The 70,892-nt window shown below is 47.1% G+C and overlaps 2 protein-coding genes and 1 long non-coding RNA gene across 3 annotated transcripts in view; 1 reads left to right on the top strand and 2 right to left on the bottom strand.

Moving 5' to 3' along the window:
* The window catches only part of LOC118088948 (ADAMTS-like protein 2), a 39,012-nt gene extending 8,699 nt beyond the window's left edge, over window positions 1–30,313 (top strand). Inside the window, exons 3-18 of the mRNA XM_035123192.3 lie at window positions 1–37; window positions 2,699–2,801; window positions 4,197–4,342; window positions 5,556–5,679; window positions 11,076–11,156; window positions 12,099–12,274; window positions 15,191–15,614; window positions 16,860–17,283; window positions 18,228–18,334; window positions 19,951–20,077; window positions 21,529–21,742; window positions 23,390–23,545; window positions 24,482–24,652; window positions 27,161–27,337; window positions 28,312–28,456; window positions 29,016–30,313. The exon at window positions 1–37 is cut by the window's left edge and continues 39 nt beyond it. Coding sequence (XP_034979083.3) covers window positions 1–37; window positions 2,699–2,801; window positions 4,197–4,342; window positions 5,556–5,679; window positions 11,076–11,156; window positions 12,099–12,274; window positions 15,191–15,614; window positions 16,860–17,283; window positions 18,228–18,334; window positions 19,951–20,077; window positions 21,529–21,742; window positions 23,390–23,545; window positions 24,482–24,652; window positions 27,161–27,337; window positions 28,312–28,456; window positions 29,016–29,134 — 2,731 coding nt within the window. The 3' untranslated portion in view covers window positions 29,135–30,313. The remainder of the gene's footprint in view (window positions 38–2,698; window positions 2,802–4,196; window positions 4,343–5,555; window positions 5,680–11,075; window positions 11,157–12,098; window positions 12,275–15,190; window positions 15,615–16,859; window positions 17,284–18,227; window positions 18,335–19,950; window positions 20,078–21,528; window positions 21,743–23,389; window positions 23,546–24,481; window positions 24,653–27,160; window positions 27,338–28,311; window positions 28,457–29,015) is intronic.
* A 9,475-nt stretch (window positions 30,314–39,788) lies between these two features.
* LOC118089553 (protein FAM163A) lies at window positions 39,789–43,655 on the bottom strand. The gene is made up of 2 exons (XM_035124350.3): window positions 43,446–43,655; window positions 39,789–41,244 (listed from the first exon to the last, which is right to left on the bottom strand). The coding sequence occupies exons 1-2, from the start codon at window positions 43,536–43,538 to the stop codon at window positions 40,834–40,836; spliced, it is 504 nt and encodes a 167-aa protein (XP_034980241.2). The 5' UTR covers window positions 43,539–43,655; the 3' UTR covers window positions 39,789–40,833.
* Window positions 43,656–47,541: 3,886 nt separating this feature from the next.
* Window positions 47,542–68,034, bottom strand: LOC148684973 (uncharacterized). The gene is made up of 3 exons (XR_015950943.1): window positions 67,957–68,034; window positions 67,211–67,330; window positions 47,542–49,208 (listed from the first exon to the last, which is right to left on the bottom strand). It is a non-coding gene; the product is annotated as an uncharacterized LOC148684973 (long non-coding RNA).
* Between the last annotated feature and the right edge of the window lie 2,858 nt (window positions 68,035–70,892).

The raw sequence follows: 70,892 nt of genomic DNA, 5'->3' as shown, positions 1-70,892 counted from the left end.
GGGTCAGTCCAAGCACTACCAACTGTGCCAGCAGCAGGTAAGATCAAGTCTTCTGGATACTTATTTAGACATGGATTCTTTCTGTGGGCTGCTGGGGAGACGTGGCACTACCTGCTCCGGCACCCGGAGTGGCGCACATGCTGTGCACCTGGGGGCGGAACCATGGGGGCGGGATGAACATCCCAGGGGGCGAGACGCCCATGGGGGGGGTGGAGCAAGCTGCCCATGGCGGGCCGCTTCCTTGGCGTGGGGGGGGGGAGGGAGCATAGCTGCCAAGTCTCCCATTTTCCCCGGGAAACCCCCGTTTTTACTTATCTTTTCCCGGTGGTCCCCCGTATCACTTCGTCTCCCGTTTTTCTCCGTTATTATATGCGGCTTCAAAAGTCGCATCTACGCATCACCGGAAGTGCGTAGATGCGACTTCCGGTTTCGGCGGCGGCCATTTTGGTGCCCATAGATGGGCGGGGCGACACCGGAAGTTGCGTCAACGCACTTTCGGTCATGCGTAGAAGCTACTTTTGAAGCCGGCGGTGGCCATTTTTTGTGCCCATAGAAGAGCAAAGCGACACCGGAAGTTACGCCGACGCAACTTCCGGTGTCACACGGCTTCCGGTCCCGGATTCTGCAGTCCGGGACTTGGAAGGTAAGGGAGGGAGCTGCACCGCTTTGCTAGCAGCCTTCCTCCCTTCCCTCTTCCTTTTGACAGCTCAGGGGAGCCCCCCCCGAAGCAGCCCAGGAGCGGGGTGCAACGGTGCGCCACCTGCCCACGACTCCCAAGCCTCCCCCGAGCTGTCAAAATGAAGGGGGGAAGGCCGCCGGCAAGGAGACACAGCTCCGCCCCTTCCCCCGACGGCTTGAGGGAAGGCTTGGGAGTCGCGGGTGGGCGGCGCGCCGAATGTCACCCCCCCTCAGTGATGACACCCAGGGCGGACCGCCCCCACCGCCCCCTTCCTCCGCCCCTGCTGGTATGAGCATGAAATCACATAGAATTCAACTAGCAAGTGGTTGGTTACTACTATCTATATCTAGGCATCAATATGTATGGAACTTGAGAACGTGTTATTGGGCTAGCCAGGCTGCAAACTGTAGCTCGGTCCTATAGGCATCTACTCAAAAGTGAGCGCCATTGAGTTCCTGTGAGTTTAGTGGGGCCAGGGGCGAAGGAAGACCTTGTGACGGATGTCGCTATGTAGGGCGTATGTGTGGTGTCGCGATATACAGCGCATGCGTGTGACGCTGCACATGCGTTGTACTTAGTGATTTGCCACCAGCCGTGCGATCCTCTGTTCGCGGCTGCAGCTGCAAACGGAGTATCCTCCACGTGGCTGCGGCTGCGCGATGGCTGCTCGCGCCGTCACAAGCCTCTGCGGAGTGACTTCTTGTCACCCCCGCAGACATGGAACCCGGGACTTACCGCCTCCCATTGCAACGCCACTGAGTGGGGCTTGTTCCCAGGATTGCAGCCTCAGAAGGTTACTCAGGTCTGCTCAAAGATTACTCTTCGGAAGATCTGGCAGTAATTCCCTCCCCCCCCCAATATTCTGGGTGTGTGTGTGTGGGATATAAAGGAATAGTGAGGTTAGATCCTCCTAGACTACGTGGGCAAAATCTTCAACCTGAGGGCCACATGCCCACCCCTAAACTGAGATAGACACAGAGAGAGAACATGAATGAATGAATGGGTAGTGGATGAATGAAGGGGAGCGAGAGGGTGGGTGATCATGTACTTGTGTCTCATTCTGGCTGGTCTGCCCCACTCGCTTACAGAGATAAGCTCTTTTCCACCAGCCCTCTGTTCAGAAGGAAAGGGTGGGTGGTGGTCTGATCCTGCTACCCAGTGAAACATGGGCATGTTTCAGGAGGTATGTTCAGCACGGATGATGCAGATCTGGTCAAACTTAGCTTAGCGGGAAGAAGGAACAGTCTCAAGCGTTTTGGGTTTTTGAGGGGTTGTTTACAGAGACCTTCCACAGGTGCTATAGGAAGCATTTGTGAGTGCCCTGACACCCATACAGTAGGCTCTAGGGCAGGCATCCCCAAACTGCGGCCCTCCAGATGTTTTGGCCTACAACTCCCATGATCCCTAGCTAAGAGGACCAGTGGTTGGGGAAGATGGGAATTGTAGTCCAAAACATCTGGAGGGCCGAAGTTTGGGGACGCCTGCTCTAGGGAGTTCAGAAAGAAAGGAATTTGTTTAATTTTTATCCCACCCTTCTTCTAAGAAGCCATGTGGGGCCCACATGGTCCTCTGTTATCTACATTAACAACTCTGTAAGGTAATTTAGCATAGCAGAGAGAGAGAAAACCTGACCCACCCCTTTGGTACATATGGAAACTGCTTCTCAATGGAGGGTACCATCTGGATCAAGGCCACAGTGGGCCTCCTTGCCAGCTGGGATCCAAAACGATCCACCCCCTTCACAACAATGGCTTGCTTTTTAAAAAGCTGATTGTGCAATTGCATTGCTGGCCCTGAATTACTTTGGCCCTGAATCATTTCTTTTTTGGCCCTGAATCTTTTTGGCCCTGAATCTTTTTCTTTTTATCTGGAGATCTTAGAACCCCCGAACTGCTTGAAATCTTAAGGTTCAGAGCCTTTGCAAATACAGTGAGAAGAGAACCACCCAAAACTCTGTGCCTGCCTTTTGTTGAGAGGAAAGGGGATTCTGTGATGAGTTGAGTTTCTCTCCCCCTCCAGCTTTGCCCCGCCAACACCGCCAGCTTCAAGCAGTATCAATGCGCCAGTTTCAACGCCAAGGCCTTTGGGAAGCAGCACTATCAGTGGATGCCTCTCTACCCAGGTTTGCCTTTCCTAAGTTACTCAGCAGAAGCTTTGGGATGAAGTTGCTGCACTTATAAGGCTTAAAAGGTAAAGGGACCCCTGACCATTAGGTCCAGTCGCGGACGACTCTGGGGTTGCGGCGCTCATCTCACTTTACTGGCCGAGGGAGCCGGCGTACAACTTCCGGGTCATGTGGCCAGCATGACTAAGCTGCTTCTGGCGAACCAGAGCAGCACACGGAAATGCTGGAGCGGTACCTATTTATCTACTTGCACTGATGTGCTTTTGAACTGCTAGGTTGGCAGGAGCTGGGACTGAGCAATGGGAGCTCACCCCGCCGCGGGGATTCAAACTGCCGACCTTCTGATCAACAAGCCCTAGGCTCTGTGGTTTAAATCCGTAAGACTCTTGGCCCAAAACACCAGAAGTCCCCGGATACTTTAAAGACAAGAGATTCATTGTGACCTAACTTTTTGCAGACTAGAAACTGCAGCACGCAACGACACATGGGGTTAGATATATGGATTAGACAGAAAGTGTTAATGGTGGGGCCAAAACGGTACGAAATGCAAGAGAAACAGTGGTAGGCTGAAGCTCAGATGGAATTCTTGAACAAGATTGTGACCATTTCCAACATCAGTCACTGGGGATAACACAGTCTTCTTAGCTTGCTTAAAAGGTAAAGGTAAAGGGACCCCTGACCATTAGGTCCAGTCGTGACCGACTCTGGGGTTCCGCGCTCATCTCGCATTATTGGCCGAGGGAGCCGGCGTATAGCTTCCAGGTCATGTGGCCAGCATGACAAAGCCGCTTCTGGTGAACCAGAGCAGCGCACGGAAACACCGTTTACCTTCCCGTTTACCTACTTGCATTTTGACGTGCTTTCGAACTGCTAGGTTGGCAGGAGCTGGGACCAAGCGATGGGAGCTCACTCCGTCCTAGGGATTCGAACCGGTGACCTTCTGATCAGCAAGCCCTAGGCTCAGTGGTTTAACCCACAGCGCCACCTGGGTCCCTTCTTAGCTTGCTTACGCTTCTTTAATTCAGGCAATGGGAGAGGGTTTCAAAGCTTGAAGAATGTGTTACCATCATGGTAATCACTGTTCTGAGTAAAGTAGCTCTAGTCTGTGAAAAAGCCATTCCTGGGTTGCGGCGGGAGCGATGGCGACATCTGTTTGCGTCGGTAGCGTAAATTCAGCCGCAAGGTTTCCTCGCCCAGAATCGCCCAGTGTCTCAGTTGGGTGGCAGTGGGTGTTAAAATCATTGAACTGACCTTAGCACCCAGCTTGCACAAAGCTCCACCAGAGTCAGCATGATCCCTTTGGTCCTTAGAGGAGAGCATCTTCTGCCTCTCTTCTCCTGGACCGCTGCATGTCACCCTGTGTTCCAGTTTTCGCCTGTGTTTTTGCTCTAGATGATTACACCAGCATCTCTAACAAGCCATGCGATCTCCAGTGCACCACCAGGAACGGAGAGAGGCAGCTGATGGCACGGGCCCAGGATGGCACATCGTGCAAGGACAGGGCCTACCAAGGGGTCTGCATCAGTGGGAAGTGCGAGGTAAAACACTGCAAGGAGGACCCACCTCCTGGACTCAGGAATGACCCACAATGGCTGTGTTCTTCCTCCACTGTTGGAGGTAGTATGCCTCTGAATATCAGTTGCATGGAATCACAAGGGCTGAGGGGAGCGCTGCTGTACCTATGCCCTGCTTGCGAGCTTCCCACAGGCATTGTCAGGGACATTGTCAGTTTAGAATTACAACAGGGGTTTGAGGGAGGTCACAGCTCGGAGGCAGATGAGGGGAAAAGCTGGGAAATTAAGGGAGAGGAGGAGGAGGAAGCACCAGGGGGGCAACAGCTGACGGACACGGTGTATTTAGAAAGCATTCCAGACCCTCCATCTCCCAGAACCCGGCAAGCCTTGAAAGTAGGAGAGCAAAGAGCTCAAAGACAGAGGGCACATAGCAGCACCCATAGAGGACATGAATGAGGAAGTGGGAGAGACAGGGTGGAGATTCACTCGGGACAATGCCATTATCCAATAGAGTGGGTTATAAAGCCTCTCTCTGTAAATACTAAATAAAAAGTTGACGGTAAGAACATTCCTTGTCTTTGTACATTCCTGTACATTCTTTGTACATTCCGGCCGTGGCAGTCACTGTTTGGCCACAGTGAGAGCAGCATGCTGGATGAGATGGGCCTTTGGTGTGAGCCATCACAACTCTTCTTACAGTCTTTTGTACAAAGGATAGAACGTGAGCAAATGTACAGCAATCCATGTGTTTCGATTTGGAAAGTGATCAAAGGGGTTCAGAAGAGATGGCTTGTATAACTGAAGGAGCATCTCCGCCTCCATCGCTCTGCCCGGACACTGAGGTCCAGCTCCGAGGGCCTTCTGGTGGTTCCCTCAATGCGAGGAGTGAAGTTACAGGGAACCAGGCAGAGGGCCTTCTCGGTAGTGGCACCCGCCCCGTGGAACGCCCTCCCACCAGATGTCAAAAAGAAAAACAACTACCAGACTTTTAGAGGACATCTGAAGGCATCCCTGTTTAGGGAAGCTTTTAATCTTTAAGAAATTTGTCTATTTTAATATTTCTGTTGGAAGCCGCCCAGAGTGGCTGGGGAAACCCAGCCAGATGGGCAGGGTATAAATTGTTGTTGTTGTTGTTGTTGTTGTTGTTGTTGTTGTTGTTGTTGTCTGGGGTATGGATTAGGTTCACAGGGAAGGTTTTCACACTCTCAAGTCTGCCTCCACTTTTCTCTCTCTCCAGCCAATAGGGTGTGATGGAAGCCTCTACTCTTCCCAGGTGATGGATCGGTGTCAAGTATGCGGAGGAGATGGAACTACTTGCTACCGTGTCTCGGGTAGCTTCCGAAAGGGGATCTCACATTTAGGTACACTTTGCGAACAGCACTGAGCTATTTCCTACGCTGCTTCTTGGTACCCCTCTTGCTTCCCCTCAGGAAGTTGGCAGAAGAGCCGCTTAAGCTAGAGCAGGTGCCCCCCCCCAAACCCCATGCCTGAAGCCAAAGCGACAACCAAGAAGGAGCTTAAAGAATTAACATAAAAGATATTTGGGTGCTACTGAGCCCATTTGCTGCCTTTGTGCTAGAAGGTGTGGGACAGAACTGAGAAATCACGTTAGCTTAAGAGCAGAACTACACATTACATACAAAAGCGGACAACAAAACCCCCCCAAAGGCAACTTCTGGTAAGGAAAAGCAGTTTCAGAACGGGGCCATTTAAAGCAAAGGAATGGGATGCGTTGGTTAATCCTTCACCTGCCTGGTTTCTTCTACGGAAAGTTAGGGGGTTGTCACCATTTCCCACCCTAAGGGGTTCCAGTTGCATGCTTACCTGGCAAGCACACACCTACAGTCCTGTGAAGGGGGGGAAGCAGCTAGAGCGTGGTAGATATTTTCAGCAGAAAAGCAGGAGGCAGAGGAAGGGTTATACACCCCTTTCCCACCTCTGCACTGCTCCAGATTGTTTCTTTCCAAAGCTGCTTTGGGATGGCGTTTGTTAAATGTGTTTATACGTGATTGCAATTCTGCCTTAGGAGAGACCTCAATTTCAGGATCTGAATATCTGACGCCCTGCAATCTATGGCTGCAGGGTGGTATACTAATTTAATAAATGAATGTTGATGACGTCAACAAACCTTCAGATTCTGTTTTTAAAACAATTCGATAAGATCTTTTTGCAAACACACAGACTTTACTCTCCACTTCGTGTTTGTGCTTTTGCCAAACGTGAGATTTTTGTGTAAGTTTGAACGAGTTTATGGGAATCGGCGGGAAAGGAAGTAAAGGACAATTTGGAGACTTTCAGAGGATGTCCTGGGTGCTGTGGCTTTTCCAGTCACCAAGGCCATGTTAAAAACTAGGCTGTGGGACATAGAGTGCCAGGAACTAATTTCAGCTGCAGAAAAAACATGTCCCCCTCTTTATTTTCGACTCTCTTGGGCGCAGGAATTTAACCTCAATTACCTACAATTACTTAGGTAAAGGGTAAAGGGGAGCCCTGACTATTAGGTCCAGTCGTGACCGACTCTGGGGTTGCGGCGCTAATCTCGCTTTATTGGCCGAGGGAGCCGGCGTACAGCTTCCAGGTCATGTGGCCAGCATGACAAAGCTGCTTCTGGCGAACCAGAGCAGCACACAGAAATGCCGTTTACCTTCCTGCTGTAGCGGTACCTATTGATCTACTTGCACTTTGACATGCTTTCAAACTGCTAGGTTGGCAGGAGCTGGGACCGAACAACAGGAGCTCACCCCGTCGCGGGGATTCGAACCGCCAACCTTCTGATCGGCAAGCCCTAGGCTCTGTGGTTTAACCCACAGAGGCACCCGCGTCCCTTACAATTACCTACAAATACACAAGAAAGAAGAGCTTTTTCGCTGGCTAGGTTCAATTCTAATCCTTCTAACCTCCTCTGGGGTAGGTTCGCGGGTATGGCAGAAGGAGATAGGATCTGCCCATGTGATGCTCACCTGGTGGAAACTCTAGCTCACAGGGTCCTTAAATGTAAAATGTATGATGATCTCCACCAACAATTTCTAGACCAACTATGTAACCCAATATGGAAACCAGAGACAGAGGTCATACGCTTCTTATTACAGGGGAGAGACCAGGAGCTCACCAAGACAGTAGCTAAGTTCCTCTGTTTGATTTTTTTGCCACCAAAGTTACAGGACCCTGCCCTTGCTGGAGACCCACAGAGGTGAAATAGATTGCTTGCCTCCTCTTGCCTTTGGCAAGTGACCACTGTTGAAATGGCGACAAGATCGCGCTGGCCTATTTATTTTGAATGCTTGTAAGTGACGCCAATAAAGGCTTGATGATGATGACAATTTGGAGCGGAGGGATAGGATAGCCAGAAGGCTGGTTAGAAAGCACTGCGTGGAAATGAAGCAATGCTGCGTGAGCACGATATCCTACCTGTGTTTTTCTTTCCCTCTGAGTGGACTGGGAAACATTAGGGACAGGTGAAATGGAGGACTCCAGATTCTTCAGGAGATAGTGACCTCTGCAGAAGTGGAATCACAGAAACCGGGAAACACCCCCCCCTTCCCTGTCCTTTAAACACAGATAGCTGGGACTCTTTGTCCAGTCAGGCTCACAAATCGGTCATTCTTCCAATGATCATCACAACACTAGATGGGGCTAGAGTCCTGTTCCTTGTGCACAGTGACATTTATTTCCGTGTTAAAATAAAGCAGCAGATCCAAATCGTTTTGCCTTTTATATTTAAATGAAGGCACGCAAAACTGATACCAACACAGAAGCCATAAAAATAAAACCACACCTCCCAACAATCTATATTTAGGGCAGGGGTGTCAAACTCAAATTCATCGGGGGCCGCATCAGCAGTTTGGTCACCCTCAAAGGGCCGGTTGTATCTGTAGGACTATGTGTCCACTCTTTATTATCATAAATTATTGTCACTGCATTCAATTATTACTGTTTTATGTAATAATGTAAGTAATAACTAGCTCTGAAAGCAGAAACATAGTCAGAATAATGGCAAGTAGATATTCAAATGTACAATTATTGTACAATTTATTGAAAAATGATTTTTGGTAACTGCACTGGGTGGTGGAGGCTCGCTAGGGTTTCATGCAGGACCTTTGCAGTGCTACTAGTACCTGGAGATGCTGGGGTCCTTCTGCATGCAGGACAGATGTTCCGCCAGTGAGCCACCACCCTTCACCAAAGGGACTGGCTGAGGTTGACTCACTGGAGCTGCTCTCCTGGTTCCAGGGTTTAAGGGCCAGAAGTCCTATGTTTCTGAGGAGAGGGAGAGGGAGAGGGAGAGGGAGAGGGAGAGGGAGAGGGAGAGGGAGAGGGAGAGGGAGGGGAGGGAGAGAGGGAGGAAGGAAGGAAGGAAGGAAGAAAAGAGGGAGTGGGAGGGAGAGAGGAAGGAAGGAAGGAAGGAAAGAGGGGAGAGAAAGAAGAGTAGTAAATAAGGAAGAGAATAAAGAAGGAAAGAAAAAGAAAGAGGGAGAGAAGACGGAAAGGGAGAAAGAAGGAAGGAAGTAGAGGGAAAGAAAGAATAAGAACGAGAGAGAGGAAGAAAGAAAGGGAAGGGGGGGTCGCCACCTTGATTCAGCGCCAGAAAAGAGCGCGAAGGGACCCAGGGGCAAAAAGCATTTCCCCGACCCCAGCTGTTTGTCGGCGCTTTGTTGGCGCGGCGCTTCAGCAGCAAGGTCCCACTGCTGGGTCCCGCTGGCTGGGGCGCTCGGCGGGCCACATGACGAGGTCTGGCGGGCCGGATTTGGCCCCCGGGCCTTGTGTTTGACACCCGTGATTTAGGGCATATCGCCCCATTTCCAGGTTGGAATCCCTCTTTCCACATCCTCAGTCTGCTTGCACTTGTTCTGAAAGCTCAGGAAGGCATGGTGCCTCAAGAAGACCCAAAGTGCTGTGTTGTTTCTGGGCTCTTGGTAGGATTTCTCCAGCTGCAGGCAGTGGTATCTTGTGGGCTATTGAAGGACAAGTATTTACTTGTTTTCAAATCCCTGCATCCCGGATCCTGCAATAAGCGAGGTCTCTGGGCTGCATGTTGGATGCCAGGAAACATTCCACAGGAAAAAGAGGAAGGGGCAAATTGGGAATCGGGATCCTAGGGAGACGTGCAATGAAGAATAGATATGTTGCTGCCCTCTGTTATGTTGAGCCAGTCACCCATCCGGCACAGTGCATATTATCCACTCTGGCTGGCAGAGGCTCTCCATGAAGTCAAGCAAAGGTCTTTCCCAGGCTTGCAAGCTGCAGGTGCCTGGGATCTTATGCATGCAAAACACCTGCTCTCTCACTGAGAGGCGTTCAAATGTGTGCAATGGTTTGAGCTCCCGTTGCTTTGTTCCAGCTTCTGCCAACCTAGCAGTTCAAAAGCGTACCGACACGAGCAGATAAATAGGTACTGCTGCGGCAGGAAGCTAAATGGTGTTTCCGTGAGCACTCATCGTGGTTTAGTCATGCTGGCCATATGACCCGGAAAGCTGACCACGGTCAAACGCTGGCTCCCTCGGCCTGAAAGCAGAGATGAGCGCCTCACCCCATAGTCAAATTTGTCTGGTGACCTTTACCTTTACCTTTTTATTATCTGCACTTTGCAAGCCTCCTCAAAAGACGTGTGTTTCACATATGCACGTTCTAGAAGGCTCATGAATTAGAATCCTTCGAATAGAAATCCTTGGCAGATTTACCCGGTAACTTAGGCTCAGCCCAGTTCATACATTATGTTGGACCCTCTCATGGTGGAGAAATGCCCCCCCCCCAATTCTCTTTCACCATGCAGATGATAATAATAATAATAATAATAATAATAATAATAATAATAATAATATTTATACCCCACCCATCTGGCTGGGTTTCCCTAGCCACTCTGGGCGGCTTACAGCACATAATAAATTGTAAAATGTTAGACATTAAAAATTTCCCGATACAGGGTTGCCTTCAGGTGTCTTCCAAAAGTCAGATAGTTGTTTATTTCATTGACATCTGATGGGATGGTGTTCCACAGGGTGGGTGCCACTACTGAGAAGGCCCTCTGCCTGGTTCCCTGTAGCTTTGCTTCTCGCAGTGAGGGAATTGCCAGAAGGCCCTCGGCTCTGGACCTCAGTGTCTGGGCTGAACGATGGGGGTGAGGCCGTTTAGGGCCCAGGGGTCAGCAAACTTTTTCAGCAGGGGGCCGATCCACTGTCCCTCAGACCTTGTGGGGAGCCGGACTATATTTTTAGGGGGGGGGAGAGCGAATTCCTATGCCCCACAAATAACCCAGAGATGCATTTTTTAAAAAGGACACATTCTACTCATGTAAAAACACCAGGCAGGCCCCACAAATAACCCAGAGATGCATTTTAAATAAAAGGACACATTCTATTCATGTAAAAACATGCTGATTCCTGGACCGTCCACGGGCCGGATTTAGAAGGCGATTGGGCCGCATCCGGCCCGCAGGCCTTAGTTTGGGGATCCCGGTTTAGGCAGACATATACCTCAGAAGGTCTAAATATACAGCTAAACTAAACATACAACTAAAAAATGAATGCATGAAAAATGTATATCCTACAGGTACCACTATTTAATCACTGGTTGCAGTACCTTATTGAGCATCTAGTCTTTGGCAAACCTGGGTTGCCTCTGTGCGATGTGTGAAATGGTCCAGACACACTCAACTCAATGAACACCTGTGACCTAGTGGAAACAGAGAAACTGCTTCATGGAGCAATGCCAGTTCCCCTGATTGCGGTTTTCTGATTTGTCTTTGGTTCCTGTTTCCTAGGCTATGTGTTCATCACCAACATCCCCGCTGGTGCTACAGACATCCTCATTATAGAGCGGAGGAAAACAGAGAACATCCTTGGTAAGCGATGGACAGAAATGCTCCACTGGCGTACATTTGTCCCGCAGCACAGCAAGGAGAGTGCTTAACTGACTTAATTACTGCATGCAAGCCTTAAAGAGCATTCACGAGAGGGCTTTTTTGTTCTTGACCAATCTATTTGAGAGCAAATGTTATCCCTTGATTTCAGCTTCAGTGGCATCAAAGAAGAGGAAAGCCATAAAATTACAGTGCCTTTTATCAAGAACTTTTAAACAAATGAATTGGTTCTGACCAAGCATGTTTTTAGTTAGAGGGGCATCTTAATAAAACTCTCTCAATGCATGCATTGTTGTTGTTTTCTTAAATGTCCCTTGCCTATTTAACCTAGATTATGTCTAGGGGAAGGAGGAGGGAAATAATATAAGATACATTTGTGGAGTACACCCAACCCCTCTACTCTGATGGTTCCCGCTCCTGGACACATGGCAGATATAACCAATATTGGTACAATATTTTAACAAAAGTAGTAGGGCACATGCCCCAAAATACTACCACTGAGTTACACTTTTTGTAATCTCTAGCACATCCAGGGCTTGTCCTGAGATCTGAAAACTTGGGAGAGCCTCTATCCAGTGGCGTAGCGTGGAGGGAGGGGGGCTGAGGGGGCCGTCGCCCCGGGGCACAGGCTTTTTTGGGGGGAGCACATCACAGCACCCTGGTGCGTCCTTCTCGGCACCCTGCATCTGGAGGGCAGCTGAGAAGGATGCAATAGACTTGTGCCCTGGCCCCTGGGAGCCCAGCACTGCTTTTGCGAGTGGTGCTGGTTGCAGGGAGGGCGTTGTGAGCTGTTGCTTCCTTCTCACCGTACCCTCCAGGTGGGGGGCAGCTGAGAAGGATGCAACAGGCACGCACCCTAGCCCCTGCAAGGGCCTGCAAAGAAGATGCCTTTTTCTTTCATCTCCACTCTGTCTCCTTGCTTAGCGCTAGCGGATGAAACGGGGCGCTTCTTCTTCAATGGGAATTCGGCTATCGACAACCCACAGAACTTCCGAGTAGCTGGCACTGTGTTCAAATACCGCCGGCCTTCCAGCCTGCACTCCGACGGCCTCGAGTACATTATTGCACAGGGGCCTACCAACCAGTCTCTCAACGCCATGGTAAGTGATGGAGGCTACAAAAAGATTGCTTTCTTCTTCCTTGTGTGTGCCCCAAGAATAGGAGCGCAGTTAAAGGGAGCCTGATCCGCAACAGTGGGTTCTCAAATCACATTAGATGTCAGGAGCAAGGTGGCAGTTAATCACACTGTGCAAGTTGGAATTAACTCCTCATTAGCAAGAACACGATCTGCACAGGCTTGGTGGAGTGCCTTTGCCCCATAGATCAGTTGCTGAGACTGAAAGTCCTCGGCTCATCTAAGTCCCCTCCTCTGTAGAGCTTTTTCCAAGCAATCAGAGACTGCACCTGCATGCAGCTTGTTGCTGCTCCGCCCGTTTCAGCCCGCTTCTGGTTCTGTGAGACAGGTGGGGCGGGGAGCTGGTGGCAGCAGGAAGGGGAGACACTTGTGACTCTTCACCAGGCTGACTCATCTCTGCCTCCTGGCCTCCCTTCTCCTGCTTCTGGACTTCTCTCTGCCATAGACTCTCCCTGCTCACTGAGCCCTGTTACCCCTTCAGCTTCCAACACCTCCTCTTCCCAGTCTTCTCCCTCTGACCACTCACTGTTGTCCCACCACCAATCCCTGGGCTCTGAGCCTTCTTCCCTTGGTGGTTCCCCAGCCAATTCCTCCCACCATTCCTCTACACCCAATCGGCCCATGACATCAGCTTCACGTTGACTGAATCTGTTAAAACCCCAAGCTCGGTTGGCTTTTGGGTCAGATTGCAAACTATGGAAGACCAGTTTTATACCTGATGAGATTGTCTTCGTTGTTTTCAGAGAATGAATGGATGGTTTTATTGTTCTAGAGTTTGTTGAGTTGCATTGTTCTTAGAGCTTGTGTTTCTACGTTTCATTCTATTTTGACCACACTCACTGCTTTGATAGCTTTATGCTGTGAAGTGGTTTATTAATGACAATAACAGTAATAGTTTTAATTATAGATTAATTGACACCGAGTGTAACAATGAAAGGATGTGCAAGAAGATGTTGTTGCCATGAACTGGTAATATTTCAGACTGCAGATGGAGAAGGAGGCAATGGGAATCACATGTTTGAATGCTCCCCCTACATAAGAATTGCAATTCTTGGATAGACTATTAGATAGAATTTATGACATGCAATGAATCTTGCAATAAGCACCCAGTCACACAATAGCCTCTTTTCCTGGTCTGTACGCCTAGTATACCTGCAAAGGAAGACCCATTGTCAGGATGCTATCAGCAGCTCCCGGCTGGTTGCCAGGAACATACAAAGACAAGGAATGTTCTTACCACCCACTTTTTATTTAGTATTTACAGAGAGAGGCTATAGAACCCAGCCTCTTGGATAATGGCGGGTCCCAAGTGAATCTGCACCCCGTCTCTCCCACTTCCTCATTCATCACTTCTATAAGTGCTGCTACATGCCCTGTCTTTGAGCTCTTTGCTCTCCTACTTTTAAGGCTTGCTGGGTTCTGGGAGATGGAGGGTCTGGGATGTTTTCTAATAACAACATGTCAGCCAGGCATTGTTCTGGCTTTCCCATGATTTCCCAGCTTTCCCCCTCACCTGCCTCTGAGCCGCTACCTCCCTCAAACCCCTGTTGTACATCTATACCAGGGGTCGGCAACCTAAGGCCCATGGGCCACAACCGGCCCATGGCAGTCATTTGACCAGCCCACGAGCTGCCCCCGAACCAAGCCGCCCGTTTGGCGAGTCCCCGCATGCTGCACTAAACCGGCACAGCGGGGACTCGCTTCTGCGGTGCTGGAAATCGCGTCTGCGCATGTGCAGATGCTGGAAATTGCATCAGCGCAGACGCAGATGCTGGAAATCTCATCTGCACAGACGCCAGAAATCATCCGGCCCACAGGGGGGATCTCCGCTGGAGTGAACCAGCCCAGGCGAGGTAAACCTCCTTGCCGACCCCTGATCTATACTGTCTTCCTCTTCCTCCTCCCTGGAAGGGTCAGGATTGGGAGGCGGTCTCCACCATTTCTCCTCTGCCCAGTCCCTGACACCCAGAGAGGAATGACCTCCATTTATCCAGCAATGGAATTAGGTTGCAGGCACAGGTTCCATGTATAAGAGGTCAGGGAGTTAACTTTCTTAGGAGAGGCTCCTAAGTAAGGCAGTTCCTGGTCTAAGTCCCACATATGACTGAACCATCATATTCTAGTGCAGTCCATTGACCGCCAGATCCTCACCAATGAAGCAAGTTGTAGGGTGCTTGCTATTCATTCTCCACTGAGCATAGCTGCCAAGTACCCCGTTTTCCACGGGAAACCCCCGTTTTTACTTACCTTTTCCCGGTGGTCCCCCGTATCACTTTGTCTCCCATTTTTCTCCGTTATTTTCTCCTGCCGGCGGCCATTTTTTCCCCCTGATTTGCCCTTCTATGGGCACCAAAAATGGCCGCCGCCAGCTTCAAAGTTGCATCTACGCATGCCCGGAAGTGCATAGACGCGACTTCCGGTGTCGGCGGCCGCCATTTTTGGTGCCCATAGATGGGCAGAGCGACACCGGAAGTTGCGACGACGCACTTCCTGACATGCATAGAAGTGACTTTCGAAGCCGCCGGCGGCCATATTTGGTGCCCATAGAAGGGCAAAGCGACACCGGAAGTTACGTCGGCGCAACTTCCGGTGTCACAGGGCTGCTGGTCCCAGATTCTGCAGTCCGGGACTTGGAAGGTAAGCCACTGAGCAAGAGAGCAAATGACTTGGGGTTGTGGGTGGAGTGTGGGACTCTAGAGAAGTCTTGGGGGAGTTTCCCTCCAGACCTGAGGCTGAGCTCAAGGTTGTTTTTGGGGTAGGGGGTCTTTTTCAGGGGGTTCCAGATCACAGTACAATGATGTGCTTGCCTCATGCCCAAGTGCTGGTGCCGATGGACTAATTTTGTTTCCCTTTGATTTCCCCTTTTCCTTGTTGAACCCAGTACTATAACTTCAATGGGAAAGTGCCCCACGTGACATATGACTACACAGTGCCCAGGACTCTGTCGCCAGCTCTTCAAACCGTTCCCCCCGCCATCAAGATGCCAACGCTGTACCTTCACCTGCCGGAGCCCAGCCACAATCGCCAGGACGCCGTCCCGCCCATTGCCCAAGATTTCAACGCCACTTGGTTATCTCTTGCGCCGGATGACGTAGGGGAACCTTTCCCACGGGGGGAGGAGCACGGAGGGGTGGCCTTCAAAAGCCAGGGCTTCTTCCCATTTAACTCAACTGCGCAAGGCAAGGACTGGGGCTGGAAACATGGGGCAGAGGATGAAAAGTTTGGTTTCCAAGTCCAACGCGTCTACCACACCAATGGAGCAGGTGATGACGAAAAGATGGCAGTGGGCAGAGAAACCGATCTGGGTTGGTATATTTTCTTGCAACTTTGCTTTCCTCAAGCATGTGCAATGTTAGGTTCCTTCTGCTCCCACATGTAGCGTGGGGTGGGGTGGGGGAGGGTAGCCATGTCCGCCCAATGCTCCCTACTGAAAACCTGTGCTTTTTTTTTTTTGCATTGCTGTTCTTAGTTATGTAATGCCTTATTCCTGTCCCATATATCCCAAGCCTTCTGTGGGGGGTTGGGAGGAAGTAAATAATTGTTGTGGGTTTGTTTGGTTTCTGTATCAACCTACCTGGACCCTGAGATCATTTTCTGAGGCCCTTCTTCATGTGTCTCCTCCTCAAGAGGTCTGTTGGGGGGCAACACAAGAGCAGGGACTTCTCTGCAGTGCTCCCTGTCTGTGGAATGCTCTCCCCAGGGAAGTTTGCCTGGCACCTTCATTATACACCTTTAGGGGCCTGGCAAAAACATTCCTTTTTAACCAGGCTTTGGGTTGATTTGTTTGACATCATATGCCCTTTTAAAATGTGGGGTTTTTTTGGGGGGGGGGTTGGGTGTTGTTTTTATTTTGATTATTTATTTTGTGGTTTTATATTTTAATTTTTTTCTGTGAACCGCCTCGAGACCTTTGGGTATAGGGTGGCATATAAATTCAATAATTAATAATAATAATAATAATAATAATAATAATAATATGCAGCAAAAGCAGTGTTATGGTAAGGGGACAACTGTGGTTTGATGAAGGGCTGTAAGGGACAATGTGCAAAGCCGGAATAGCTAATAGCTATGATGAGAATTTAATTTTTTTTGGAAATTCAAATACCGAGATTTAGGGTTGCCATATTTTGAAGAGCAAAAAATGGGAGGGGACACATTTGCCAACTTTTAACTATGGATCGCTATGACGACTCTCATTTTACGTGCCCAGGAAAGGAAGGGCGTGTCTTGGAAAAAGGACATATGGCAACCCTATACACATACACACACCTGCTTGCCAAAATCTGAAATCATCCCTAAACCCTGAACATTAAAATTCTGTAATTGTGACAACTCTGAAATTATGAGGGCTGGAAACTCTCTTTTTTTAAAGCATCGAGAGTGTGTCCTGTTTAAACTTTCTACCAGACGCTGGCTTGCACTGCCCACATGCCAAATTACACCAGAAGATTTGTCTTGTGAGCATAACAGGGGAATCAAGCTTTGTCCCATGCCTCTTGAGGAACGAATGCCTTAAACTGGATTTGTTGCTATCCTGTGTTTTCTTTAAGCTCTCAGACTCAATCATCTCACAATCAGTACAGCCATTCCCCACGGTGCAGTGAGGCCTGAGCTCCAAGAGGCCAGCAGGATGGGGCCCTCCAGGCTACGTCTCTTCAGGAAACTGTGTCTCCAGGACCCACAGAACGCTGCTTTTTGCAGGGAATTGCATTACCTAGCGGTCAAGCTGGGGAGGAAGAACTCGACGATGGGCTTTTGGGGCGAACCTTTGGTCGAGTGGTCCGAAGGGCTGCACAAGCCACCTGCAAAAAAGAACTTTCTGGAGGATGTGAATGCTGAAGCACATGCGGTGGACGGCGCAGGGAATGATACGCTCGGTGCGATGCCTTCCAAGCCTAGTTCCAGCTCCAGCGTTCAGGCTGGTTTGGGGAGCAAACTCCCGTCAGAACCTCTTCAGGCTCCTGGCACTGAAAGGCAAGTAGGATGAGCGTTTCCTGGAGCAAAGGACCAGATGTCCTCTTAGGGTGAAGCTAGATGTCATGCAAACTCCCAGCCGAGCACCTCCGCCATGGAGGCATAGCTGCCAAGTTCTGGCCTGAGAAATAAGGGACTGGACCGGAAGTAGCAGACCGGAAGTAGCGCTGCCGCCATTTTGGAACTGGGCGGAGCATGCTCAGAAGCTACTTTTGATGCTGCTCTGCCCTGTTCCAAAATGGCCACCGCACCAGAAGTCACGCTGCAGCCATTTTGGAACTGGACAAAGCAGCATCAAAAGTCGCTTCTGAGCATGCTCCGCCCAGTTCCAAAATGGCCGCCGCGCCAGAATAAACCGGGAAAAAACAAAAAATCCGTTTTTTCAGCTGGGAACAGCTGGAAAAACGGGGGTTTCCCGGGGAATACGGGAGACTTGGCAGCTATGCATGGAGGGGAGGCTGGTTTCCTCTCAGCTTCGCCATCTGAATGGCTGACAAACACACCAGCATGTTAACTTCAGTCTTACCCCAAACCCCAGGATTCAGATGGACTATCCACCCACCCATGATAGTTCTGTGGGTCACAGTGAAGGCCGATGGGAAGGCCGCAAAGCCAGAGCAGGGACCCACCTAGGGGCACAGTGGGCAGCCTCTTCTGCGAGGCCCCACTGAAGCTTTCCCCTCCTTAATTTATGGCATGCTAAGGTGTCCCGAGTCCATGATTTGGGAATTACTGGCCTAAAGAATGGAATCCTTGACAGGCCCACCAGCACTTGAGTTTCGAAATGCATCAGATTTGGTATGCACCAGACTCTGGGGGAGCAAGGATTGCATTCACACCTGGGCTCCTTTCCTAGTCCCCTCAGAATCCCAGAATGGATGGCCTTTCCTTCCCAGAGTAGACAATTCACCTGTGAGTTCATGCAAGCTCCTTTCCCCCTACAGCAACGACTTTGAGCTGAATCCCCTCGGCCACGACGACATCAGCCTGGCTGACATGTATCGCTGGAAAGTATCGGCCTACGCCCCTTGCAGCTCGACGTGCACGTCAGGTAGCTTTGCTGTGAAGCTGATGGTTTTTGAGAGCAATTCTCTTGAGGGACCAAACCTTTTGCTTGAATGTGCCTTGTTCTCTAGCACCCAGAGAGATCTTTTCTAGAAATAAGCATGAAAGTCTGGTATTGTAGGTGACGGCAATGCATCTGCTATTGATTCAGGTATCTGTTGACTGTTTGCTTCGCCTCTGCGTTCTCAACTCTTCAACCACAAATTCTGCATGGAGCGCCCCCCCCCCCAGTTGGTGCCCCTCTAGCTGTCTTGGACTACAACTCCCATCAGCCCTTCCTAGCACAGCCAATTGGTCCATTTAGCCTAATGTTGCTTGCATGGACAGGCAGTGCTGCCTAATGTGTTGTCCTCCCTGCTGCCCTGTCCCTGGGGCTGGTGGGGGCTGAACTTGGACCTTCCTACATGGGATCTGTTGTCCTTCCCCATTCTAAGCCACTCTGTGCATCCGTATGGCGCAATGACTGACTTTTTAGCACATTTGTTCTCTAGCTGCCCTGGAGCATTTAACCCACTACAGTGCACATGGGCAATAAATTATCGTATTTTTTAATTAATTCATACCAATAAAATTTAATAACATAATTATTCACTGCACAACCTTGATTCTTCATTCATATCCCAGCATTAACTGTGCAGCTTTAAGATGCTGTCCAGCTCGGCTGCTCAGAGCCCCTTCAGGTCTCCCAAGGAAGAGATGGGAAAGGAAACGCGAGTAGCTTGCCCTCCCGTGCTCAGGGCCGGCGCGTCCATTTAGGCGAACTAGGCCATCGCCTAGGGCGCCAAAATGGAGGGGGCGCTGGTCAGCCTGCCCCCAACCCCCCCGAGCCACCGCCCATCACCACCGCCCTCGCCTGTGGCTTGCTTTCTTATTTTTTTCTTCTCCCAACATTGTTGGGCGAGGGGCGGGCTAGCGAGGCACCACGCTAGTGGCTGACTGGCGTGACGCCCCTCCTCGCTGGCCCGCCCCTCGCCCGGCAACGTTGGGAGAAGAAGTTAAAAAGGAAGCTGCCAGCCGAGCGAGGCTGCTGGCTGCAGCTTCCTTTCTTATTTTTTCTCCTCCCGATGTTGCTGGGCGAAGAGCGGGCTAGCGAGCAGCCAATCAGAAGCTGCGGGCACCTCTGGGCCGAGCGGGAGGAAGCGGCCAGAAGCGGCCGAGAGCAGGAAGGAAGCGGCGCCGGCAGCGGCCCGGAGACAGCGTCCGCTGCTCAGGCCAGCAACGTGGGCTCTGTGCCCCTTTTCATCCCTCCTGCCATTTACACTGGGGGGGCGGGGCGGGGCGCCAGAAGGTGACCTTGCCTAGGGCACCAAAAACCCTAGCACCGGCCCTGCCCCTGCTTCTGGATCTTCCCTGGAAGGCAGAGCTCTACAAAGTCCCTCTGGGTAGATGGGCCTTGTTGCATTGTGGGGACAAGATGCAAGTCTCCCTGGGGAGGCAAGGCCATCTTCTCTCATCAGATGAGATCTGGAAAAGTGGTGGTTGCAGCAGTGGGGAAATGTGAGTCACTTAGGCTGCTTAGCAGCCGCCAGGGAAGCCCCTCTGCCGCTAGGGGCCATTTAATGAACAGGGACTAAAAAGAAACACTTTTGGTTGTCCACGCAGGGATCAGCAGCTCCTACGCCATGTGCGTCCGCTATGATGGTGTGGAAGTGGAAGAAGCGTATTGTGATGCCCTGACACGCCCAGAGCCCACCCACGAGTTTTGCACAGGCAGAGACTGCCAGCCCAGGTGAGTGAAAGGAGCCAGTTCCCAGAAAGGGACTGGGATGGAGTGTAGGTGTGCAATCTTAATCCTGAACCAGAATATGAAATCTGTAGTTTGAGGTTGGTGGAAGGTGGTTAACTGTAATGTTCTTCCATCTTCCTTTACAGGTTTTTGCAAAATGCTGGGGAAATTATAAACAACAGCAGGACTCGCAATAATGGGCCTGCTTTGCGGTTGCTTACTTAATAGGCAAACCAAAATAATCCTGCAGAGTTTATATATAGAGAGAGAGAGAGAAAGAGAGAGAGAGAGTTTTTTTTATACTTTTCAAATTTATACATTCCATTAGCTGTACAACCAATTTAACATTTCAAAGCTCGAACTTCCTTCCCCCTCTTTCTGCAGTTCCTTAAATTTATTTTTTAATGCCTTCTGCATATCCAAATTCATTTAATTTGCTCTTTTAATTATCTACTTTAAATATATACTCTTATGATACTGCAGGTTATTACAAGAATCCTGCCAATGCTTTTATCTGTTTGCAATTTATCTGTAAATATTCAATAAACCATTTCCATTCTGTTATAAAAAGTTTCTTTTCTTGATTTCTTGTTCTTCCGGTAAGTTTTCCCATTTCTGCATATTCCATAAGTTTTTGTATCCCTTCTTCCTTTGCTGGGATTTCTCCTTTTTCCACTTTGGGGTGAGTAGCATTCTTGCTGCTGTAGTCGCATACATGAATAAATTTCTATACAATTTGGGTAGTTCTGTCCCTATGAGTCCCAAAAGAATACAAATGTTATTTTGAATATCCTTTTCAATTCATTATATAAAATGAAGGTTCATTTTATCATATGTGGTGGTCTTGTAGTAAGGTAACCTTACTGGGAAATGATATAAAATGAATTGCAGAGTTGATATTTTTAGTGGGAAGTGCATTTCACTCTTGTGTGGTTATAGGTCAGGGGTTGGCAACCTAAGGCCCACGAGCCGGAAGCGGCCCATGGGGGCCATTTAACCGGCCCCTAAGCCACCCCCAAACCGAGCCAACGGCCCGGCGAGTCCCGTGCGCTGCGCTAAATCGGCACGGCACAGGGACTCTCTTCTGCGCCTCTGGAAATCGCTTCTGCGCATGCCCAGATGCCGGAAATCCCTTCTGTGCAGGCGTGATTTTCAGCATCTGGGCATGTGCAGAAGCGATTTCCGGCGCTGTGGACATGCGCAGATGCAATTTCTGGCATCGCACTGCACTGGTCTGGCTCACAGAGGATCATCGCAGGAGTGAGTGGCCCACCCCCTGCCTGGTAAGCCTTGCCGACCCCTGTTACAGAGCCTCATGTAGTTAGGAAGCTTGGAAGGCTCTTCTGTTTTCTCCCTCTTGACTCAGATAATTCTACTGCTCTGACCTTCCAAGTTCCCTCAGACTAAGCCATGGTTGCTCTCTCTTCTCTCTCACCATTGGCGCCTGCGTGGAGGTGGGAGACCAGCCGGTGGAGCGAGTGTTCCAGGACCTGCGGTGAAGGCTACCAGTACCGAACGGTGCGCTGCTGGAAGATGCTGGCTCCAGGCTTTGACAGCTCTGTTTACGACGATATGTGCGAGTCGGCTGGGCTAGCCAGGCCCATGGAGCGGAAATCTTGCAAGAACAAAGCTTGTGGGCCACAGTGGGAGCTGTCAGAGTGGTCTGAGGTATGTAGAAGAAGAAGAGTTTGGATTTGATATCCCGCTTTATCACTACCCGAAGGAGTCTCAAAGCAGCTAACAATCTCCTTTCCCCTCCCCCCCCACAACAGATGTGGTTCTTTGGCAATTTCAGCAAAAGAAGAGTTTACAGCATGGGCTGTACCGGGGAAATACCGGGGAAATACGGTAGCTAAGTCAGCCTCTCTGCAAGTGCAAAGACAAATTTCCTTTTTAGGCACTTGAGGAGCAAAAGAAGGGATTTGTGATGTTTTAACCCTGATTTTTTTCATCTTCCATGATAGAATCATGGGGATGAAATCCGTTTTCAGGAAAATATGCCTTAGCATATTATTATCATTTGAAGTGGGTTTCCCTTATCCAGGATAAGCTGCAAGTGTGAGGGTCAAACTGGTGTTACCTGTTTTCATTTATTTTTATTTCCGTCAGTAAATTTCGTAGCCCAACAGCACAAACTCTCGGGAAAGGGTAAAACGCTCCTTGCATTTCTGCTTCTCTTTCAACCATGTCCCACAGCCCCCTATGGCACCTTTTCTATACTTCTCCACCCAGGGACTGCTCCTTGCACATAATTGCACAGCAAGCAATTCATAAATCAGTGATGGTAATAACCTAATGTCTCATTTCACTCGGAATGAGCGCTCAGTGGCTCCACAATTCAACGCTGCAAGTCGTTAGCACAAGTATTCAGAAAGCCATCATCCACCTGTACTACCTGCCCCCCCCCAATCTAAGGAAAAAAAGATAGACATGTTGAGCCCCTTTCTGCTTTTTCTGAGTAATTTGAAAACTAGACCATAATTTCCAATATAATCCTGCCAAGGTGGCTAGAACTGTGATATCTTAGACTACACAGTGGCTATTATTTACGTAGAGTATTGGGCTTTGGCCTAGCTCCCTAAACGGCCTCAGTCTTGTATACTTGAAGGAGCGCCTCCGCCACCATCATTCAACCTGGACACTGAGGTCCAGCTCCAAGGGCCTTCTGGGAGTTCCCTTACTGCGAGAAGCGAAGTTACAGGGAACCAGGCAGAGGGCCTTCTCAGTAGTGGCACCCGCCCTGTGAAATGCCCTCCCATCAGATGTCAATGAAATAAACAACTATCTGACATTTAGAAGACATCTGAAGGCAGCCCTGTTTAGGGAAGCTTTTAATGACAATGTTTTAATTTATTTTTAACCTTCTGTTGGAAGCCGCCCAGAGTGGCTGGGGAACCCAGGTAGATGGGCTGGGTAGAAATCATTATTTATTATTATTATTATTATTATTATTATTATTATTATTATTATTATTATTTCGACATCTGAGACAAAAAAAAACACAACTTTCCCTCCCCACAATAAACTATACAGTGAATAGTTGCCATTTGCTTTATTAAACCGTGCTTAAATTCTGCTGCCCGGGGCAGATGGCTCTGTTAGGAAGGCATACATGTTGACCTTGAGCTAACATACGGTGAATTGTTTGCAATATTGGGAATATTAGGTCGCTTTCCTGAGTGGAAAGGGTGATCCCATACTGTTTATGAAGGAACAAGCTTGTCCACAGAAGAATAATTGCCTCCTCGTGGCTTGCATCTTTCACAGCGTTTTTCATTTCCCCTGTCCCATATCATCCTGTTCCCATCTTTATAGTGTTCTGCTCGATGCGGTGGCCCAGGGACAATGAAGAGGGAGGTGCGCTGCTCTGTAGAGCCCAATCTGTGCAGTGAGTCATTGAGGCCTGTCGGTGAGCGGGAATGCTCAGGCCCCCCCTGCGACTGGCATTGGACCGCCTCTGACTGGGGGCCGGTGAGTCGCAGAACATTCTTTCTGTTTTCTCCTCCTCTCCCCTCCCCATCTTAGAGGATCCGGTTAAGAGGGCATGGAGGTGGCAGGTTTGTCATCCGTGGGGAGCCTGTGGGTTTTGAAGTGGGCAGCAGGCGACTCATACCAGTTCCTGTCTCTTTGCTGCATGCTTTCATAACCAAGAAATAGGCTGGCGAAGGATCCCAGCGTGTCACAAACTCAGCTCCCCGTCAGACTTGCTGCCTCCCTGGAATGAGAGGATGCTCTCATCTTTTTTCTGTATACGTTTTGGGACAAGGTTGGCAGAAGCAGAACAACTGTCTTTCTGGGAAGCTTGCCATTCTAGATCTCCTTAGCCTGGGATTCCTGTACAGTGGAACCTTGGTTTATGAACACCTCGGTTTACGAATTTTCGGTTTACGAACGCCGCAGACCCATCTGGAACGGATTAATTCACTTTCCATTACTTTCAATGGGAAAGTTCGCTTCAGTTTATGAACGCTTCAGTTTATGAACAGACTTCTGGAACCAATTACACCCATGCTTCGGGTTAAGTACGCTTCAGGTTGAGTACTCCGTGGACCCGTCTGGAACGGATTAATCTACTTTCCATTACTTTCAATGGGAAAGTTCGCTTCAGTTTATGAATGCTTCAGTTTAAGTACTCCGCGGACCGTCTGGAACAGATTAATCCACTTTCCATTACTTTCAATGGGAAAGTTCGCTTCAGTTTATGAACGCTTCAGTTTATTAACAGACTTCCGGAACCGATTGTGTTCATAAACCGAGGTACCACTGTACCTGGGTCAGACCCTGCATGCATATTTTTAGACCGTATTTCTTGTGGCTGCATGGAATACAACATGAACCAAACACCTTCCTGATTAGAGACTGATTCTCAGGCGCTGTTACCTTGAAAGGCCTCTTTGTTTCTCCAAGTGCTCAGGTTTGTGTGGCGAGGGACGAATGAACCGCTTTGTCACCTGTCGCAATTTGGAGGGGAAGGTGATCTCAGACTCCCTGTGCAACCCCAACACCAAGCCTCTAGCAATCTATCCCTGTGGAGATAAGAACTGCCCTGCGCATTGGGTTAAGCAGGAATGGGACCAGGTGAGTCCACGCTTGGTCACACCCTTCATACGAACAGGATGCTCTTGCCAACACCACCCCCAAAAGGTTTGCCGCCTACTGTTGGGTGTATTTCTTGACTAACCATTAACTCAGTTCTGTGCATTGCCATTGCCTTCTGCTTCTGATCTCCCCCGAGCTTTCTCTTTGTAGGGTATCAGAGGTGTTGAAGCAGAGGGTTCATTGTTTCTGTTATAACCCCACCCCCCAATTTCTATAAAAGGACACAGGGCAGCTTGCATAAAATCAGCACATTGCAAAATAAGATCTAGGGGGAGAAATAGCAACCTTAAAAATAAACCACCTTTTAATAAGCAGACTAGCTGGCCCGGCCACACGTTGCTGTGGCTTATCCCTGTGATGGCCCCCACCTTGTCCTGACCCATGACCTATCCCGCCCCCTCGACCCTGTCTGCAAAGCCGAGCCGAGCTGTTGTGGAGAGGGAAACTTTCCTAGCTGCAGTACCAGCGTAGAGGGCGCTGTTTTGCAACCTCTCCTGTGCTCCCAGCATCCCCGGCTGTCGTTGTGTTCGGGAACGGTGGGTTTTACCTGCTTTACCTGCCATAGGTGTGACATCTATCTACGCAAATTGTATATGGTCACTTGCATATTCGCTTGGGACGTTTTGTCCAAATTTGAACGCAATCGGTCAAACGGTTTCGGAGAAAAGTGGAGACACACCCACATGGCCAGTTTACATTTTTATATACTGTATATAGAGGGCACAACCAAAGACAGGGAGCCATGGGATTGCATAATTATTCCCTCCCCTGGCCGCCAATTCACCAACCTCAACTAGGGTTCCCTCTTAACCAAGATTTGAAACCAGGATTTGAGGTAGCTTCCATAGTTAAGGAGAAACCTCACTAGCATCAATATGGCTTTGGCTCCAAGCACCACCACCACCACAACAACAACTGCAGGTGGCCAGAAGGCAGATCACCACAGCTCTCAGTCCACCTGCAGTCAGTAGTATCCCATTTGGCACTGTACAGCTACTGATGCTGACCTTGTTCCTCAGTTTCTGCTGGTCATAGGCTACTTTTCTGCTAAACCATATGCCTACCTCCAAGCTAAAGGTGAGGAGCTTCCCCCACCTTTCAAGGGCTGCATCGCTTTGGGAGTAAACTATTGCGGGTAGCTGCACACCAGAGCAAAAACTAGATTTCTTTCTGGACAGATCGACACCTTAAATTTAAAGCACATCCAACACACATTTTAAGCACATTAGGTAAATGTAAAGGGACCCCTGAACATTAGGTCCAGTCGTGACCGACTCTGGGGTTGCGGCACTCATCTCGTTCTATTGGCTGAGGGAGCCAGTGTACAGCTTCCAGGTCATGTGGCCAGCATGACAAAGCCGCTTCTGGCAAACCAGAGCAGCACATGGAAACGCCGTTTACCTTCCCACTGTAGCGGTTCCTATTTATCTACTTGCATTTTGACGTGCTTTCGAACTGCTAGGTTGGCAGGAGCTGGGACCGAGCAACGGGAGCTCACAGCACATTACGTCCCCCAAAGAATCCTGGGAACTGTGGTTTGTTAAGGGTGCTGGGGGATTGCATCTCTGTGAGAGGGAAACTACAGTTCCCAGGATTCTTTGAGGGATGTCATGTGCCTTAAATATGTATTAGATGTGTTTTAATTTCTCTCTTTCTGCCATCCTGTCTCCTCCCCACTCCCTGCCAAAGCCAGCCCTACCTATCAGCCCATTGGCTTGCTGAGAGAGACTGCTGTTTATATTTCATGTTTCTTGAGATGACTGGCTCCATTTTTCCTTTTATAGTGAAAAAAGAGGTATGGCTATGAAAAAAGCAAACAAAACAGAAAGCAAAACCACATAACCTCTAGTTTACTGAGACTGGATCTAGACACATCAAAGAAGCGTTTCGGTTAACGCTTTGCAAACTTTGTATGAGAAATCGGGTTGGCAAAAAAGGAACTCCACAGCGCCATCTGGCGTCACAGTGAGCATGCACAAACAACACACATAAAGTTTTTTTTTCCTTTGCCAGTGTAGCTGAGTCCTTAGTGGAGTACAGCGATTAAGGGGGAATAAAAATAAAAACTTCAGCAAAGGTGTGGAGTCAAAAAGGAAATGTGCAATGAAAAGAACTCCTATAGATATGATTGGAGTTGCGTAATAACTTGGGAGATTTGATAAAAATCATCCTTAAAAAAATATTTACCGAGTGGATTGGAAATTTTATAATGAAAATAAAATAACTTGCGCCCTTGCAGTAAGGGTCGACATAATGAGAATGGGAATAAATCGAGTCTCGAATCAATAAAAGTTAACTTTTGCTATGTGCTAGATTAAAAAGAGGCAACTGTACCTTTGCCTTCCTCCCAACACCTGTCTAGCCAGAGCACATCTTAAGCATCAGTCAGAAGCATGATGCGCGATCCCACTGGGCAACTGCCCAGCATAACCCCGTGCAACATTCTCATGCTGACGACTGAATGAAACCCCTCTTCCTCCCTTCCAGTGCAATGCAACATGTGGCCGAGGCGTCAAGATGCGGACAGTGCTGTGTGTGGGGCTGGAAAATGGACTGTACAGGGAGTACCCCGAGAAGCGCTGCGATGCTCTCCCCAAGCCGGAAGTGCAGGCGTCCTGCTTCAAGAGACCCTGCTCAACGTGGTTCTCCACCTCTTGGTCCCAGGTAGAGGAAGGGGCTAGTTCTGTGGTGGGGCTTAAGATGGGGATGAAAAGAGGGTAGATGAGACCCACCTGCCCCTCACTTCCCTCTACAGGCCCTGCAGAAACCGCCTTCTTAACTGATGGACCCTCTATCGGTCTCATCCACTCAGTAGATGAGGAACCACACCTACCTGTGCGGGTCCTCATCCTATCCATCACCCAGCCTTGACAGATCACCAACAGGAGCAGCCTTAAGCAGGGAGCTAGAGTCATTCCCGGGCCACAATCAGATCTGATCTGATCAGGCCCACACTGAAACCCTGCCGCAAATATTAATTTACCATTCAGAGTGTTGCTTTGCTACAACAACCCTTTGCCAGCTTAAGCCAGCTCTGCAAAATTCAGCCGAGAGAGCAAGTCCCTTTAAGGCAGGAGCGTCCCATCATTTCAGGACAGCCTCCGGGGTTCCCTTATGACAGGGGTGGCCAACTCCGAAGAGACTGCGATCTACTCACAGAGTTAAAAACTGGCAGTGATCTACCCCCTTTTGGGGGGTTCAGGTCAAAGTTGTTAAGCTTTTTTTAAGGAGGAAGAAAGCCCCGTTTTTTAGGGGTTCAGGTCAAATTTGTTGAGATTTTTTAGGAAGGAGGAAGGCCCATTTTTAGGGGTTCAGGTCAGAGTTGTTGAGCTTTTCTGAGGTGGGAGGAAAGCCCTCTTTTTGGGAGGTGAAGGGCTAAAATGTTGAGCATTTTTTAGGGGAGCCAAAGTTCTTGAGCTTCTTTGGGGGGGGGAGCCAGTGATCTACCAGTGATCTACCACAGGCGTCCAGTGATCTACCAGTAGATCACGATCTACCTGTTGGACGTGCCTGCCTTATGACATGCCGCCTCTGTCACTATAAACATTGCACTCTGCATCCCCCCTTCTACTGGGGAACATTTAGTTACCTTGTTTTTTAATCCACACCCCTCCCCCCCGCCCTTCTGCCTCCCGTAGTGCAGCAAGACCTGTGGCACAGGCCTGCGTTTTCGCGAGGTGAAGTGTTACCAAGGAGAAGTCCTGGGGCAAGGCTGTGAGTCAGCTTCCAAGCCTGAAGCCAAGCAGACATGCCAGCTCCAGTTGTGTCCCACAGATGCCCCAGGTAGGATTTCCTCGGGGGTGCCCTTGCGGGCTCAGTCTTGAGAGAGAGAAGGGGGTCACAGCTATTTTCCTTTGTAATGCACGTGGGGACTGTGCGGCAGAGAAGCAGAACGGCAAGGACGACTGGCTTTGCTTAACGATTGGCTGACCAGCTGTGATGTCACAGAAGGGTGATGCAAGCAGGAGGGTCTGTGGTTGCCATTGGAGGACCGGTTTAGCTCCTAGAGAGAGAGACAGACAGGACAGGCAGGTGCATGGAAAAGAATGGGGCAGTGGTGAAACATTGGGTCCAGGATGGCAGGATTTGTGGAAGGGTGGTTTTGACAAGTGAGCAGAAGGGAAGGCCAGAGGAAATGATTGGAGGAGGAAAACTAGGGAAAGGAATGGAATAAAGGGTACATGTTGGCCAAGAACTGCAGAGATAAGGAAGACTACAGTCCCCATATAAATTCGAAGTCAGCCACATTTTGGAAATAAATTAGCCCAGTCCCTGTGAGATGGCCAGGGAGGGGTTAAGCAACTCTCTTACTGACGCCTGTTGTCCCATTTCCACTCTTTAGATGAAGACTGTGAAGACAAAACGACAGCTAACTGTGTGCTGGTCCTAAAAGTGAAGCTCTGCTCACATTGGTACTACAGGAAGGCTTGCTGTAGATCCTGTAGGAGCAAGTCACCCTGATTCCACATCTGGCTGTTGTAACTTCCCTGCCCAGAACAAGGAGCAAAATGTCCTTAAGCACCAGAAGACTTTACTGAAATCTGCATTCTAGACCGGAAGCCATGGTTCCTGACTTGCAGCAACTCCTAGAGAACATCCTAGCTAGCTAGCAAGTATTTTTCCCCCATGTAGCAGTCAAAAGGACCCTGTTTACATGGCCTTTCAAAAAAAGACACCAGGTCTCTAGATACCACAGTACCAACATGTAACTATCAGACTTCAGAGTGCCCCTCACAGGTACTTTATCATGCTATGTGAAATCCTAAAATCCTTGACCTCCCCCATATCGTGGAACAGCTGGGGCTTATTAAACTGCCACCCCTTCCCATTCATTTAGCCTGAAGGCGGTCCCCTGCTGATATTGGCATCTATGTGAATCCAGGCCTTTGCGTTTATGTAGTGCATCAGATTGTAAGAAGCATTTTGCAATCATTCAAATGTAAAGAATAGCCCTGCTGGATCAAACCAAAAACTCCCATCTAGTCCAGCATTCTACTTCTCACATTGGGCAACACATGCCTCTTGGGAAGCTCACCAACCGGATGTGACGGCTTCCTCCTGCTGTTGCTCCACAGCAACTGGGTCTCCAGAGACATTTCATTTAGCCGTTGTAGCTAGTACCACCCGATAGAACTTTTCTTCATGAATTTGTTCTTTGCTGAAGGCCACCTGATGAGTTCATGAATCCAAAAGGAAAACGGGAGCGTGTGCTCTCTGAGTTTTTCGGAGGGGTGCCAGTCTTTCGGAGGGGTGCACAACCCAGTCTTTTTGCAAGCTGCGTAGTATCCATCTATACCACCCATACGATGCCTCTGGCATTGCACATAGCAGTTGGGAATTCATGGGGGCGAGAGGTGCAACCCATACAGGGCAGGACAAGCATCATATTGCTCAAAAACATTCTTTTGTTAGGGTTCATCAAGTTTTCTGCAAAGTGTCAGTCTTAGAACTTGGTACACAGGAATCTCATGTGCAGACATATGCTTGGAGGAAAGTTATGTCATAGCATGAATAAACAAAAGGAGAGAGAGAAGGTGGGTGCTTTGAATGTTCCATCCTCTAGATATAGCAAGTTGTCTGTGATTAATCTACAAAATCTTTTTTTTTTAAAAAAAAATCACTTTACAATAAAGAGAGAGGAAAAAACCGTGTGATTTCACAATGCGAGGAGATTTGCGGTAGATGGAAAGGGCGCATGCAATGGAAGTTGCACGTCTGTGGCAAGAAGCAGCGGGAGTGGGGAGGTGGCTGACTTGGGAATCTGAGGGGAGGGGAGAAGCGCTCCAATGTTTCTGTGAAATTGCTGGGTGGGATTTTGGCCTGGAATGATGGTGACATATCTAGCACCCAAGGGAGAGACAAGACATGTGCAACTACGCTTCTCGAAAAGGATGAGCTTTTTGAGATGGGCTCTGCCAAGGATGAAGCTGTGACCTTGGGAGAGGTCATCGGAAGAATGCAGGGGGTCTACAAGAGGAAGCAGCTTAATATCCCTCTTTGAGGTGTCTTTAAAAATATTACTTGGAAGGATCCCCTACAGAAATGCCTCACTATTTTGCAAGCACTGTTTCATCCCAACCCCACAGATGAGTCTGTGCATCCTCCTTACCTTCCAAGTCCTGGACTGCAGAATCCGCGACCGGCAGCCGTGCGACACCGGAAGTTGCGTCGACGTAACTTCCGGTGTCGCTTTGCCCTTCTATGGGCACCAAAAATGGCCGCCGCCGGCTTCGAAAGCCGCTTGTACACATGTCAGGAAGTGCATAGACGCAACTTCCGGTGTCGCTCCGCCCATCTATGGGCACCAAAAATGGCCACCGCCGAAAGTCTATGCACTTCTGGACATGCGTAGATGCGATTTTTGAAGCCGGCGGCGGCCATTTTTGGTGCCCATAGAAGGGCAAATCGGAAAGAAAAAAAATGGCCACCGGAGAAAAACGGGAGCCGAAGTGATACGGGGGACCACCGGGAAAAGGTAAGTAAAATCGGGGTTTTCCCGGAGAAAACGGGGTACTTGGCATCTATGGCATTCTCCCTTTCAGTTACCAGTATCCATCATTCCTGTGAAAGGTTCTGTGGGAATTTGTACAAAGGGAAGTAAGCCGATAAGGACATGGTTGACGATCATGTGGAAACCTCAGGTGAGGAGGCCATACTTGCTTGCTTTCAACACAGCTTGATGTGCCCATGTCTGCACCAACTGTTTAGATGCCAGTCTGTGACAGTGTTTGGCCTATTTCAAGTCTGCCAGGCCTATACTGAACAAGAGAGATTACCCCAATCCCAGAAGCGGGTTTCCCAAATCTGCCAGGGAAGTTGATGTAACTGGGGTGAAAGATTTAGTTGGCAATTGAAGTAGACCTGGTCAAAAGAACGGTTCTGTTGACTCTGGCAAGAAGAGGCCAGGCCCTTAGTATTTACATCAAGTCTAGCAAAGGCTTCATACTCAAAGGGGTTGATGCTGCCCTCTTAAGTTTCCCTTCTGTGGCTGAAGAGGACTCTGATACCTGAGCACCCACAGCCCCAGGTAGATGTCAGGGCCACAAATGGCGAGGATTCCAGTTCCAGGGGGAAGTTGTCTGCCTGCCTCGAGGGCCAGAGTGGCACACTTCCAGTTAAAAAATAGGAAACAAAGACCTGAAGAGCCAGCAGCAGAAGACACCAACAGGAGGATGAATTCCTAAGGTGGGGCAGGACAGAATGGCGGGGGAGCTTAGACTGGTAGATTGTCATTGAGAATTTGTATACTTCCTTTCATTTTGAGAATACGAAGGTAGTGCCCCATTCTGTCCTATGAGACAAGTTACTTAAACTAAAGGACAGGCTCGGGGGGGGGGCAGGGTTTTACAGCCTGGTGGAGCTGGTTTGGCCTTCAGATGAGCTGACAGGGCATCCTGGATGGTGCCCTGAAGAACACATCTAAGTCTGGCTCCATCTGCACTATATGTTTAAAGCAGTATCATACCACTTTAAGCAGTCATGGCTTCCCCCAAAGAATCCTGGGCATTGCAGTTTGTCAAGGGTGCTGAGAGTTGTTAGGAAGCCCCCGTTCCCCTCACTGAGCTACAGCTCCCAGAGTTCCCTGCTAAGAGGGAATGGTAGTTGGAGCTTGGCCACTGGAAGCCCAAACAAGGCCAAGCCCAGCCTTTGTACATCATCAGGGGTCCCAGCCACAAGTTGATCCAGCAATGGACAAACAGATAAACGCAACGGAAGACATCAAACATCTACTTTAGTATTTCAAAGTCTGTATTATTGTTTTTTTTTTCATTTTAACTTCTAACCTGGCTCCATTGCCGAGCAACAAAGGAAATACGTTGAAGACAAACAGCAGTTCTGAAGTACAAAAAACAATGGATCGGAACGACCTTTCAACCATACTTTCTTGTATCAACACTGCTTGCCCCTGTCTCTCCTCTTTATGCTACAGAAGCCGTGCAAAAGGTGAATGTTGGTAGTTTTCTTCAATGAAGAAGGGAGGAGAGGAGATTGGGGGAGGAAGCAGCACCTTGAGCAAAAAAACTTCACCTGTGCTTGGAAAAGAGGACATACCCATGTTTGACCTGCGTACCAAGGAGGGAACAGGTTTTGAGGGTCCGCACCCTTGATGTACCCAGAAGAAATGTGAAGTGCAGAATGTCAACACTCCAGTTTGGATTCAGGAGTTTGGGTGGCAGCACAAGGCATGGAGCAGGGCATCTTGGGCTAACTGGTCTCCCCCCGCCAGCGTGCCCACTTCCATTGGGGAGGATGGCAAATATAGCGGAGATACTACTGGGATTTTGTTCTGCAGAGATTTTGAGGGAAAGTTTTTAATTCAAGATGGGTATGTGGCTGCAAAAGGCCACTCAGGACTGAAATAATCATTCCTCTCTACAAAAATTGTGACAGGATTCGGACATGCACAATATCGGCTTGTTTTAATTCTAGAAGTTGGGGGTCACAATGGCCGAGTTGCAGTTTGGCCTTGATTTGAACCTAACTTTAAACCGTTAAACCATGCTCCAAGAAAAATGTAGTTTGTTCTCAAACTATATTTACTGCAGGGGCGGATGGTCGTGCATGAACAGTTTGCCTGAAAAACCTCCTCAATCCAGTCCTGTTTGCAGCTTTGCTGTGTGCAATGAGTGGTCTTAGACGAAAACCACTTAGAAGCTTGGGTGATCAAGCAGTTTATACATAGCTGGAATAAATAAAGATAAAAATTAAATGTGCACCACCACCCAATACTTCAGCAAAATCCGGTGGAGATCAGGTGAGCAGCATGATGAATATTCCCAACCAGAACTGCACACAAATTTCCCTTCTGCGTCAGGACAACTCTCTTAAACCTTGCAAATAGGATTTAAATTAAGGCATGTGGGTCAAATAGGAGCAATATTACCCCAGAAATAATCACTTGAGTAGAAACCAGGGGACCAAAATAAATTCTGCATACATCTACAGATAGTCCACTAGTACACTTGTTAAGAACCGCTGACCACAGTCTTCTACCTAGGACTAGTAGAGAACTATATTGGATGCAACCCAGATGAAATGAGTTGCCACTAAATACTGCTGAAAGCAATGAACTTTGAGTGAGAAATCTGTTTTCTAACAGCCATTTCTCCCGTTATGCTGGATAGCCATGTTATCCATGTGCTGCATTGGGGAGCCAACACGGTGCCCCCCCCCCGGATGTTGTTGGACTTCAGCTCCCATGAGTCCCAGCTGCATGGCCGGTGGTCAGGGATGATGGGAGTTGTAGTCCACAATACACAAAGCACAACAGGTTGAATAATAATAACTGTGAACATTTTATTGGTTATTTCCTAACGTAAAGGATGTGCAACATATGCAGTTCATATATATGGTAAATAACCTATGATAATTCATTTCTTCTTTTCTTATCTTTTCTATTGTTTGTTCTTGTGAGTTCCTGTATAACACAATCCTTAGGCTTTCTTATTGTTTGTAGCTGCACCAACCAGCTTGTGCCAGCAGTCTACATCAGCTGTGTTGTTCTCGTTACCTTGATGACTTTTCTGTTTTCACCCAAGGATTGTGTTTAACAGGAACTTCCAAGAAGAAACAGGGATGCGGGTGGCGCTGTGCTCTAAACCACAGAGCCTAGGGCTTGCCAATCAGAAGGTCGGCAGTTCGAATCCCTGTGACGGGGTGAGCTCCCGTTGCTTGGTCCCTGCTCCTGCCCACCTAGCAGTTCAAAAGCACATCAAAGTGCAAGTAGATAAATAGGTACCACTACAGAGGAAAGGTAAACGACGTTTCCATGTGCTGCTCTGGTTCGCCAGAAGCGGCTTTGTCATGTTGGCCACATGACCTGGAAGCTGTACGCCGGCTCCCTCGGCCAATAATGCGAGATGAGCGCCACAACCCCAGAGTCGGTCACAACTGGACCTAATGGTCAGGGGTCCCTTTATCTTTACATACCATATATATGAACTGTATATGTTGCATATACTGGGCTAGACCTTTATGTCAGGAAATAATCAATAAAATGTTCACAGTTATTATTATTCAGCCTGTTGCGCTTAGTGTATTGTGATAACTGTATTTGCGTAGCAAGGTACAGTATTGAATTTGTTTTGAGGGGGTTATAGTCCAGCAATGCCTTGAGAGCCCTGCACTGGCTACCACTGTGTTACATCATGCTGTATATCCATGCTACAACAGAGGCAGATGAGTCTGTGCAGCTACACTCCTTTTAGTAATGTGAGAAGGCTTGGACCACATGGCGGGAACCCAAACTGCAGCTCCTGTCCTTGCCAATGCCGGTCCTTTGATACCTTGGTGGCTGCTGTAATTCTGATGGCACTGGACCGTGACTACCCAGCAGAAGGTGGGAGGGGTGTGAACTGTACCATATCCAGCTACCAGTGGGAGGGTGTGTGTCTTGTTTTGTCCTGATTTTAGTTTAAAAAAACCAAGAACTTCCCACCATGCGCTAATTTAGCACACCAGGGAATCGGCTAAGCTAGACATTTCTCCTTTATGTGCACCATGAAAGGTGGGTTCTTATTTAGAGATTTAAAACATTTCTCAAGGCAGCCGACAAAATAAAATAAAAACAATGCAACCATTGAGGACTGAAGTATCAGACAAAGCAGTCAGAGTAACAGCGGCAAAGGTGATTTGAGAAAAGTCATCTTTTTCGCCTTTTACTTGGCACTGAAAAAGGAGAGTGGACGCCAAGAGGACATTTCGAGGAGATGAGAAGGCCTTGTCCCTGCTTGCTACTCACCAAACCTCTGGTGGTGAGGACATCCAAAGCAGGTCTCCAGTAATGATGTAATTGGCAGGATCACATGGGAGAAGGTGAGCCCTCCCCCCCCAGACTGTTTAAGGCAGCCTTAGCAAACCTAATGCCCTCCAGATGTTTTGAATGGCACCTCCTATCAGCCATGCTGGCTAGAACTAATGGGACTTGTAGTCCAGAACATCTGGGCAGCACTAGGTTGACAAAGGCTGGCTTAGGGCAAATAGCTCAGTTCGAGGGCTTTGAATCACACCCAGAAACCAATTGGAAGCCATTTTTATGTATGGGTCAGTCTTGCCGACAAAGGTCCGTATAGTTAAAGCTATGGTTTTCCCAGTAGTGATGTATGAAAGTGAGAGCTGGACCATAAAGAAGGCTGATCGCCGAAGAATTGATGCTTTTGAATTATGGTGCTGGAGGAGACTCTTGAGAGTCCCATGGACTGCAAGAAAATAAAACCTATCCATTCTGAAGGAAATCAGCCCTGAGTGCTCACTGGAAGGACAGATCCTGAAGCTGAGGCTCCAGTACTTTGGCCACCTGATGAGAAGAGAAGACTCCCTGGAAAAGACCCTGATGCTGGGAAAGATTGAGGGCACAAGGAGAAGGGGACGACAGAGGATGAGATGGTTGGACAGTGTTCTCGAAGCTACGAACATGAGTCTGACCAAACTGCGTGAGGCAGTGGAAGACAGGAGTGTCTGGCGTGCTCTGGTCCATGGGGTCATGAAGAGTCGGACACGAATAAACAACTAAACAACAACAACACATTCAGTAAGGGACGCAGGTGGCGCTGTGGGTTAAACCACAGAGCTTAGGGCTTGCTGATCAGAAGGTCGGTGGTTCGAATCCCCATGACAGGGTGAGCTCCCATTGTTCGGTCCCTGCTCCTGGCAACCTAGCAGTTCGAAAGCATGTCATGAGTGCAAGTAGATAAATAGGTACCGCTCCAGCAGGAAGGTAAACGGCGTTTCCGTGTGCTGCTCTGGTTCGCCAGAAGCGGCTTTGTCATGCTGGCCACATGACCTGGAAGCTGTATGCCGGCTCCCTTGGCCAATAACACGAGATGAGCGCCGCAACCCCAGAGTCGGTCACGACTGGACCTAATGGTCAGGGGTCCCTTTACCCTTTACACATTCAGTACTGTACAAGTCAGGAGGAGGTGGTAAAACCAGCTAGGATAAAGCCTATCTCCTTGCCAGGTTAGTTTTCTCCTTGAATGCAGGTTTAAAACAAACAAAACAAAACAGGGCCATTTTAAAATTGCATCCGTCCACTGCAGACTGGCAGCATGGCCCAGTTAACCATCTCATTTTTCTGGATGTTAGTCATGACTAACATTTGGTGGATTGTGTCTGTTTTCTCAGCAAGGAAAGATGCGGTGGTGGTGGTGGTGGTGGTGTGTGTGTGTGTGTGTGTAACAAACTCTCCACAGAGGAATTTCAGTGAGTCCTCAGATGGTTTGCAGGTTCCAAGAACTGTTGACAGCTCACAAAGCTGTACATAACCCAGTTGGGTGGATTTGTGAAATTAGCAGGTTGTTTTTAGGACAGATCACCTGTCACTCTAAATGTACATTCGAGGCTCTTGTTTGCGTTTTTGCCAACCCCTGCCTGCCCACTGCAACCCGTTCTAGACCTCTGCAGGGATCTGATGAAACAGGCCCAAAGCTCAGGAACCCAATACATTTTATGTCTTGCAAGTGCCAAAAGATTTTGGCATGTTTTGCTAAAAGAGAATGAGGCTGCAATCCCATGCACATTTCCCAATAGTAAATCCCAGCTGAGGCAACGAGACTGACCTCTGGGCGAAATGGTTGCTCTCACTCCACACCAGGCTTTCTAGACAAGCAACTCTGTGAAACCAGGTTGTGAACGTTATGTAATTTTTGTCTCAAGTGTCTCAAAAATCTAAACACCCCCCACCCCTGAGCTTGCTACAAGTACAGCAGGCATAGGCAAATTCCGGCCCTCCGGATGTTTGGGACTACAATTCCCATCATCCCTAGCTAACAGAACCAGTGGTCAGGGATGATAGGTATTGTAGTCCCAAACATCTGGAGGGCCGGAGTTTGCCTATACCTGGAGTACACTACAGCGGTACCTCGGTTTATGAACACAATTGATTCCGGAAGTCTGTTCATAAACTGAAGCGTTCATAAACTGAAGCGAACTTTCCCATTGAAAGTAATGGAAAGTGAATTAATCCGTTCCAGATGGGTCTGCGGCGTTCGTAAACCGAAAATTCATAAACCGAGGTGTTCATAAACTGAGGTTCCACTGTATGTGCAGAGGTGTCAGTAGGTACTTAAAGGGGCCCCAAACAAAGGCCCAGGGCACAATTCCCCCCCATGGCATTTGCATATGTTAATATGCCTCTGAGAAATTAAGATGGGCGAGGACTTTGCTGGGTGCCTCTTCTTGCACCCCTGAACTCCAGACAAGTCCAGAAAACTGCCTTGCTTTGACAAATGCATCCTTGGTCAAGAGATTGTGGGAAGCCCCTAGGGCAGTGGTTCCCAATTTGTGGTCCACACATCTCAGGGGGTCCATGTAACCCACCCATCACATCATTCACATCATGAAAACCACTATATAGAGAGAAAACTTTTCAAAAGTAGGGGGTCCATAGCTTGCCTTTTGTAAAACAGAGGGTCTGCAGTACTTAGCTAACTGGGGACCACTGCCCTAGGGGCTGAAGTTTGGGAGGGAGGGAGGGATATGTGGCCAGCAGAACACACCCACTATGATTGGGAAGGCAACAGCGGTGAAGGAGGGGAACCTTGCTCCCGGGTCCATCCATCCATCCATGCCTCCAGCCCAATCTCTCACACTAGCTTCAGACTTTCCAGTTACCTACCACGCTGCCAATGTTAGTGTTTCACCGACCAAGCCTTGGTTTTTGGCATATTTGCATATAGAAGTCCAAGCGACTTCTCCCGCATATGGAAGCCGCCAGCTTTATACATCAGAACTCCCACTTGTGTAGAAACTCTAAAAAGAGCTCATTGGGTGTTAGAATTGTTACCGCTTCAGTATGCAAGTAGGCGGTGGTATGACTGCTCTAAAAATATTCTTACATTGCTGAACTAATTTTACATGGGGAGGGACTTCTTACACTGGAAAGGATTTTTTTTTAGAAAACCTAGTCTTCTGGTTAGGAACTCGGAAAGCTATCTTATCCTAACTCAGCTCATTGGTCCATCTGTGTCAGATTCTGAAAGGTCCAGCATTGTCTCTACTGAACGGAAGCGGTTCTCCGGGATTTTAGACAGGAGACTTATCCAGCCCTATCTGGAGATGCCAGGGATTGAATCTGGAGTCTTCTGGTTGCAATGCATGTGCTGTGCTCCTCCTCCCCCTTCCCTAACATGCTTGTTTTCTGCATGCAAGGAGTTTTTGCACGAGAAAGCGTTTGCTTGGAACCAAACCTTCCTGCCGACATGCTAGGTCTATATGCAATCTGAAGTGACCATCTATAAACTATTTTATCACCAGTGATTATCAAGGTGAAGTGCTACCATCCAGATTCCAGATCATGCACATCTCACTTAAAATGTTATTGGGCACACTATACAGTGAAAGTGCATCGTTTCTGCTTGAGAATCCTGGAAACTGTAGCTTGTTAAGGGTGCTGGAGATTGTGGCTCTGTGAGGGGTAAGCTACAGTTCCCAGGATCCTTTAGGGGAAACCTTGTGCTTTCAATGTGCTATAAAAGATGAGAGCCAACATTTAAGTGCTTTAGGCAGTGGACCATTGTGCTTATTCAACTGGACCGGGTCCAAATAGCTGGGGAAACCGGCAAACTGAGACACCTTCCACGCAAAGCTGGTGACGGAGGACCCTCGAAAAACCCTCCTGGGCGGATCGAGACATTAGTACTAATTCAAATACAGAAACAACACTTGACAAATAACAAAGGGTGGAATTGCAAACATTGTAAGAGAAATAAATCCATAACGCAACCCAGTACAAATCGTTCCGTAAGACCCAGAGTTCTTTTTAAAGAGGCGCATGATATTGTCTTGCAAATTTCATGAAACTCTCAAGCTTGGCATTAGCTTTCAACACTCACTTCACCTGTGGCCCTTCTTAGCCTTGTGAAACATGGTTCGTAGTCATCCTCCACATTCCATAACAGGACTTACTTATAAAAAAATATTATATTTTGCAGTTTCATCAAAGGTGTATCAGGCAGCTGCCCTAAACACGGGCTTTGAATACTAGGGAAAGGGAGGTGGGCGAGAGGCCAGTAACTCTTCAGTGGTGCAGTTTGTGGATGTCAGAAGTCACCATTTCTATGAAAGCCTGTGAGTGTTAAGGAAATTGAGAGAACAGTCCTTTTTTTTTTTTGCACCACTTCCCAATCTCCCTTTCCTTTATCTTTTGCATATTACGTGGTGTGTGTGTGTGTGTGTGTGTGTGTGTGTGTGTGTGTGTGTGTGTAATAAGCAGAGAATGGTTCACCTATTTTTACATTCTAGTACAGAGAATAGCATTCCGTTTGTAACTATTATATTACAAGGATATTAATTCCATTTACAGTGGTGCCTCGCTAGACGAATTTAATTCATTCCACGGGTCTTTTCTTATAACGGAAAATTCGTCTAGCGAATCCCATAGGAATGAATTGAATTTTTTTTTTAAAAAAAATTGCCCATAGGAACGCATTAATTGAATTTCAATGCATTCCTATGGGAAACCGTGATTCGCTAGACGAATTTTTCGTAAAACAAATCCGTCTAGCGAGGCAACCTCCGCTCGAAAAATCCTTTCGTTAAGCGGAAATTTCGTTAAGCAGGGCATTCGTTAAGCGAGGCACCACTGTATTTGTTTTCCTCCTCTCCACTTCCAATGAACAGGAGCACTAGAAGTGAGTTTAGCAAGGATTTCGCCACCCTTCTCGCTAATGCCACCGTCATTACTGGATAGGACAGTGTCCAATAAATGGTGTGTTGGCTGACTTAGTATGCACTCATATTACCTGTCAAGGGAGACCAGTGGCTATTGCTTTGGAGAGAGAGAGAGAGAGAGAGAGAGAGAGAGAGAGAGAGAGAGAGAGAGAGAGAGAGAGAGAGAGAGAGAGAATAGGGTTTTCTACATGTAGACACCAAAGATGTATGTGGGGGTCAGGGTGGACCTGCAAGAGTGTTTAAATACAAGTTAGTTAGTTTGTACTGTACATAGCCCTCCTTAGACAAGACCCTTCAGTGGACCCAACACTGTTTGCAGGTTCAAAAACCGCCAAGTTCAATGTCTTGGGTGCAATGTCACTACTTTTCCTCTTAACAAGAAGAGCCTCAGGAACAACGTCGGGTCTTGGATGCATGTTCCGTTTTTGTTGAAAGGTTTCCGTAGCAACCCGCATCAAACCGAAGCACCCTACGTCTGAAACCGATTGTGATCAGACTTCTGTACTGAAAGCCCTTGAGTTGGGAAAGGTCTCGTGTATGATGCAGTGGTGGTGGGTCACCGGGAAACTCGGGGGGACAGCCATTTTGAGGGGCAGCCCCATTTCTTTGCAGCATGTAGGCATGTAGGTGATCCTCTCGCCCCCGTTACGCACCAGGTCAGCGGTCCGTATGTAAAAGGGGGAGCCATAAGGGGAGCAGGTCGGGCAATGGTTCCGATTGCCTGGCTTGTTAATCTCATGGGGCGGAAAAGAGGAGTTGCCCTGCCCGTCCATGATGCGAGAGTTGCAAGCGTTGCACATGGCATAGTGCGAGTGTGAAGGAAGGTCAGTCTCCTCCTGCTCCTCCTCCTCCTCCTCCTCCTCTTCCTCTTCATCAGTGTCATCTTTCTTGCAGCAATAATACTAAAGCAGGAGGGAAAGACCTGTGGTTAGGTGGCACACGCAAAAACAAAAGTGCATTAAAAATATAACAATGTTTGGCATGTGGGTTAAACCACAGAGCCTAGATTTACGAAGCTAAATGTTGTGCAGTCACAGCAGATTGAATTCCTCACGCTCAAAAATGTGTTTTTAAGACCCCACACTGAAGAAATGTGCCAAAACTAACTCACACCTCCGAAAATGGCATGCCCTAAGTAGCGGAGTAGGGGACCCGGGTGGCTCTGTGGGTTAAACCACTGAGCCTAGGGCTTGCTGATCAGAAGGTCGGCGGTTCGAATCCCTGCGACGTGGTGAGCTTCCGTTGCTCGGTCGAAAGCACCTCAAAGTACAAGTGGATAAATAGGTACCGCTACAGCAGGAAGGTAAACAGCATTTCCGTTTGCTGCTCTGGTTAGCCAGAAGCGGCTAAGTCATGCTGGCCACATGACCTGGAAGCTGTATGCCGGCTCCCTCGGAGAATAAAGCGAGATGAGCGCCGCAACCCCAAAGTTGGTCACGACTGGACCTAATGGTCAGGGGTCCCTTTACCTTACTATAGTTTGGTAGTGTTGTGTATTATTCTTAAGATTACAGTCTAGCAAACACCTGCACTGTCAACAATGTTTTCTTGTAATAAAATATATATATACAAAACAAAAATAGAGACAGACAGCTATCCACCAGAGATAAGTACCATAAAATATTTGTTTTTATACTAATTTATTTTGGTTTGGAGGAATTTTTTTATTTCTCATTCACTTCATATTATGTTACATTACTTAATTCTTTCGTCTGTTTTTTTGCCCTTCCCACTTCTGCCTTTCACCCCACCCATAATTGGAACGATGTTCTTTGGACATAGCACAGGGGTGCACAAAACGTTTTTCAAAGAGGGCCAGATTTGGTGCGTGAGGGCCAACCAAAGTTGTTAGTTGTTCACCTTTTTTAGGATTCAAGTTGTTGAGGTTTTTTTTTTTTAGGATTTTAATCTGGCTCCAGGACATATACTGCCACCGGGGCTGGATTAAATTGACCAGCGGGCCAGAATAGGCCACTGAATCAGACTTTGGACATGCCTGATTTAGCACAATTCTGTATTTGTGCAGAGAAATTGTCTGACCAGCCCTGATGGTGGCTGAAAGTGTGAATTGCGACCTGGGAAGGTCTTATTCAAGTGTCATGTGCCCCTTGACCAAGATGTTTTATTTGAACCTCAGCCACCTGTAAAATGGGGATAATACTACTTTACAGGCCTACTGCGTCTCCACCCCCATCATTCAGCCCGGACACTGAGATCCAGCACCGAGGGCCTTCTGGGGGTCCCTCATTGCGATAAGTGAGGTTACAGGGAACCAGACAGAGGGCCTTCTTGGTAGTGGCACCCGCCCTGTGGAACACCCTCCAAGCAGATGTCAAAGCAATAAGCAACTATTTTACTTTTAGAAGACAACTGAAGGCAGCCCTGTTTAGGGAAGCTTTTAAGGTTTGATGCTGTACTGTTTTTAATATTCGGTTGGAAGCCACCCAGAGTGGCTGGGGTATAAATAATAATAAATTATTATTATTATTATTATTATTATTATTATTATTATTATTAATGTTCTTCATCCTTCCCATGTGTCAGGGTTTTTGCGACTACTCTTGAGTAACGACTCTCCACATGCTTGTCTTTCAGGAACTTTTATTGGTGCACATGATTTACAGTGAATTGAGCTGCTGGTTTCATGTCTCATCAGTCCGATTCAGAATCCGGCACTGCCCCTTTTCGCGACTTTGACCAACATAAGAGTCGCGGGACAGCTAACCTCCTCCCCTTTCTCCTCCTCCTTAATTCCGGTGTTGGGGGGGGAGGTCTCCGGCCCTTCTGAGTCCCCTCCTCTCTTTCCCCCTCCCTCTCTTCCTGCCTGAGGAGCAGTGGCTCTTGGATGTTGCCAGAGCTCTGGCACTCCCTCTCCGTCTCCTGACTTTCCCCTTCCGACCCTTCGCTTTCATTACTGCTGGGAGATGGGCTGCTCCTGATGAGAGGGGGGGGGGCTGTTCCCTATAAGCCCTCCCCCTTACACCATGTTTGCTGAAAGACCATGTAACTCTGGTGGACCCGCAGGAGAGTTGCTTCATGCCTAAAATGTGAAGCTTTCTTTGGATACAGAAGCAAAACAGCCCACAGAAGCATAGATTCTTACCTGTAGTCTACAATAGCACAGAACAGCAATGATACACAGTAAGATCACTGTTGCTAGTATTCCTCCAGTGATTACAACAGTTCCTGCTGTCATCCGACCGATTCTCCATCAAACTCTAGAAAAACAACAAAGATAACTAGTAACAATTAAGAATCCCTATAGCAAGGGTAGGCAGAAGGTAAGATTGAGGTGTACAACTAGTAGATCTCTGGGTGGTTTGCCGTAGATTGAAAAGAATTGCCAACTGTTGCCAACAATAAAATAATGGCAAATAAAACTTATGGACTATGCAGAAATGGCAAAACTGATGGCAAAATTCAGAGACTCTGACAAAGAGAAGTTTAAAAAAGAATGGGGAAATTTTATTGTTTATGTGCAGAAATACTGTAAACCAGTTGATACATTGGCAGGTTTGATTAAGCACTTTTAAGTAGTAAAAAGTGCTTAATCCTTAATTCCTCTCACTGGAAGGACAGATCGTGAAGCTGAGGCTCCAATACTTTGGCCACCTCATGAGAAGAGAAGACTCCCTGGAAAAGACCCTGATGTTGGGAAAGATGGAGGGCACAAGGAGAAGGGGACGACAGAGTTACGTTTCCTCCTTGGTTCGTTCTTTTTCACTAAGTGAACTCACCGAGGTAGGACATGCCTGAGCTTGCTCGCTACAAGCTCAGACTACGTGCTTAGCGCTATTTCACTATCTTTTCTGCAGGGAATTAGATGACATTGACTATTTAATGAGCGTTCATTCTGATCTGTTTGTGGGCAGGTTAAATGATGTTGCGTCCTTCCACACTTCCCAGTGCATTTTCCCATCACTTTCCCTCGGGGGATATGGATCTGTTGTGGACATCCCAGTCAACTACCAGCTGTGCAACCAAAATTTGCAGACATGTGACTGAATCCCACCCGAGAACAGAAACATTATGGAAGCACCCTGTGTCTCCTTTGATCCTGCCTCTCGTTGGTTGGCCTTGGGGTGCTAGTAAAAAAGCCAAAGTAGATCGGACAAGCATGAAATCTTCCTACCGTACTCCTGCCCTGATTCCTCCAAGTGTTGCTGCTGTTCTCTACTCTTATTGTCTTCTGTTGTTACTTATTTAAAAAATGGCTTTTAAAAATCACATTTAAATAGGATTTTAAAAAGGCAGTGGGCTGAATCAGTTGAGTGAGTTGATTAATCTATTGAAGCTTAACTGATGAATCAAGATTTAACTAGTGAGAGCCACATTTAATCTGTGGGATCAAGAGTTAAAGATATTACTTGTTTGTTAGTCTGTCTAGTGTGGTAGCAGTTCTGGGGTGCGGCTGGAATTGGGAATTTAAAAGGAAACATTAAAGATGACTTTTAGCTCTGACGACATTGAGGATCAGACCGAAACACCCCCATTCAAGGAGCTAGTCTGTTATTCCATTGAGTTGCGGGTTGTGTAATGCCATTATTCCTAATTAAAAGAACAGCTGAGGCACAGCACACCAGTCTCATTAAAAGCCAAAGCAAATGAAAGTTTGTATTGATTCCTCGATCAATCTGTTACAAAACAAACTAAACATCTCATAGCATTTGATTTTCCTCTGCAATAGCCCTGGATCTGGGGCTTCCTTCCTGGAATGGTCAGTTCCTTATCTTCTAGATCAGTGATGGGCAACCTTTTGAGCTTGGTGTGTCAAAATTTGCCAAAAAACTGAGCATAACTCGGGTGGTGTGTCACTTCGAGAAAAAACCCATAATTTTGCGATATTTATAGTTTAAATAACAAAAAAGGAAAATTATAATATATAACTGTATTTAATAAACCAAAAACTAAATTATTTAACCAAACCAAACACCCCTTATTTATCATAAAGTGCCCAGAGTTGTTGAGCTTTTTGGGGGGAGCTGCTGACCAAAGTTTTTGAGGTTGCTTTGCTTTTGGGGGGGGTGCCCCAAAGCTGCTGCACTTTTTTTTGGGGGGGGGAGAACAGAAATAAATGACAAATAATACCTTCACTGGAACTAACACGCAGCACCGACATAGTCTGCCAAAGCGCCAAAAACCCCAGCACAGAACGGGTTAAAAAACAAACACTGTTACACCCAATCATCGTCTGCCAAAGCGCCAGAAAAACAGCACAGAAAGGGTTAAAAACCAATCTCTGGCTACTAGCAACAACAACAACAAAAAAGATCCGGGTTTTAACAGCGGAGACAAGCTGTAGCGGAGACAAACTGTAGGAGGAGCGGGAGAACAAATGGGGAAAAACAACAGTGCAAATGGGCCAATGGGGCGCGTGCCAGCAGTGAGGGCTCTGCGTGTCACGTCTGACACGCGTGTCATAGGTTCGCCATCACTGTTCTAGATACTCCAAGGGCAATCCAAATTGACTTGAAATGGCAAGATAAAGATTCTCTAAAACTGAACACAGATTTTATACTACTGCCTTGGTAGCATGTGGCTTTCAGCAGACTTGGTCAGGGGTTGTTCTCAATGTTGGGTCGCGTCTAGAGATCTCAACTATTGCCCTTTCATTGGAAAACAGCAGGCATATGCCTTTTTCCAATAAAGAGTAATTTCTTGTGAAGAGGACATCACAGAAAACAAATTTTGAGCAGGCTTTTTTTATGGCAAGGTAATTGCCTCATCCAGTTTTGAACTATGAGCCTTCATGCCACACATCAGAAGCAGGGATAAAATGCTTAACGTTCATAAATAACTTGAAAGTTTTACGATTATTTTATAAAGCAATTTCCCGCCATTGCACCGAATTGGCAGCAGCCCAGGTGCTCTCCAGGTGACTTTGCTTTCAATGCCTCACTTTGAGGAAGAATTGTCAGAGGATCACTTCCTCAGAGAGAGGAATGGGGCATTTATGCCACTGTTACCTTTTCAGGTGCACAAGGAGGAACACAGGAGGACGAGGGCGGAGGCCGCAGTGGCATTAGCAGGTGAATATTTCAGCTTTCAACTTCCAAAAATGAGGGGTGCCAGAAAGTTGTAACATGACTTGAGAATTCAAAAGATATTTCGGTTAAATTAACATAACTTGGTTTTGCTTGGTAAGTAGTAGTAAAATCGCATATTAAATATCAAATGTGATTGCAGTTATAGATTCATATTATTATTTATTATTATTTAGCATGACATTTCCAGAAGGTAAAATTAACATTCTTGGGTTTCCCAAAAGTTTTTTTGTGTGCTTTTTCCTCAAACATAAACCTACTGAGCTAAATGTTGTCCGGTCACACCAAAAATCAATAGCAGATTTGCATTCCTCATGCCCAAAAGCATATTTTTTAAGACTGAAGAAATTTGCAAAGATTATGTTTCAGACCCTCAAATGACACGCCCTAGACTGTGGCCGTGTTGGCTGGCTATGAGCCAGTCAGTCAAGGCAGGCAGGTGGCTGGCTGGCCCTGAGAAAGGTGGATGAGGGAGATCATTTTCCTCCTCCCTTCCTGATCTGCCACCTGAGCCAAGTGGCTCAGCATCATTCGCAGGGAGGGCTGGTTCTGCCAGCCTAAAACAGTGAGGCGAGATTGCATGACAACTGAACAACGTGGCCTCTTGGGGACAAAACTCGAAGCGTCTGTTATCAGCGGTGGGACGGATTACCTGAGACAAGAGGTGATTAAACTGAAGCTGGATGAAAGGGATACTCTGAAACAACAGGAAAATTAGCAGAGTCGCTGTCCGGCTGCAGTCTGATTGGGGCAAAGTCTTGAGGGGCAAAGCCAATTGAGGCAAAGGGTTCCAAGACCATGCCATATTTGAACCTGAGTATCCAAGATGTGCCATGTGAGAAATGACGGTGAATGTGTTTAATTTTAAGATATGCAAATGGATATGGATTGCATTGCCAATGGGGCGGTGTCAGTTAGAAGGAGACATTTGCTCTTGCCAGTGGGCTAATGGAGTCCCATCAGCCCCAATCAGAATGGTCAATGGTGAGGGATGATGGATGCTGCAGTCCAAAACACCTGGATGGCATTGCGTTGGCTACCCCTAAAACAATGTTGGCAATTGGCAAAGAGATCGGGGTGTATAAAAGGGATTAGCATACACCCAGAGTTCTTGTGCTTCTCATTCAGATGATGAGGACAAGAAATCCCCTTTCAGTGAGGTTAAGGGTTGCTTAAGTGAGGGCACACTCATTCTGCAGCTACCTGTAGAATGGAACTTAAAGGACATTGCAGTTTTCGGGTACACAGAGGACTGGGCTATTTGGCAAGAAGGTTCTATTTAGCAATCTTTTATTTTTTAGAAAAAGCAAATTTTATTATTTATATGCTGCCCGTCTGACTTGGTTGCCCCAGCCACTCTGGGGCTAGAAGTGGGACCTCCAACAAAATGTTACGGTGTGGAGTGCTCCTGTTGAATGTTTCAGCCAGCCAGCTATGCCTAATGTCAGAATACTCCATTCCGATCCAAACTCACACACAATAGCATGGCCACAGAGCATGGTGAGTCCCTTAAGGGATGATGATGATGATGATGATGATGATTGCCCTCTTGGTATTTTTCTCAAAGACGAGTTCTTCCAAGCTTGCTGATACCTCTCTGTTGTATATGGATGGTGATGCTTTGGCTACATAAGGACCCAGGACTCAGACAATGAGCTCACTATGAGTATAGTATACCAATCGGATATCATATAGTCCAGGGGTCAGCAAACTTTTTCAGCAGGGGGCCGGACTATATTTTGAAAAAAATTATGAATGAATTCCTATGCCCCACAAATAACCCAGAGATGCATTTTAAATAAAAGGACACATTCTACTCATGTAAAAACATGCTGATTCCTGGACCGTCTGCGGGCCAGATTTAGAAGGCAATTGGGCTACATCCGGCCCCTGGGCCTTAGTTTGGGGACCCCTGATATAGCCTGTCCTCCGTGAAGCCAATCTTCTATAATATATTTTTATTTGTGTGTTTTTTAAAAATTATTTGTCTGCACATTTATTCCCTGCCTTTCTGCCCATCAACAGCTCACAGAACAGCTCATGGTTGGAATCAACAGCAAATACACAACCCAACGAAAAGCAGGATTTGAAATGTTATGGGGTACTTACGTTCAGTGAAGGGTGCGCTGGGCCTGCAAGACAGAGCAGAGGCGTTAGATAAATTAATCCCATCCTTTCATTCTCTGATCTCTTCTCAGCAGTGGGAAGCAGCTACCCCACTGTCCAGGACCTAGCTAGATGTTCACCAAATTGTTGCTTGTATTGTGGCATCAGTGCGTAGATGGTACCTGACAGAGTAACATAGGGGTAAAGAAGAACAAGCTCTGCCTGAAGGAACTGGTAGTCTAAAAGCAGGCCATGGGAAAATGGAAGACAGAAGAAAGGATGGCTGGTTAAGGAAGCGTTTGAGAAGGAAGAGCGCAGTTGTGCTATCATACTGATGTTGAGAGAGAGAGTTCCAAGCACAGCAGGCAGCAAGGCAGACTGGATGGAGTCACCGAATGGAACAAGAGGCCTGCAATTCATAGGGCTGGAGGAGGTCTGACTTCACTCATTGGCTAAAAACACTGGCTAAAGATGTCCCAACAACCGCTTTGCTGCTGAATCTTTGGAGCCCTGCAAATCTCAGAGGGAATAACTCTGGTCTGGAAATGAGTTTTGACTTAGCACTCATTTGGGGCCCCCCAAATGAAGATATGACAGAAAGGACAGGCAAGCCAAGTACTTACTCTGAAACTATCTCAAATGGCACCTGTCACATGGTCCTGAGAGGTGCAGACTGCTGTCAAAAACTCCACATCGTCACACAGATCAGTCCATTCCTACAGAGGAGAAAGCAAAGCACAATTAGAAACTCATCATTTCATTTACCGCAGAATCCAGAAATTAGGATTACCAAATGGCTGCTTTTCTCTAAGCCCTGCTTTGGACAAAAAATATTGCCTTGTGAACGTTTTAAGAATACTGGTATTTTACCTGATTTTATTTTTATTTTTAGTGCACATAGTTAAAATATATATCATACTAAAACACTTCCGCTTGGCAGATTTTCTGTTCCATTGTTTGGTTTGTTCAGGACTGAACATGCCTGGAGCTTTACACACATGTAGCCTGCTGCCTTTATATGCAGAAGATAAAGGTGGCCATTCTGCAACATACAATCCAGGGTGTATATTCTTTGCAGTGGGTGCAAATGTGAATCACTAAAGCCATCATCTTACGCAGATTGACAGTTGGGCAACTGAGCAATCATTGTAATATATTTGTAGGTGGTTTTGTATTATATTTGATATAGCTATCAATATCTGTGCTGGAGGAGACTCTTGAGAGTCCCATGGACTGCAAGAAGATCAAACCTATCCATTCTTAAGGGAATCAGCTCTGAGTGCTCACTGGAAGGACAGATCGTGAAGCTGAGGCTCCAATACTTTGGCCACCTCATGAGAAGAGAAGAATCATTGGAAAAGACCTTGATGTTGGGAAAGATGGAGGGCACTAGGAGAAGGGGACGACAGAGGACGAGATGGTTGGACAGTGTTCTCGAAGCTACGAACATGAGTTTGACCAAACTGCGGGAGGCAGTGCAAGACAGGAGTGCCTGGTGTGCTATGGTCCATGGGGTCACAAAGAGTCGGACACGACTAAACGACTAAACAACAACAACATCAATATCTGTAATGCAATATAAACATAAAAAATTATTTTTTAAAAAAACCAAAAGATAAACTTGTTAAGTTGCACAAAGGAAGCTGCACGAGTGTAATAGTCACTTACTGTCTACTATCTGTAACATGGGTAGGCAAACTAAGGCCCGTGGGCTGGATCCGGCCCAATCACCTTCTAAATCCGGCCCGCTGACAGTCTGGGAATCAGCGTGTTATTATATGAGTAGAATGTGTCCTTTTACAGTATTTCAAATGCATCTCTGAGTTATTTGTGGGGCCTGCCTGGTGTTTTTACATGAGTAGAATATGTACTTTTATTAAAAATGCATCTCTGGGTTATTTGTGGGGCATAGGAATTTGTTCATATTTCCCCCCAAAAAATCTAGTCCGGCCCCCCACAAGGTCTGAGGGACAGTGGACCGGCCCCCTGCTGAAAAAGTTTACTGACCCCTGATCTGTAACATCAACCTCCTCCATCCCAACCTAGGACTCAGCTATACAGCTGCAAATAAAATGTTGTAAGTGTGCATTATACACATCTGACACTAGATGGCAATGGTGAGCTAAGGCAAATTCAATATATTTTTCAAAACATTTTTTTAAAAAAGTATTTCATAGCTTTTTAAAATATGTGTCTAGATTCTACCCTAGTTATGTTACATTGTGAGGGTTTTAAAAGTATATATATTTCCAGTAATCTTGCACGGCTCATGTTCATTTCAATGAGGTTGTGCCCCAGATTCTCAGTTAGAATTAGAAGTACTTTAATTGAAAATCTAGATCACAACTTCCACTGGAAGGAGCTCCACTGAAATGAATGAGAGTCTTTCTGAAAGACAGCCACCATCCTCTTGGAGTCTGTGCAGGAAAACATCAAGCGACACTGACATTAGGGACCTGTTTGGCATACATTTCAGCTACATTGGAATGGGTTGAAGCTAATGGGAGGGGTCAAGGAAGCAAGGAAAGTGCTTACATCTCTAGGCTGACTGACACAGTCCCACACAGTGCATGTCAGCTTCATTCATTTCCTAGTACTGCAAAAGTTGGCCCCAGCTGATGTAGTCCCATTTAATTAACAATCCTTCCCTCTTGTTGAGTCACACTTGCAAGCTGAAGGGCCTGATTTCCTTCCCATCAGACACAATTAAAGTCTCCCTTGCAATTTATTTATTAACATGTGAAATGGATTGAGCAAAGTGGCAGCCCAGATGACAGAAACAGCAAACTGGCCCCTCATCTCCCTATGGAACAGAATCCTTCATTACTCAAAAGGGATAAAATGCACAAGCTGGGTGTTTCCATTCAGGGCCGTCTTAAGCCTACCCAGCGCCATGGTTCAGAGATCCAGCGTCATGGTTTAGAGACCCCCACGCCCCCCCTGGTTTTCCAGAGCTGCTTTTTACAGCACTGATGGCGGCTCCTCCAGCGAGGAAGAGGCAGAGGCTCCAGGCGCGGCGCTGCTTCAGCGTGGCGGACGAGGGCGGTGAGCGGATGCCGCGTCCAGCCTCTGCCTCTTCCCAGATGCCCTCCAGAACTTGGCGCGAACTTGGCACCCTTTCCTGCACCACTTGCCTCTATGGGCAAGACACCCCTGTTCCCATTGCAAAGCAAAGCAAAGCAAAGCAAAGCAACCACACCTGCACCTCCCATCTTCAGAAGTGAAAACTATAAACTGTTCATGAACTTCTGCCATGCATTAACAATATGGCCACCTCATGAGAAGAGAAGACTCCCTGGAAAAGACCCTGATGTTGGGAAAGATGGAGGGCACAAGGAGAAGGGGACAACAGAGGACGAGGTGGTTGGCCTGTGTTCTCGAAGCTACAAACATGAGTCTGACCAAACTGCGGGAGGCAGTGGAAGACAGGAGAGCCTGGCGTGCTATGGTCCATGGGGTCACGAAGAGTCGGACACGACTAAACAACTAAACAACAACAACAAGGGAGCAATGCTATGCTATGCTCCCTAAGGATGGCAGTTGAAGCCGCCTCTCAACTTGTGAGAGGTAACTCAGGCTGTTTTCTGGAGTGTTGAAGCAGAACCTGAACCAAATCTTATGTTCGAGGCACATCCCTAATACTGCTCATGTGCTTTTGCCGCCACCATAGAGTTTTTGAGCCCTTTCCGCAAAAATCTGGACCCCTGATTTTCAGAGAGACAGTTGTCTGTTTTTATTCCGATTCTGTTTGATGAATTAGTTTAATGATATTTCCTTCTCCCCAAGCATCCCTAAAATTTGTGAAGGGGTTTTAAATAGAAATCTCAGTTCCCGGGGGTCCTTGGGTGTGTGTGTGTTGAAGACACGACAGCTATTGATATCAGGTTTATGCCTGTTTTGTGGGCATAGATAGAACAGCAACTCCCTGGAGGTGTTCTCTGACCCCCCCCCAAAAAAAATCTCTGAGAGCCATGCACTGGGACTCCCACAACTTGCGTCACTGTGATATAGTTAGCTGCACCCCCTATTCACCAGCCTCAATGCATAATTTGCAACCTCAGAAGACTGTCCTTTCATTTTACCAACCCTCCTCTTCCAATCAGCAATACTGGAACTGGCAGAAAGAGGAGCAATTAGGGTCCCCCTCCTTTGGTTGCCATGGGAACTCAAGTCCCCATCTCTCTTGCAAAGTTTAAGTCCCAAAATTAGCTCCCAGTGTACGAGAGGCTACTTCCTTCAAGAAACCAGAGCCCAGGTATCGCAGTACAATTCTATTCTTATCCTCTCTTCTGAGCAAGGAGGTGACCTGCATGTTTTGCTGCAGGAGAAGATTTATGCAGAGAGCAGAGTCATTGCCTTTTTAATTTCTCTTTTTCCATTTTTGCAGTCTTGGGTTCTCTCACAGAGCTGACCTCCAGAATGGAAAGTCCTGCCCCCGAGAGAATTCCCTTTCCTCATGACGGACCTTTCTAGCCAGTGATATATAGGAACATATCCACCCAGCACTTCTGAATTGACAGCATCACTTTTGAGCAGTTTATTGGTACAGATGTAGGAGATTATTCATATACTGTATAGACAATTGAACAGTTATGGACTTAGCTGGGCCATTATTCTGTACACATGACATTCAAAGAATGTTAAGTGGATATCTAAGACAGGATGCAGAATCTATGAAAATCAAAGCATTCTTTCATCTTTTAATTAACTTTTCAAAAAAAACCCAAAACCACCATATGCTCTTGCCACCAAATAACCCCACAAAATGTATTAATGCATTGTTCTTTCTTAACTACATTGCCACGTCAATGGTCTGAAAAAACTACATAGCTGTCTTCTTATCTACCAAAGCTTCTCTGCCTGCTCACCTGCAAGCAACTCTCAACACGCCACAGGTAACTAGATGAATACAAAGTTTGCCTTAACAATACAGGCATTCCATGAAGAAAACAACAACTCCAAGCACAATTTACAATGTCTGAAAACCTTCCAGCTTCCTAAATCGGTATGTGATTGGTTTAAACATGTATGAGTCAGTTTCACTCTTCTGATGAGTGTTTATTTTTCCAGATCTTTGCCAGTAATACTCTAGCAAATGTTAAAAGATTCCAGGTGATGTTTTCATGCCATATATTGCATGTTTCTCCCCTCCCTTCCAACTCCTACATCTTGGGCAAATTGCTGCGCCCTGCATGCTTGTGGCAACTTGTTTTTAAATGTGCCAGCCTCGTGAACGCTGGTGACCATCAAAAGTGGCGATGCTCAAAAGCTCACTCCCAGATCTATTTTCATGCTTCTTGCCAGGACACCTACTGGTTTCACTCCTGTGGCCTGCTTCCTGCCACTGATGTTCCACCCAACTCTCCCACCTCCCAAGTCCACCTGCAATTCTCTCCTACATAAGGGCTCTTTATAGAGGCTTTTTCAAAATCAAAGGATGAGGAACCTTTTGGCCCTCCAGACATTGTGGACATGGCTAACGGTCAGGGATTACGGGCGCTGTAATCTAATAACTTTTGAGGGTGACAGGTTCCCAGCCCCTGCTCTAAATGATCGTGTTTCTGCCAAATGCGTATGTAGGAGAAGCCTTCTCATTATACTGAGTCTGTCCATGCTGACAAGTAATCATCTGTTCATCCTGTAGAACGTCAGTGAGAGGTTGGCTTTTCTGCCACTTATAAACAATCTGGGGAAAACTGGTTCCTGTGCAGATAGATTATGTTGGGGCTGGTTTTTCAAATTGTACGATAGCAACGTTTTCCAGCTTCAACCAGAGATTTTTATTTCATTTAAGTGAGCAGGAATATCCAACGGCACACAATGTTTTTGTATCGTTGTAAACCACTGTGATGAATACCTTTATGATATTTTATACATAAAATAAAAATGAACCAGCCTTCTCAATGTAAACAGGCAGTTTTACAGAAGGTCGTTGCCAGAGCCTACAAGCAATGTTGTTGTTGTTTAGTTGTTTAGTCGTTTAGTCGTGTCCGACTCTTTGTGACCCCATGGACCAGAGCACGTCAGGCACTCCTGTCTTCCACTGCCTCCCGCAGTTTGGTCAAACTCATGTTCGTAGCTTCGAGAACACTGTCCAAGCATCTTGTCCTCTGTCGTCCCCTTCTCCTTGTGCCCTCCATCTTTCCCAACATCAGGGTCTTTTCCAAGGATTCTTCTCTTCTCATGAGGTGGCCAAAGTATTGGAGCCTCAGCTTCACGATCTGTCCTTCCAGGGCTGATTTCAGGGCTGATTTCCTTAAGAATGGATAGGTTTGATCTTCTTGCAGTCCATGGGACTCTCAAGAGTCTCCTCCAGCACCATAATTCAAAAGCATCAATTCTTTGGCGATCAGCCTTCTTTATGGTCCAGCTCTCACTTCCATACATCACTACTGGGAAAACCATAGCTTTAACTATACGGACCTTTGTCGGCAAGGTGATGTCTCTGCTTTTTAAGATGCTGTCTAGGTTTGTCATTGCTTTTCTCCCAAGAAGCAGGCGTCTTTTAATTCCGTGACTGCTGTCACCATCTGCAGTAATCAAGGAGCCCAAGAAGGTAAAATCTCTCACTGCCTCCATTTCTTCCCCTTCTATTTGCCAGGAGGTGATGGGACCAGTGGCCATGATCTTGGTTTTTTTTAAATGTTGAGCTTCAGGCCATATTTTGCGCTCTCCTCTTTCACCCTCATTAAAAGGTTTTTAAATTCCTCCTCACTTTCTGCCATCAAGGTTGTGTCATCTGCATATCTGAGGTTGTTGATATTTCAAGCAATAGAAGCAACATTATGCTACAAGTCCCTTTTATCTGATGCAGAAGAAGGAATGAAGTTCTTAAGTGGAATAACCCACAGATGAGAAAGTGCAGGGCTTGGTGGGGGTGTCTGCTCTCAATGGTCCTCCTCCTCCTCTTCCCTCAGGCCCTCCTGCAAAGTGCCTTTGTGCTACTGCTGGTATGGCTCCTGGGGGCTGAGCCCTTTTACCCATGGTAGGTGCTGGGGGCCTACCATGGTGTGCTGTGGCTCCTGTGGCCAGCTCCTTCTCCTCTTGCCAAGGAGGGGAAGGAGGGTTGAAGCAGCCTCCTGCAGCCTCCCGACCTCACACACGTTGCTTCCAGCCTATGATTGTGCCACACTAGGCATGGTGAAGCCAGTCTCATAATGCCTAATTTTATTATTATTATTATTTATTTATTTATTTATTATTTATACCCCGCCCATCTGGCTGGGTTTCCCCAGCCACTCTGGGCGGCTTCCAAAAGAAACATTAAAATACACTAATTTCTTAAACATTAAAAGCCTCCCTAAACAGGGCTGCCTTCAGATGTCTTCTAAAAATCTGGTAGCTGTTTTCTTTTTGACATCTGATGGGAGGGCAGGCGCCACCACCGAGAAGGCCCTCTGCCTGGTTCCCTGCAACTTGGCTTCTCGCAATGAGGGAACCGCCAGAAGGCCCTCGGAGCTGGATCTCAGTGTCCGGGCAGAACAATTGGGGTGGAGACGCTCCTTGAGGTATACTGGACCGAGGCCGTTTAGGACTTTAAAGGTCAGCATCAACACTTTGAACTGTGCTCGGAAACGTACTGGGAGCCAATGTAGATCTTTCAAGACCGGTGTTATGTGGTCTCGGCAGCCGCTCCCAGTCACCACTCTAGCTGCCGCATTATGGATTAGTTGTAGTTTCCGGGTCACCTTCAAAGGTAGCCCCACGTAGAGCGCATTGCAGCAGTCCACGCGAGAGATAACTAGAGCATGCACCACTCTGGCGAGACAATCTGCAGGCAGGTAGGGTCTCAGCCTACGTACCAGGTGGAGCTGATAGACAGCTGCCCTGGACACAGAATTGACCTGTACCTCCATGGACAGCTGTGAGTCCAAAATGACTCCCAGGCTGCGCACCTGGTCCTTCAGTTACCCCATTCAGGACCAGGGAGTCCTCCACACCTGCCCGCCTCCTGTCCCCCACAAACAGTACTTCTGTCTTGTCAGGATTCAACCTCAATCTGTTAGCCGCCATCCATCCTCCAACCGCCTCCAGGCACTCACACAAGACCACACAATTTAATTCAATCCACTAGGCAAATCTGAAAAGATATCTGTGGCAAGGATAGGAAAGGCACCAGGTGAGACTCCAGTGGGGTGAGAAGGTGCCAAATCATCCCTTTGGTTAAATACACCGAAACCTTGGCCCTGTGGCCTGCTCTGGAGAAGAGGACACGGTTGCAGCTGGACCCATTCAGATCCAGTCTGAGCTGGATTGCATTAAGGCAAGAGTCCCTCAATGGCACTCACAGCTGCCCAGCCAAAAGGCTGAGGCCTTGGGCTTCAGCCAGTGCTTTCATTACCTCTCCCTCTCTCTCTTTTTGAAAGCATTTATCTGAATGCCTTCCTCCTCTTCTCCGCAACCTAAGAGGAAGAGATTATTCTGGCTAGAATGAGTCAAGGACAGATTTGGAGTCGTCGTGCCCAAGGCCTCCACATTCAAAACACCTGCGACAAGTCCAGCTCCCAGCCCTTAGCAAGAGCGTGACAGCGCCAGGATGGAGCAGCAAGTCACGGGCTGTTCTAAAACAAGCTTTGCAGTGCTAGGGGGAAATGGATCACATTAAAAAGAACAAGCTGCTGTTCAAATAGATGTGTACACTCAGCGGGATTGGCTGCATTTGCCCCAATAATTAAGCACAGGTTTACATACAACCAAAGCAGGGTTCAGGGCCGGTGCTAGGGTTTTTTGCGCCCTAGGCGAGATCACCTTCTGGCGCCCCCCAGGGGGTGAGAGGGAAAGAGAGAGAGAGAGAGAGAGAGAGAGAGAGAGAGGATAAGGGAGGGAGGGAGGGAGGAGGGGGTGAGAGGGAAATAGCCAAAGAGAGGGAGGGAGGGAAGAGAAAGAGAAAAGAAAGAGAAAGAGAAAAAGAGAAAGAGAAAGAGAAGGAAGGAAGGAAAGGGTGGGTAAGAGAGAGAAAGAAGGGAGAGAGAAAAAGAGGGGGGAAGGAAGGCTGGTCTTGCGGGAGGTGGCGACAGGATCAGTGCCCCGAAAGCGCTCCTTTCAGGGCACTCATCCTGCCGCCACCTCTTGCAAGAGCAGGCTTCCTCCCCCCCCCCGGCAGGCTAGCCAGCGCCCCCTCCATTTTGGCGCCCTAGGCAACTGCCTAGTTTGCCTAAATGGACGCGCCAGCCCTGGCAGGGTTTATAGTTCCCCCATGGTAGCTTTGTGAATGGTCACTATAAAGATGCTCCAATTGCAAGTTAGGAACCCCCCCAACAAAAATCCTGGCTACACCCATGCTGGGGAGACCCACAGGGCCCAATCAACAGGGCCAAACTGGCCACTTAGCGATCTAGATGGCAAGCCCAGTGCAAGAGGGAATGGAAAAGACATAAATGAACATTTTATTCAGAATAACCTTTTTTCCAAAAGACATATGTGACCTTGGACGTTGAAGTTCCTTTTTCAGAATGCGATTAGGATAGAAATTTTTTCAGGTGAATTAAAACACTTCAAATTCTCCCCTAAATGTAGCCATGAAATGCTTGGCATTGCTTTTTCAAAGATTTCATTACTTAAAACAAGAGTCAGAAAGCATTTCCATCTGCCCCCAGATCTTTCCCTTTTGACAAGTAAAGGCAGAAGAGCTCACTCTTGCTCTCTCTTTCAGATGAGAGTGAACAAATGGATTTACTGCCAGTTCTGTAAGTAAATCCACTCTTGCCTCAAGACATTTTGTAATTTGTTGAAATCCCCAAGTGAGTTTCCTCTTTTCCTTTTCCATTTCGTTAAAAGAGGTCTCCGAGAAGCATTTGAACAAAAGGGTTTATGGTGGGACCAGCTGCCAGAGGAAGTCAAACTTCATCAGGTGTGCTTTGTTCTGAGCTTTCCCTCTGTTGGAGGAAGCTGATGAAATGGAAAGATGAAACGCTATTATGGCAAGGTTTATTGCACGGAGGAACTACTGGACCCACTTAGAACAGTGTTAAGAGGAGGATCTGGTTATGTAGACACCTGGAAAAAAAGGTAAAAGCATCTTATCAGTGCTCTTTGGAAACTGGTCCATGACCTTTTCTGTCATGTTGCATTTCGTCAGAAGATTTTAAAGCCTTTTCTTGCGTCAACGTCAGCAGTAAATAGGTAGGGTGAGCTCTTAAACACGTTTTCCTGCTTATCTGACTCTATAGCATTTATCCAAATCTATGCAGGTTATAACATAATTGCATCTCAAAGCTCATGTTACACTTTAAAGACACCGGTGCAATTCCATGCATCAGCCATGTGCTTGAAAATATTTGCTATGAATAAGTGTCCCACATATAGCAAGCAGAAGTTACAATGGGTCTGCCAAGGAGGAGCTGGGGGGGGGCAGGAAGGATGGGAGACAGTGACTTGTACAACATGTGACCTGGAAAGTGCCTTAGCCTATGACTGAGTAGTTTGGAACTATGTGCCAAAATAGGGATGATGTCAAGCTTGTGACTGGGTCTTTCAGAACTGAGTTTTGTTTGCTAATTAGCAGCCAGGGTTATGAACAGTGCTCTTTTTCTCTCTAAAAAAATGTTTAGGGGTACTCTCATTTTCCTACTCATATTGAAATACTGCCCCTCAATGAGGCCAAACTTAGATTCGCAAAATGTTTAGGTGTATGCACCCCCCTATTTCCCCCCAGAAAAAAAAAATTGGATACGGAAGTCACTTTCAACCAGGACCATAGCTTGTGGGGAGCAGGACTTTAACCCTTTTCTACCATGGTTTCAATCTGGATTCTCTCCCGCTTCACCCCCTCCCCCACTGCTGTTATTTGTGCTCAAAGGAAAACTGTGTGGCACTCATTGGCAGCTTTCCTTGGGGGCAAATAGCAGCTGAGGAGGGTGAGGTGATCTGAATCGGGACCACATTGCAGGCAAAGGGTTAAACCCCCTTTCCCCAAATACCATGGCCTTGATCCAGATCAGCCTCCTTTGGGCAGTGACTGCTATTTAGAGCGCTTCCAGGCAACCCGTTTATTGAGCATTCCTGCTGATATATGTTTGCAGGGAGATTAGATGATGCTGGCTGTGTAAGGACCTTTCCTTCTGATTTTTTGCAGCAAAGTTAGATAACATTTGTGTCAAGGCCAGGGTCAACCCACACTTCCCACTGCATCTCCCTATCAGGTTCCTTATCTCAGGAAGTCTGATATTTTGGGGAAGTGGGTTTGTTGCGTAAGAGCTCCTAGTCGACTATAATTGTATAACCTGAATTTCCTGGTGTGTGACTGAGTCCCATATGAAAATAGCAAGAGTCTGGAAATGCCCTTAGCAAACCAGCATCAAACACACAAGGGTAAGTCAAATGCTTAATATCAAGTCTAGTTTGGCCCCTCGGATGACCACTAGACTTGCACTTTGCCCAATAAGAAGTCAGTCAGCAATTTGAGAGGGAACTATAATGAACACTAGTTAGAGTGGATGCATGTACAATAGCTGACTACTTCTTGCTTTGAATGGGGGTCTGTGATGAGCATCACTTAGACCAAATGGATGCACAGCAGCTGTTCAGTCAGGAACCATAAGCAAATAAAACGAGTCTCTGCACATTTGAATGAAGAACAATGCTAAATAAATCATGCTGGCATGAAACTAGCACATAAGAATTGGGAAAGCCCTACCTTTTCAGAAGCTGCCTATCTATTTTTGAGGATAGGTTTCTTGAACATGTGATGCAGCTTTTAAGCAAGATGGAAATAATAATAATAATAATAATAATAATAATAATAATAATAATAATAATAATATAATTTATTATTTATACCCTGCCCATCTGGCTGGGTTTCCCCAGCCACTCTGGGCGGCTTACAACAGAAAAATGAAATAAAACAATTAAACATTAAAAGCCTCCCTAAACAGGGCTGCCTTCAGATGTCTTCTAAAAATCTGGTAGCTGTTTTTCTCTTTGACATCTGATGGGAGGGCGTTCCACAGGACAGGCGCCACCACCGAGAAGGCCCTCTGCCTGGTTCCCTGTAACTTGGCTTCTCGCAACGAGGGAACCGTCAGAAGGCCCTCTGTACTGGACCTCAGTGTCCGGGCAGAACGATGGGGGGTGGAATCGTTTGGATGCACTTTGTGCAACCGTACCTTGAGCAGTTGGCACTCTTAACCTTCATTTCATCCCTCTTCCCCCGTCATCTGCAAAACAGGAGCCACTGTCATTTGTCTATGTGACAAGACAGCTGGGAGAAAACAGTAGTCAAGGTCTGTAAGAAACATGTCTCCTAAAAATATTACATTAATAAAGAAAAAGCAGGGTAGAACAAAGAATGACCTACGGTGGGGAGGCTGGGACAAACACATTTTGATGGCCAAGCCGCGCCCTTTGAGCACAAGGAGGAAGAGATGCCCATTAGATTAGCAGCATTCAAATGGCTTTGATAGTAAGGAAGGGTAATTGCAAGCCGCTGGGAGGCAGCAGCAGAGAGTGACCTTTGGTGACTTCCCTCGAGTGAGCAATGTCCAAGAACAGGCTATGATTTATGAAGCCAGGAGCTCTTTGCATCCAGAAAACTTCATTTCACAGGAGCCATGATTTGATTTAGAGTTCTGAGAACAGCATGCAATTATCCCAAGGTTCAGAGCGAGCAAGCAAGCAAACAGGCAGGCAGGCAGGCAGCGGAGAAAGTACACAGGGAGGCTGGGGAGAGGGAAGCAGCAGAATGCCAGGCCACAGGAAATATCCTGGGCAGCAGCAATTGCAGCGGCAAACATCGTTTACATTATGGCACAGCTACTACTGCTGCATGGTGACTACCCGTGTTTCTCCGAAAATAAGACACTGTCTTATATTTATTTTTCCTCAAAAAAACCACACTATGGCTTATTTTCAGGGGATGTCTTATTTTCCCCCTCCTTCTCCTGCTGCGGCCGGCATTGCTGCTGCGCCTATTACTATGTCTTATTTTCAGGGTATGGCTTATATTCATTGAATGCTTAAAAAATCCTGCTACGGCTTATTTTATGGCTACGTCTTATTTTCAGAGAAACAGGGTATCTGGCTGGGATGAATTGTTTCATGAACTGCTTTGCCCTCTAGAGAAAAGGGTGTGTCATGACGCAACGTTGTTTGTTTCCTTACCGTCCCACTCAGTATTATTGGCTAATGACTGACAGGTCTGGGAAAGTCACAATATCATGATGTCAGAAGCAAGGTATCCCTGCCCATAAGGCAGAGCATGTGTTGGTCCCATGAGAACATGGAGTAAGTTCTTTGCTGGAGCCGATGACAGCCAACGGAACATTGACAATCTAGGGGCTTTGTACTATTTTTAGTCAATGCTGGATGGGACATTAGGAAGGTCTCTGGCTGGAAATGCCAAGCAGAATCGGAATTTGGCAGCAGCCCTGTTCCAGAGTAGACTGTAAGGCACGGTGAATCCTGCAGTCCTTCCTCTAGGTAGCAAATAAGTGGATGGCGGCAAGAAGTGAGCAACACAAAGGTATAGTGCAGGGGTGGCCAACTCCCAAGAGACTGCGATCTACTCTCAGTGTTAAAAACTGGCAGTGATCTACCTCCTTTTGGGGGCTTCAGGTCAAATTTGTTGAGCTTTTCTTAGGGAAGAGGAAGGCCCATATTTTAGGGGTTCAGGTCTAAATTGTGTAGGAAATTTTTAGGAAAGAGGAAAGCCAGTGATCTACCACAGACGTCCAGTGATCTACCAGTAGATCACGATCTACCTGTTGGACGTGCCTGGTATAGTGGCATACCCTACTATGTTTGCACAGGAACAGAGTGTTGTGGTCCATGATACCTAGCCTCTAACAAAACAAGCAAACGAGGGTAGGGAAATTGGCCCACTCCTGGAACGTTAGATACAGAAGGAAAAAGAATCAGGATATTGGTCTGTGAAATACAGCCTGTGTTGCATGCACATGTATCTAGAAATGGCTTGCTGGGTGAGGCAGAGGTACAACTCTAACTTCCCAGCAGGAGGGTCACTGTTGCTTACTGGGAGGGAAAGGGGAGGCAGTGCAGAGATCCAACACAATGGTGGAGCCAATCTGGAGCTCCTGGTGGTGCTTTTGCACCCTACTGACCTCACTCCACTCCCTCCCAGTAGGAAACAGTGACCCATCTGCCAGGACCCTATCCCAGGCAGATCCACCCCACCAGTTGGTCTTTCAAGGCAGGCCAATGTCCACACAATTCAAATTTATACCTGGGTACATGTGAAAATGAGGGACACGGGTGGCGCTGTGGTCTAAACCACAGAGCCTAGGGCTTGCCGATCAGAAGGCTGGCAGTTCGAATCCCCGTGATGGGGTGAGCTCCCATTGCTCGGTCCCTGCTCCTGCCAACCTAGCAGTTCGAAAGCACGTCACAGTGCAAGTAGATAAATAGGTACCACTCCAGCGGGAAGGTAAACGGCGTTTCTGTATACTGCTCTGGTTCGCCAGAAGCGGCTTAGTCATGCTGGCCACATGACCCAGAAAAACTGTCTGCGGACAAACACTGGCTCCCTCGGCCAGTAAAGCGAGATGAGCGCGCAACCCCAGAGTCGTCCACGACTGGACTTAACGGTCAGGGGTCCTTAGATATGAAAATAATCTATGAAGTGTAAATGTTGGTGTGGGTGGCTTTTTTTCTTCTTTACTGAAAAAAGAAGAAGACGAGGGCGAAATGTCAAATAATGTTTGCCATAAGAGGGATGGGATAATGGCCCTTGCATTGTTCACTGAGCGGCACACAGCAGTAATGAGATGAGCACTTTAGAATTACATAACTTTCCCATAGGAAGGTTACCAGGCTACATCAGTCAATATTCCGTTTAGATGCTTCAAAGATGCTGCCTTTGGATTGGAGATAATTAGCGCGACTCATTTGGAGCTGCCCCCATATGAGAGATCTATTGAAATTCACGGAGCTAGGCTTTCGCATGGTGCTCATTAATTTCAGTTTTGTATAGGAAACATGCTCATTATTTATTTTCATGTTGTTTTAAATTATATGTCCCCATCTCCTAGCCTATTTGCAGGTTTCCGTGGCAGTCTACAACAACTGAAATCATCTTTGCAATCATCATCACCATCACAAAAAAACCATATTGCTCTTTATGCAAAAGGCAGTTCCCAACATTCTGTTCCACTTATTCTGTTGCCTTCCAGTGCAATAGTGGGGAACCGCCAGCTATCCAGAGATTACTGGACTACAAGTCCCATCTTCCATGTCCATAGGTCATGTTGGCTGGGGCTAATGGGAGCTGGAGTCTAGCATTATCTAGAGGGCTTTATCTAAGCAGAGGCATTATCTAAGCAGAGGCTTGACAGGCATATGTCAAGAATGCTTTGATGGTGTTTCCTGCTTGGCATGGGGTTGGACTGGATGGCCCTTGTGGTCTCTTCCAACTCTATGATTCTATGATTCCATGATTCTATGGCTTCATGTTCCCCGTTACTGTTCTAATGTGACCAAGAAGTAGTTCTCATCATCCCTGTCGTTGGCCTTGCTAGCTTGGGCTGGTGGCAGTTGGAATCCAACAGTACCTGTATTGGAAGAGCCATAGTCTAGCCACACCTGCTCTAAAAGGTCCTAGCAAGCAAGCTTGATCCTTGAGGCTTGCTTGCGAATGGAGACATAATTTGGGAGAAAGCCTTTGGGGCAGCTGATTTATAAAACCGGATTTCTTATCGGATTCACCGATTTAGAATAACTGATTTGAATAGTCTCTGCTGCATGGCATTATTTGGGTTCTGAATATTGAATGTTCTCTTGTTTTGCTCTCCTGGAACTGTAATCTGGAACACCTCACTGGGCTCCATGGTTACTTCAACATTGTGGTCTGTTTGCTCTGCCAAAAGCAGTCTCTTTCCAGCATCCAACAAGTTTACTCAACATTTCACCCACCTCTTACTCTGCAAATGTGCAATGTCCGTTCATCTGCTTTCAAAATAACTGATTATGTTGTTTGCAAACAGTGGAACCTCAGTTTACGAACACCTCGGTTTATGAATTTTCGGATTACGAACGCCGCGGACCCATCTGGAACGGATTAATTCACTTTCCATTACTTTCAATGGGAAAGTTACAGGTAGGTAGCCGTGTTGGTCTGAGTTGAAGCAAAATAAAAAAATTCCTTCAGTAGCACCTTCAATGGGAAAGTTTGCTTCAGTTTATGAACGCTTCAGTTTATGAACAGACTTCCGGAACCAATTACACCCATGCTTCGGGTTAAGTATGCTTCAGGTTGTTGAGTACTCCGTCTGGAACAGATTAATCCTCTTTCCATTACTTTCAATGGGAAAGTTCGCTTCAGTTTATGAACGCTTCAGTTTAAGTACTCCGCGGACCGTCTGGAACAGATTAATCCACTTTCCATTACTTTCAATGGGAAAGTTCGCTTCAGTTTATGAACGCTTCAGTTTTTCCCCGGTTTATTCTGGGAATAAACCAGCCATTTTGGAACTGGGCAGAGCATGCTCAGAAGCGACTTTTGATGCTGCTCTGCCCAGTTCCAAAATGGCTGCAGTGCGACTTCTGGTGCAGCAGCCATTTTGAAACTGGGCAAAGCAGCATCAAAAGTCACTTCTGAGCATGCTCCGCCCAGTTCCAAAATGGCGGCAGTGCTACTTCCGGTCTGCTACTTTCGGCCCGGTCCCTTATTTCTCCGACAGCAACTTGGCAGGTATGTTCATTTATTACATTTCCTTGGTAGTGAGAGGTATTTGGGGGTCAGGGTGTGGTTGGTTGTCTATGGTTGGCTGCAGTGGGGGTTGTTTGCATTTGTGAGGCGGGGAAGGCAATGATGTTATTAACATTCAAACATTTTATCCCAAGACTAGAACTTTCAGTCTATTGACTTACATAGAAATAAACAAATGAGCCACTCTGGGTCATTAGATAAAAGCTTTATTTGTGCAGTCAATATACTAGTGCATGGGTTGGTTGTGGATTAAAATGTGGATTCATGATTCGATTTTGGTAGGAGCAAAACATTTAGAAGTGATAGCATTGTGGGAAACAATTGTGGTTAGTGTTTTGATTTAGGTGATGCATTAGAATGTGGGGTTTTGTTTTTTTTAAAAAACAACAACCCTCTTTTGCTTGTTTCGAGGCTGCCCCTTGTTTCCCTCTACAGCATGTGCAGAAACTGCCTTCTTGACCGTTGGGTCAACTATTGGTCTTGTTTGTTCAATCCCCTGGAGCCTGTCTTGGCATGCAGGGAAAGTCCCTGTGGGATGTGATACATAAGTAGCAGTCAAGTACAACATTCCTTGTTTTCCTAGAGTGGACATGCAGGGGAATGTTTGGTTCAGCCAGTCGAAAACTTCCTGTTTCCTCCTGGCTGGGACATACTTCCTTTGAATGTGACTAGAGGTGGGTGTGACCTTACCTGTCCAGGTAACACAAAAGGACAAGACACGCAGCACACACTCTCTCTTTTTGACTCCATCTGCTGTTGGACCAGCTTTTTAGCTAGGTGTGCTCTGCTAGCTAGCACAGGCAGTGGGATAATTCCTCCCTATGGGGTAGATCCGCACTCACATATCTGTAACTAAGTCTATCTTCAGGGATCCAACTGAGAACTGATGCTGTGAATAAACTTCTTTTAATGACTTTAAATAAGATTGTCATGTGCTTGTTCTTTTAAGAGGGATAAAAGGGAACCTACCAGGAACATACAATTTAATACTGAATTGTATGATAGTGAGAGGCTTACACAAACCTGCAACCAGCTACCCGCTGTACGTTTAAAGGGGGATGTAAAAGTCTGCTAAGTAAAGGAACTTGCTAGCGCAAGTTAGGAAGGATATTAATAAACAATATATCCTCTCCTGCTTCCCTGAACATTCCCATAGTCCCTAACTCACCAAGGGTTTGAGACCCATTGGCTACGCTCACTTAGTTTAGCCAGCTAGCTCAAGCCATTTCCCGGGGTGTGACTGCTGTCGCATGGTGCCATCTTCTGGGAGCCACAGGTGAGAGGTGAATGCAAGATGGGGTAAGGTTACCAGACGTCCCCATTTCCCAGGGACAGTCCCTGGATTTACAAATCAGTCCCCATACAAAATCCATTGAAGTTGAAAAGTGTCCCCAGATTCGTTGAAAAAAATCTGGTAACTTTAAGGTGGGGACCAAAGGTGGACAAAATACCTGAGAAGGTGCATGACGTGCCCATCACCAGAGGTCCTATGCCTCCCCTAATGCCCCAGACAGATGCTGTTAAAATATCGCATATTGAGACTGGATTCCATCATATGCTTTGATCTAACATCACTCTAATCAAAGTAAACAAAACGCCATGTCATCATTGGGAAGCATTAAAGGAAACACAAATGTCTGTGGGTAAAAAAGAAACTGAGCATTCGGCTGGCAGGTCAGAAGGGCGCAATTTGTTCTGGCCCTCCAGAAGCAGTTCGTCATCCATGCTTCACGAGAGAATGAGTGTCCCAGCTACATTTTCACAGAGGTATTTAACACAGTGGAACTTCTAAGGCTACATACACACAAGCAGCTTAAAACGCAGCACGGCAAAGTCTGCATAGCCTAAATATTGAACTGTGAATCTATCCAGCTTACTATTTTGTTTCTCTCCCCATGCCCCAAAATTCTTAGTTGATTTTTCAGTTAACAACATACAGGACAACTTTGTCATTAGCTATGTACTTCCACATTAAAATAAACAACATGAAAAAACAAAAGCGTAAGAACAACCCAGATTTTCAGTTGTAAAATGTTGTTTACTTACACATCCACTTACTTAGAGTTTCCACTGTGCTTCGGTCCTGAGCATCAGCTTTGTCTGTTATGTGGCACGAGACACTCAGTGACTAACTAGCAACTATTGGAGAGGCCTCCTTTCCCCCAAACTGGACGGCTGCTGTAATGCATCAGGAATGATACAAAAGCATAAGAAGGATGTCAATCAGTTGGCTTCGGAAGCTTGATCCGAAGAAAATGGGTTTTCTGTCCTGGCAAGTCCCATATGGTCTGGTTTTCTATTACTAAAACATGTGTATGAGAAAAGGGTGGCCAGGGGGTGTGGGGAGGGATTCTGAATACAGCCATGAGCCACAAGACGACCATTTCAACAGGCAGGTAATAGAGGGTTGCATCCTACAAAGTCATCCCATTTCACCCAAGAAATTCCACTTGTGTGATGCAATTCCCCTCCATCTCCGCCCTGCATGTGCCCCCCATAAGGATTCTGAACCCTGAACCCTCCAGATCAGATTTAGGAAGAGCACAGAGGGAGATGAAAGATAGGGGAAGTTTTCCTGGCATGTTCTTCTATTTATTTATTTATTTATTTATTAAGTCTGTATACTGATCCTATATCCCTATATCCGAAGATCACAGGGCAGTTCACAACATAAAATTCTGACTGCAACTTTATACAAATTCAAAGGACGTTCTTTTCCTCAAATAATTCCCCCTGGCAGAATTGCTATTCCCGGCAGCCCTTAGCAAACTTCAGCTCCCAGGATTCTTACAGGATTCTTACACAGGAAAAGAATGTTCTCTGAGCGTGCTTTGAAGACCGAAACCTATTTTTCTCTCTTTCTGCAGAAGCGAAGGTCAGGAAGATGCAAATGCAGATACAACAAATTTGTTACTGGCTACTGCTCGCTTCGAGCGGTACAAAGTTCAAGGGCCAGCACCACCAGGAGAGACACGGTTTGTAATATTTACTTTATTTACAAATATACAGGTTGAGCAGAAGCAGAAACAAGCAGAGTGCACTTCTAGCCAAGGGCAGTTCTCTGTTTTCAACTGTGAACCCCACATGGTGCCTTCACTCAACACTCTCTGCCACGGTTTCCATCCCTGCCAAAACGGTGTTTCTACAAACACACCAATGTGACCTCCCTGGGGCACAAACCTGGGCAGTGTGTCTGGAGGTCCTGGCATAGCTGCCAAGTCTCCCGTTTTCCCCGGGAAATCCCCGTTTTTCCAGCTGTTCCTAGCTGAAAAAACGGATTTTTTTTTTGTTTTCCCCGGTTTATTCTGGCGCGGTGGCCATTTTGGAACTGGGCGGAGCATGCTCAGAAGCGACTTTTGATGCTGCTCTGCCCAGTTCCAAAATGGCTGCAGTGCGACTTCTGGTGCGGCGGCCATTTTGGAACTGGGCAAAGCAGCATCAAAAGTCACTTCTGAGCATGCTCCGCCCAGTTCCAAAATGGCGGCAGCGCAACTTCTGGTTTGCTATTTCCGGCCCAGTCCCTTATTTCTCTGACAGCAACTTGGCAGGTATGGGTCCTGGGCTGCCCAGACGACAAGACCCCCCCCCCCTCAGCCTTACTGATGTGGTTCAAAGGAAAGCAGAGCAATAAATCTGGCAACAGCTTGGCTGCAGGAATTGCTGGAAGGAGGCGTGCAGGGTGACATCCAACCACCTTAGGGACTCCAGATTTGTGTAGGGTTTACTTTTTAGCCTTGTTTTCTCCCAAAGATGTCCTGCAAGGCAGCGAGTAGAGATTGCTCCTCAGGGTTTACTCCCGAAGTGTTTCTGTCTGACATGCACCATCTTCTTAGCCGAGGGGTTCATGTTCCCAAATGCAGAACCACCATCTCACATTCAAAACATTCAAGAGAGCTCTTCGTATCAAGAAACTGGACAGCCACAACAACATGCTCATAACACACGGGAGAGAAAGCAATGACCTAGCACTGGAGGTCACTTCCTTAGAAGGGGTAATTCCCAAGCTGTGCCCTCTGATTCTCAGTGCCAAGTCTCAGCCCAAAGCACCATCCATCCAAGTCCAATTGGCAGCTGGCTAGGACAAGCGAAATGCTGCTGCGTGTCTGTTTTTTTAAACTACTGCCAGTCAATTTCATTGAGCAGCTCTGAGTTCTTGTACCAAAAGGAAAACATTTATCCTCCTTTCATATCAGAACTCAGGATCACCCAGCAATGCACACTGGCAAGATGTCCAGGAAGGGCAAAATAAGTACCTCTTCAGAAGCTGTACAAAATAGGTTAGCTCAGTTGGTGAATATAAGTTAGCTCAGTTGGTTAGCGTGTGGTGCTGATCATGCCAAGGTCACGAGTTCAATCCTCGTATGGGCCAGCTGTGTATTCCTGCATTGTAGGAGGGTTGGGCTAGATGACCCTCAGGGTCCCTTTCAACTCTACAATTCTATTTTCCTAATTATGAATTCACCACTACAAGACATAGTTAATGGCCTCTAGCTTTTGGTTGCTTTGTTTCTTTTTAAAGGATTGGTTTTTCAGTAGCTAACAGCCACAACAGCTAAATGTGTAGCCTTATTTGCTAATAAAGGGTCCTTAAAAGTTGCGCCCAGGCAGGAACAGGGACAGTCAATAATGACACCGAGGGTTGAATTCAGAGAAAGAATTCAATTCTTAAATTTAAGAGACTCTTGGTGATCAGCTCCACGACAAGAGTAAAGAAACACAAATTTGCAAAGCTTCTTATACACTTCTTTGGGCTCCTTCCCCCTCCTCTGTAAGAGTGCGCACGCAAGGGGGTCACAGGTTACAAATCCATATTAGGAAAATCCGTATCCTGTCCTTCTCATAAACACAAAGGGGGTTACAAGTACATATAAGGAAGATCCGTGTCCAGTCCTGTGCATAAACACATGCTGACTCATGCTACCCCGGTAGCATCCTCACTCAGCCTTGAGTGGGGGCTTGAATTCCTATCTATCTTGCCTGCTCTTTGCATCAGACTGCTAGCATCAGACAAGACAGTCATCCGGCCTTGATAGCTTAGCAGGGCATTCTGTCTTGCTATTGAATGTTTTTATTACACTTTGGCCCACTTTGGTGCACAGACGCAGAGGCAAAAAGGAAAGCATTTTAAGAAGCATTTTAGGGATAAGCCATACAATCAGAATTATACAATGCAAACTATATGATCAGATTTAGCTCAATAGCACAATTGGCAAATCTCTCCCTTCAAATGAACCTCCACCTGCACAGGCAGTAAACCTCTGAATACCGGATGCTGGGGACAAAACACCCCCTCTATGCCCCTGTGCTTGTGAGTTTCTAGGTTGGCTGTTGCAGGAAACAAATAAGGAATGAGGAATCTGTGTGGCCCTCCAGTTGTTGATGGACTCCAACTTCCATCAGCTCCAGCCAGTGTGGTCAATTGTCAGAGGTGATGGAAATTATACCCCATAGCCCTTTGCCCTTGTCCTGATCCACAAGGCAGAACTATTTTTCTACAAAGAGAGGTGCTGGAACTCACCATGAATGCTTCCCTCTTTCTCTTAGAATGGCAATGGCACCCACTTGAGAGGTGCCGGAAACCACATGAGAGGTGGTGGAACCGAGTTCTGGTGAGTTCCCGCTGGAGAAAAAAAAGCCCTGCCAGAAGGGCAGCTCACATGTTTGTAAAAACATTTTTGCTGTTTGCAATTCAGAAAGGTCACTGTGTGGAAGTCACTGCTCGTATTTGATTTAAAGATGG

The sequence above is a fragment of the Zootoca vivipara genome, chromosome 7, assembly GCF_965207765.1.
Source record: "Zootoca vivipara chromosome 7, rZooViv2.hap1.1, whole genome shotgun sequence".
NCBI lineage: Eukaryota > Metazoa > Chordata > Lepidosauria > Squamata > Lacertidae > Zootoca > Zootoca vivipara.
Note: the sequence above shows the minus strand (reverse complement) of the source record. Positions and strands in the feature narration are given on the sequence as shown.

Excerpts from the sequence above, each read along its gene's own strand:
- LOC118089553 (XM_035124350.3), bottom strand. The coding sequence starts at position 43,538 with ATGACAGCAGGAACTGTTGTAATCACTGGAGGAATACTAGCAACAGTG. Across the intron at positions 41,245-43,445 it reads TGTGCTATTGTAGACTACAG|TATTATTGCTGCAAGAAAGA; the intron begins GTAAGAATCTAT and ends CTCCTGCTTTAG.